Here is a 62278-nt window from a genome sequence, read left to right as displayed (position 1 = left end):
AGAAAAGATATAAAATGAACGCAACGTGATCCTTCAACATTAACACAAGGAACCAATCAACCGAGAGAAATAGAACACTCTGTCTACCGTTAAGCGATTTCTTACAGAGAGCGAGCGGAAGAAAAGAAAAAAAAATATGAATTTTTACTAAAGTATTTAACCACTCACACATATTTATAATTCACTCCTTATATTAATTAAATACTTTAATTTATTGACTATATATATATATATATATACACTTATATATATATATATCTCCTAATAATAATACATATTTTCATATAAACACCCTTTAATAATACTAATATTTCTTCAATATAATTATAATCTTTTCTCTTCATCTTAAATATTATTAAATGATTCTTACCTCCTTTTTTTTTAATATCTTATATTATATTAGCTATTCACTTTCAATTTAAGTCTATATTTTACTATAAAGTTTTGATTTTTTTTATTTGTTTTCCTTAAAAAGTAAATAAAAAAAAATATCAATGTTGTGTTTTCTACCCCCTCCTCCTCTCTATACCTCCCAACCACTCTTCCACCCGTCTACATCAAATCGCTCTCACTATTGTTTTCCACTTTTCTTTTTATAATATTCTTATTCTATTATTCAATTTTGTATTTTTTTTTTTTTTTTTTTTTTTTAATTAATATTTCTTTATACAAAATATATTTTGTTTTTTTTTTTTTTTTTTTTTTTTTTTTTTTTTTTAGTTGTATTTTTTTTAGGACATACATTTACGAACTTTCTACTTATTTTTATTATTTTCTTTTATATATTTTTTTTTTTTTTTTTTTTTTTTTTTTTTTTTTTTTTTTTTTTTTTTTTTTTAATTTATTATTTAGCATCTTACCTTTTCTTTAACTTTTATATATAGTATCAGCGATTTAAGAAGTTTTTAAAGTAAAATCTTAATATTTTTTTTTTATTATTTATTGTTGTTTTTTGGCAGTGTTAATATACAATACATACACATATATTGTTTATTACATATTCTATTATTTATATTATAATTATTATCAATAAACTTTTCCTAACAATTACCCTCTACACAATATCCTGATGTGAATTCATATAGATAGTATATTATTAATATCAATATGGAAAAGTGTTAAATAAATAAAAAAAAAAAAAAAATAAATATTTCTTCATTTTTTTTATTACATTTATTCATTTTTTAATTGATTCGATTACGAACTATGAAAATTATTCCTCCCACTGTATTCTCATTCACTCCCTAACACACATATAATCATTCGTTAGAAATTGAATAATAAATCGTGCAGTATATCTCAACCACACCCATATAAAAATTAAGAATATTAATTTCAATAAACCCGGAGACCACTCAACAGAGTATATCAAACAACTTATCGATACATTAATGTATACTTCAATATTATAATGTTCATTCTCGCTTTTTTATTATATAAATAATAATTATTTATTATTATTATAATATATTTTTTTTTTTTTTTTTTAGTTTATTTATTTTATCTTTTATATTCGTTCTTATTTCAAAATCTAATTTGTGCTGTTAGCTAGTTATAATTTCCACAGTCTCGTGAAACTACTGTCTTGTTAATATTATTTACGTGTTGTAATGGATTGATTGAATTCAAAGTTAAATGTGATGGATTCAGTAACTTTGGAAATATCAGATAATTCAAAGTCATGTGTGATTATTTCTATATATATCTTTATCTCTTGTTGTATTGCTGGTTGTTCGACTGATTTCTTCACATGAATATTGTGATATCTGTTTCTGTGTATTCTATATAATTTATTATATATATTTTTTTTTTTTTTTTTTTTTTTTTTTTTTTTATTTAGCTGTTTTATTTTGTAAGTATTCATACATAGTAATACCTAATTTGAAGCCCTTTCGTTATATGTTTGATCCCTTGACTGACGTTTATTATTGTATAGTTAGCCTCCGCGATTCCTCGTGATAATTATATATGATCTATTTTTTTATTATTTATTATTTGTCTGTTTTCTTTTAATTGTAACTTATATCTTATATAATATTTAGATGATATGTTTTTTCCTATTTTTGGACTACTTATACATTTGATAACTGCCTTTATTCAAGCTGTGTGCAGCGTCTGATTTTTCTCTCATGTTTTTTTATTATATTTATATATATATAAGGACGAAAGGAAGCCACCAGCTGATAACAGGAACTTCCAAGTACTCCAAGTCGCGGCAGTTTACAGAACCATCTGATGAGAAGCAAAACAGAGACCCCTACGCAGAACTAAAAATTAAGAACAAAAAAGCAGGATCCATTATACACTGCTGTATACAGGGCTGCAGAAACTCGAGGAAAATCTATCTCGGAAACCGTAATGAATACGAAGATATTAAATATACAAACGTCGCGAAACGGTGTAAGAAAATAAAATAAAACAAAGAGCCGAAATCTTAGTTTAATACTGATGCATAGCTACAACACATTCAAAGTAAAATAACTTTTATTTTATTATAATTGAAAATGTACATAAACTGTTATTGTATATAAATTACCAATTCTGTAAGTTTATTGAAATGACAACACTGGCTAAATTTTCCTTATGATTTTTCTGTAACACAAAATAATTTTCAAGACCAAAACATTACAGGAAAAGCAACAGAAGCATGAAAATATGAAATGTAAAAAAAAAAAAAAATAGTAAATAATAAAGTGATAAAAATACAAAAAAAACGTTATTGGATGAATTAAATAAACCGAATTTAGCGCTCTCTTGGCACGGCTTCGTTATGTCTTAATAATTATATATATGGTGTTTTAGAACTCGAACCAAAGTCGAAATTCAAAATCTCAAAAAAAAAATTTTTTTTGGAAAATAAAAATAGTTAAAATAATTATTTATTATTTTGTCAAGAAAAATGGCGAATTCGCTAGAAAGTAAAAGAAATACTACATAAAATGTCGTTTCTGAAAACCCTATTATTATTTTATCCGACACTAATAATCCTAGTATTTCTATCCAGAATCAGGAAATGAAAGAAGAAAATTCGTTCAAATTGATGTCACTAAATAAACCTGTAAATAAATTATCACTCTAATGTTAGTAATGCATTTCCGTACAGCAAACTTTATTCCCTATTCTACCCTATTCCCAGTATGAATTTCATAAATTCCTATGTTCAAATAATAACCATGTCTTAAATCAATCCCTCTTTGCAAATATTTATGTTATATCCAGAGCAACGCAAGGTTATATATTACAACGTTTACCCATTTGGTTGATGAATTCAAAAATCTCTTATTCTTCTTCTGTAGAATTCATCTCCTAGTAGAATATTCCATACATACAATATCGCTCGATCAAATTAGCACCAAGAGATGACATTCTAAAAACGCTGCATAACAATTCACTAAATCACTATGTCCCTTAAACGAACCTTTGTGCTAATATTTGTGTATATAAAGCTGACGGTATTAACTAACCCCTAAAATATCTAAAAACTTGACTATATATCTCTATAATCTAACTGACACACCAATGCATGACAATGACAAATAATTTTTTTTTTTTTTTTTTTTTTTTTTTTTGTAATTTTTAATATTTATTCGTTTACATAAAAAAATACCGATTAAACGATAAAATACTCAAAACAAATCTAAACCATTTATAAAATGTTCCCTTCGGCTAATCACAACGAATTTTCAGGGAAGGAAGTAAATTACGTGATATGGGGACCCTTATCCCGAAAGTAGTACAAAAATTAGACCGGGTAAAAGGCACTATCATCAAAAATCGATATATTAATACCCACCTGATAGAAAAACAAATACTTATTTTTTGATCCAGTAAACAAACAAAGTCTCCGTAGGGAGTAATTTTTACATAATATTACAAAAAAAAACATTTCCAATTTTTTTTTTTTATTAAAAAACTTTAAAACAATGTAACAATCAATCAGCGAAAAAATTGGTTTTAAATGACTTTTTTTTAAATAAACTTTTATTATATTTTATTTTCTTTTCCTAAATGAAAAAAAGAACAATTATAAGTTCGCTTATTCCTTGACAAGTAACAAAGCAAACCCATAATTTTGCTTAAACTAAAAAGATATATCAATACAACAGATAGCGAGTCCATCTCCGCCAGCCGGGCAATTTCCTATACGAAGCCGGAGGACGTCATGGTGTGGCAAATGTAGCATTTTAATTCGATTTGGGCTCCCTTATATAGGATAACAGAAACATTTTCAATGTTAAAAGAGACAGATACCCTTACCAGCGTGCCGACACTCTCATAAAGTCCATAAAAAGCGGGTGTAAGGGGTTATAAAAAAGACAAAAAACCTTTTGCTTCTAACGTGAAACCAGAAACAATAAATAACATTTCCTTTATTCCAGCGCAAGACGGAGCAGTCCCTCTCCTTTAGTACTTTTATATCGAATGGATCCTTCCGGCTTTGCCAGATATACCACTGACGTTTGGGGTATTTGTCATATCGAAGGTGGGCGCCTTCGATATAGGGCTGCGCTAAAACAAGCGCACTTGTCTGCTTTTTTATTGCCTTTTCTATATTATCAAACTACGGACAGAGTAAGCCAAATCAGTTGTAAGTCTTACAGTACAAACTGATGAATAATTTGGGAATAAATCTTTTAATAAGGTACTTATCCATAATAAGAAATGGGGCTCGGAATCGTAACAGAAAAACGCCTAAGGCTTTAGACGCTCAAAAAAAACTGTATTTGGCGTCTCATGCTCTGATAGAAACTATCTTCTTCTATATAATCCTCAATAAATAATTTGTACATTTAGATATTGCAACTAAAATATTGTTCAAAACTGCGCATCTTCAACATTTCCTCTAAATAAGAAAAATGTAAACTTGAAAATGTAGCACAAAAATTAACTAACATACCAAAGTCCTCCTTGGATCACTTCAACTACTAATGAATCGTAAACTTACACAGTTTTTTTCGCACGTAGTTTTAGAAGAGCATTGCAGTAGAATTAATACCATCAAAAAAATCAATATACCCAATCTGACCCGACGCGATGCGACCGGGCAACTTAAAAAGTTTCGAATCTGCCAGAAAGCATCTGAATCACCTAACAACGTTAATACACTGATTAAAACGCAATAATCATCCAAAATGTTTAAAACGCAAAATACTTCCTCTGCAATCAACGGGAAGAGACAAAGAATCAAGCCTAATCTCGCCCTAATGCACTCCTTCAACACTAAGATCAAGAAAGGGGTTAAAGGACAAGAATGTGACTTCGGTTTAAGTACAAATACTACTGGCACAATTTGGATTTTTAAGTAACAAGTCCACAAATGAACGCTATGTTTTCCCCTTAAAAGGTACTCTCCACCTAAAAACCCATTAACTACAGCAACAATTGCCTGTATTTTCTAAAGGCGCTCGACGTGTAAATAATCATGAATATCCAATAAAAACTGCCAACATGGTCAGGGGATCTCTCGACTGGTTTCAAGTACATCTGAAAGCAACAGAAGTCCAACTGTGAGGGGTACCACGTGCTCTCAGCAAGCCAATAGAATGGAGTACCACAAGGCTCAATACAAGGCCCCATTTTGTTCCTTCTTTTTATTAACGATATTGCTAACACAAACATCAGTAAAATAGTTGGGCGGAAGCCGAACACTACCCTTTGAAAACGACCAAACGTGTAAGCCAAAATAAATAAAGAAATAATTTTTTTTAACAAGTTTTAGTTTTAATACTGAATCATAGTCTAATCCACATTCAAAGTAAAATATACTTGTTATTAGCATAAAAATTAAAATACACACAACTGTAGATAGATATTAATTTTATGTTACCAGATCTTTTCTGTAGAGTTTATTGAAATGACAACACTGGCTAAATTTTCCTTATGATTTTTCTGTAACATCAAAATGAATTTTCCGCAGCAGTCTCCTCTTCCTTTTATGTACTTTTTATATTCGGAATGGATCCTTTCCGGCTTTGCCAGATATACCACTGACGTTTGGGGTATTTGTCATATCGAAGGTGGGCGCCTTCGATATAGGGCTGCGCTAAAACAAGCCATTTGTCTTGCTTTTTTATTGCCTTTTCTTATATGTGTAGCACTACATGACAGAGTATAGCAATATCAGTTTTGTAGTCTTACATTTACAACCTGTATGAATAATTGGGAATAAATTTCTTTTATAATGTACTTTATCCAATAATAAGAAGTGGTGGGCTCGAATTCTGTAACAGAAAACGCTAAGCGCTTTTAAACGCCCAGAAAAAATTGTGATTTTGTGCGTTCTCTTGCTCTATAGTGAAATCTATTTCTTCTTCTATATATTCCTCAATAAGTAATTGATAATTTGCGATTTGGCAACTATAAATATTGTTCAAAACATCGAAAATGCTGCATCTTCAACATTTTCCTCGTATAATAAGAATAATGTATAACTTTGTAAATATAGCCAGACATTTAACTAATACCATATGTCCTTCTCTTGATTCACTTCCATATCTATCTAATGATAATGTAAACTTACACAGTTTCTTTTTTTCGCACGTAGTTTTAGAAGAGCATTGCAGTAGAATTAATACCATCAAAAATAAATCCTCATCTGGGACCGACGCGACGGGCTAACTTTAAAAATGTTTTCGAATCTTCCAGAAAGCACTCTGAATCACCTAAATACTTTAATAAACATTATGAAGAATATATATAATATATATATATATATATATATATATATATATATATATATATATATATATATATATATATATATATATATATATATATATATATATATTTGAAGACCGACGTTATTAGCTTCCGCTTGGAGTCTAAGAAGTTTTGAGACATATTCGAATGTGAATGGGAAAAGATGCATAGATCGTCTGCGTAATCCAGGTCTTCTAGCCTGTTTAACAGTCCCCATTGTATCCCTAGTGGTTCTTTAAATGCTCTATTTAGTGCTACATCCAGAACGATGTTAAAGAGTAGCGGCGAAAGTATACACCCCTGTTTTACACCTACTGCAATAGAAATTTTCTCCCCCGCTTGACTTTTATGTAATACACAGCTTGTAGCATCATGATAAAGCATTTTAATCATGCGGATTGTTTTTTCGGGTATTCCTTTTTCTCTCAAAGCTTTCCAGATGGCTATGTGTTTTATAGTATCGAATGCTCTTTGAAAATCCACAAACGCCATGTATAATGGCGATCTGAACTCTTGAGATTGCTCTATTATTATTCTGAGAGTATTAATTTGGTCGATACATGATCTTTCAGGCCTAAAGCCTGCTTGTTCTTTTCTCAAAGTCGGTTCAAGGGCATCTGATATTCTTTTTTGGATGACTATAGCAATTATCTTGTTAATGGTGTTAAGTAAGGTAATGCCTCGCCAGTTTTTACACTGGGATAAGTCGCCCTTCTTGGGGAGTTTTGCAATAAGTCCTTCTTTCCACGTTGACGGGATATGTTCTGTTTCCCAACTGCTTTTTATTATTGTCTCTAGTAGCTGTACAATGTTTTCTGGGTGTATCTTAAATAGTTCAGCGGGTATATTATCAGGACCTGCCGCTTTGCCAGTTTTAAGCTGTGATAATGCTTGCTTAATTTCTTGAATCGATGGAGCACGTGTTGCGATTCTAGATTTGCAGTTCTCTGTTGGAGACGTTGGTACCTCATCAATATTATTTGTTACCTGTTGAGGCTCACTAAAAAATTCTGTCCATCTGTGCAGCTGATTCTCTTTTGAGGTCAGTATATTTCCTTCTTTATCTTTCACTATGGGACATTCCCTATTAATGTTTTTATTGGCAAGCGTTTTAGTAGTGCGATAAAGTGTCGTGGAATCATTTATTTCAGCTGCCAGTTGAGCTTTTTCTGCAAGTTCTTCTGTCCACAAGCATTTATCTCTTCTTGCCGATCTCTTCACTTCCTTATTCTTTGGGCGATATTGCTCCTCTAGTGTTCTTATTTGTGTGCTGTGGCTAACTTGTAGAATTTTTTGTTTAATTTCTTTTCTTTCTTTAATCTTTTCCCATGTGCCATCTGAGATCCATGGCTTTTTAATATGTCTCTGATATCCGAGGTTTTCTTCGGCAATCTTTTGAAGGCTTTCTTTCACTTCTTCCAATTTCTCTTCTATATTTACAGTTGAATTATCGATGTTTATTTCTTCTATCTGGTGCTTTATTTGGTTTTGAATGTTAGGAGAAGCCAGTCGACGAAGATCGAATTTACGTCTTAGCGGTTGTGTGTTCCGAATCTTTGCAATTTTTAATTTTATTTGAGCAATCAGTAGGTAATGATCACTGTTAATGTCTGCTCCTCTGTACGCTCTTACATCAAAAAGTGAGTTTCTCCACTTCCGGCTAATTAAAAAGTGATCAATTTGGTTTGTTGTGTGCCCATCTGGCGATTTCCATGTAGCTTTATGGACTACGTTATGAGGAAAAAGTGTGCCTCCGATAGTTAGTTGGTAATTAGAGCACATTCCCAGCAGTCTTTCGCCGTTATTGTTTCGATTGCCTAATCGAAAGACAGCATAATTAGACGGCAATAATTATTCCTCTGCATCAAGGAGGAGACAAAGATCAAGCTTCTAACTATCGCCCAATTGCACTCCTTCCAACGCTATCTAAGATCATAGAAAGGTTGGTTAAAGGAAGGCTGGTATCTTTTCTGTTTAAGTACAAATTACTTACTGAACATCAATTTGGATTTCTAAGCAACAAGTCCACAAATGACGCTATGTTTTCCCTCCTTAATAAAGTTTACTCCAGCCTAAATAACCATTATTCTACAGTAACAATTTCCTGTGATTTTTCTAAGGCGTTTGACTGTGTAAATAATCATAAGATCCTAATTAATAAACTGCAGCACTATGGGTTCAGGGGAACATCTCTCGAATGGTTTAAGTCGTATCTGAGCAACAGAAGTCAAATTGTGAAGGTGGATACCACTTTATCTTCTAGCAAGCCAATAGAATGTGGAGTACCTCAAGGCTCAGTACTAAGCCCTATTTTGTTTCTTCTTTTTATTAACGATATTGCTAACATAAACATCAGTGGTAAAATATGTCTTTTTGCGGACGATACTAGCTTCACTTTGAGGAACAAATACGTCACGGCACTTCATAGGATTATATCAAAAGACTTAATCACCATTAAATCTTGGTGCGATTCGAACCTCCTGAGTCCCAACATTTCTAAAAGTAAAGCTTTGTCGTATAAAAATTCGCTGCAGCCTTTTGTACTTAACAACACCACCATTGACGTCGTAAAATCTGTAAAATTCTTAGGGCTTGTTGTAGACAATTTTCTAAAATGGGACATGCATATCGACGCTTTGGCGAAAAGATTAAGCTCTACCTGTTTTGCATTAAGATCTGTTTCTAAGGAGCTTAACTTGTCGGTGGCTAGAACTGTTTATTATGCACTTTTTGAGTCGCACCTCAGGTATGCCCTTCCATTCTGGGGCACGTGTTGTGCGACTCAATTTGACCGCATTTTCAAGCTCCAGAAGAGAGCCGTTCGATATTCACTGGGACTAAACAGCAGAACTCATTGCCAGGATTTTTTTTTTTAAATTAAAAATATTAACTCTTCCTTCCTCATTTATATTTGAATCCGTTTGCCTCATACCTAAGCATGTATCAGCTTCTCAAGAAAGGCCATCTCACATTTATCCACTCAGGAACGCGGAGCAAAATGTTTATCTACCTATCCCACGCTCAGAGTTAGTTAAAAGTTCATTGCAACAAGCATTGAAATCTTATTTACTAGACAAGGCTTTCTAGGCCGTAAATGACTTATATTTTGATAATCGAATTTGATCTTGTAAACACTGGTCTATTATTTGCTACTATATTTACTATAAACTTACTAAGTATTTTGGAATCTTATTTTTATTTTTTTATTCTTTGACATTGTAAACATTATACATATACACAAATACAATTACAAACATTATTGCGCATGGCACAAAGTAAGATCCTCGAGAAAGACATACCTATTGAACGTTTCATAAGTGCAATAAAAAAGGTTTAAAAATGGCATGTCGTGATGAGATATGTTTTTTAAAGCCAAACTTATGGCGTTGATTTATCCACGTAAGTATATAATCTATGGTCGTAACAGTAACCATAATTTTCTTTTTTTGTGCAAGACTATTACGGAATTGTGTCAGACAGTCCAGGTAAGGGCAACTTTGTCTATAAATTGTAAAAAATTTTGACAATCAAGGCATTTATTTATTTATTTAATAACATTTCCATAGAAAGCTAGGTTGACATAACTCAACAACAGGTTATGAAATTCAAGTAACGTTGACATTTTTCGTTGTTTTATCCTTTGAATAAGAACACTAAGGAAGGAGCATATCAAAAATCTTAGGTACACCGCGATGGGCCTCAAATATGGCCGACTTAAATTCCGGTTTATCAGTGTCGTTCTAATTTTATTTAAAAAATGTAAAACTATGATGTAGGGTAGACGTGGGGTAGACTCAATAATTTGTTGTTTTATTTTACGTTGTAAAAAGTGTGGGTTGATCGGGATGATTTTATTTAAATGGAACACCTTGTATATTATTGCATTTTTGGTTTCCTTTTAGATCACTTTACGTAATCTTAAGATATGAGTAACTATATTTCAATAGTTTTAGAGATATTAATAAATAAATAGAAAATATATATTTTTTAACCTTTATTAAAAAAAAATATATTAAAAATACAAGAATTTTCTTGAAACTAAAACTATATTATAGGTATTTAGTTTAGATGGTTTGTTCTTACTTTACTATAAATATGGTAATCGTACAAACAGATATTCAGGCTGAGGTGACAAACGCCATATCCAAACCACTTCGATTTAAATCCCGAATACCTTATGAAAAGGAATACAAAAATTTTCAAAAATGGAAGCAATTAAAAAATGTGCGAGAAGAAATAAAGTTTTTAACCTATCCTCGCTGTTAAAGTATCATTTAATCTACCTTTGCGGTTAAAGTACTATTTTATCTACTGTTTTTGATAGATATAAAGCAATTTTAAGAGTTGCTATGGAAAAAATTATTTTATGAAGAGAACTTACCAGAACACCATGTCTTACAAGTGCCTCTACTATGGCTTTTCCAATACCCGCTGATGCCCCAGTAACTATAGCTACTTTGCCTTCATATTGATCCATTTTCATAAATGCACTACTAAAACAGAAAAAAACTTCATTAAATTATATTTTTTTTAAACAAATGTAATAACGACAACTTTTAATCATAAAAATATATAAAATTTCATGAAGTGTATTGATAAATTGTATTTAATTATAAGTTTTAAACTTGCTACCTTTATTCTGTACTTGATTGGCTTGATTCAACCGGAACAATTGTGACAAACTGACCAAAAACATTAAAACAATTCTAACGGAAATCGTTATTTCCATAGGGATGACCTTCTATTGCAATTTATACAAGGGCTTGTTTCAAATTATACTTTTAATATATTTATACAGCTACATATGTAGATGGCTTTTTATTAAACGATTTTTTTTGTGATTAGTAAGCGTTTAGGATGAATTAATTACACTATATATTCTTTTTCAAATAATTTTTGAGTAAAAAATTAAAGTAAAATTAATGAAACTTGTTAAGGAAATGGGTAACCATAATATGATGTGGTGGTAAAGAATTGGTGAAAATTTGTATAAAATGGAGAAAACTTTTTGTTCTTTTAAGCAAAATCTTGGTTGGATATGTTGATGATACCTTTATAATATGTAATGGACCCAATATACTAGCGGATTTCTTTCGTTAGGTTGATGATTGACGAAGAGAAACACCTCTGTCTGCCATTTCAGGATAAGTCTGTGATTTCTGCCATTCTTGTCAGTAGAACCATTGAATCCATTAAGACTTCTGTATATTAGTACGTTCTCAGTAGTACCATTCTAACTAGAATAAAAAGAGTTAAAACATTATGTAATAGGAAAAAGAAAGAAATAGTGAGGGAAATGTATAAAAAGATTAAACGGCTCAGCCCTCAACAACTCGTAACCGTATACACCAGTGTACACCAGTGCAGACATGCACACTCACACACTCACACAACCACACCTACACTAGTGCACACTAATGTAACTGCCTTCAGGCTTCATCAGTACGGTAAGGAATCAGGAAGCGAAGAAACCGATCCCAAAACACAAAAAACCAGGAAGCAAACGATGCAACGAGGTACCGTGTGCAACCTAGGAGATGCTTCCAAAACCAATACGGGAACAGGGATCGGAGTGTTTGGGCCGAGAGCTAAATACTCCGAACCAATGGGCACTTACCCTAGTATCCTACAGGCAGAAATATACGCTATCAAAAGATGCGTACAACTTATCTTAGATAGGAACTATCGGAAACAAGAAATAGCCATCTTGTCTGATAGTCAAGCAGCGTTAAAAGCGATCAACTCAGTATCAATCAATTCGAAATAGGTCAAAGAATGCATAGAGAAGCTGAATAAATTAGGCAAAGAAAACAAAGTCTTCCTACTCTAGGTGCCTGCTCACCAAGGGATAGAAGGCAATGAAAAAGCAAATAATCTAGCTAGTAAAGGAGCGAACATTCCACTAACTGGACCAGAACCGTTCTGCTTTCTAAGTGGTAACCAACTCAAGGCGGAACTCAAGAACTTGGAAGATTTCATCCGCAACCTGGAATGGAAATCTTGCAACGGTCTGAGACACTCGAAGAAGTTTCTGAGGGCTTATGATCAAGAAAAATCACAGATCTTCCTGGGTTTAAGTAAGAACAATCTTCGGATTGTCACGTGGTTTTTAACAGGATACTGTCTCCTCAATGAACACCTCAGTAGATTGAAACTAAGAAGAAACGGCGAATGCAGATTCTGTGGGGAAGATGGGGAAACACCAGTACACCTCATCACTGAGTGCGCCGAGACGACAACCATTCGTGCCATGAATTTTGGTACGACTGATATTGGAGATGGAGAACTACCCTCTATAAAACCGTCCCAGATACTGGCTTTTGTCAAAGCCCTGGGACTGTATGATGAGTTATGACTCAAGAAAGGGGGACACAATGGATCTGTAAGGTCGCAGTGATTAACCCCCCTCCCACTCATTCTAAATTCTAAAAAAAATTCTAAACCCAGGAGATGAAAAAAAACTTGATGAAGAAACGAAAATAAAAGATGGAAAATAAAAGGAGCAAACGGGAGCCTAAAGCCCCAATTTGCAGCCAAGAACCAGAGTCGCCCAGGATTGTGGGCTTGGTCCAGAACAGCCGCGGAGGTAGCCAACAGCAACCCGCCGCAATACCCTTAGCCGTGGTACCAATATGAAAAAGAAAGAAATAGTGAGGGAAATGTATAAAAAAGAAGAAAAAAAAGAGCCGTTTTCCTTTATTATGTAATAGAGCAACCAGTATATGCAGTGACCAAGATTAATAAAAAAAATACTAGACTTTTCCCGCGACTTTGTTCGCGTTAAGCCGGGTCTCTAAATATTGTCGAGAAATGTAGATCGTACCTACCAAAGAAATGTTGTTGCTCGACTTCATTTTTCGACTAAAGAGCGAAAGTTTATTTAGTGTTTATCAACATGTGGAACGACGAGGATGTAATTATAGTCTCAGCCGCTGACTTGCTTACTGATCTTTATACAGATGACTGAAATCCGCTCCACAGTGAAGTAAGAAGTAGTTTCAGGACTGTTCTAAGAATGAGTTCAGCTGACTTGAGTGAATCATTGCTCCAAATAATTGGTCCCAGGGTTTGTCAATCAGATTTCTCCATAACAAATTTATTTTTAGCAACAGAATCGAAAACAAACTTCTGGCCTTGTGAACTATACGAGTACAAATGGCAAAATATACCCGATAAAGTTACTGATAGGAGTTGATTCGGTGGAGACATCTTTGGCCATGTTTGTAAACATTGTCATCGACACGATTTTTCTTTGATATACCGCTCCTCAAGCCATACATGAAACAAAGTCGGCGACATAAAATGTCGACGACTTTACTAAATTTTCAGCAACATTGTCGACAACACTAGTCGGCGACGCAGTCGCCGACAAATGTTGCTTTGATGGAGACCCGGCTTTACACCTCGAATCGTTCATGCATTGATTTAAATTATTGTTTACCTCTTTATGGATAGAACTAGTGAGTCTTCACCATTTAAACTATGATTTTAACAGTTTACAACAACAGCTACTCGTATTTCATATGAAAGTTTGCAATTGTCGATTTTCTGGGTATTATACAGGGCGAGTCTTGAATAAGTGCAAATATTTTCAGGGCTGGCAGATCTCGATAAAAAAAACATATTTTCTTTTTACCATTTTTCAAATAACTCCAAAGTAACCGAGTTATTTTGCTTTAAAAATTTCCAAAAAAATATTTTTTCCTTACATTTTTGAGAACCACTGGATCTTTTTGGGTTTTTTTGTCTGATAAATTTTAACTACTACCTACCTATGTTGCCGTATTATCAAGAAATTATGGTTTTTAACTAAAAACTAAAAAAAATTCAAAATTGTTTTCAAAAAATTCTTCTGTTGATTTCTGGTAGTAGAGATCCCGAGCTGTGTATTAGTTGTCCCAAATATTATACAGAGTTGTTCATCACATACGACACGGAGTATTGTAGCTAAACGATGAGATTTTTACAAATTGTAAGTTTGGGGTTCGTTGAAGGACTATTAGAGCTACAATTTAAACATATTTTTACAAGATACAGAGTGTCCCAAATAAATAAAAAATATCAAAGTTGTATTTTTTTAAATGGAACACCCCGTATATTATTACATTTTTAGTTTCTACGATTAAAATAAAGGTAAATTTGATTAAGGTTTATTATACTTAAACCTTACCGTTTTTGAAATATTTTCAATTTTGTGAAATTGCAGTAAAAATTTTAAAGCTTCATTTCTCCAAGGGTATCAATGTTTTTAATACTAAATATTTAATGAAGTTTATTTATTGATATAGTATGAGTATACCATTAATTAAATATAACACCATTATTTCCACCCATATACTAATTAATTACATACTTAATTGTGTTCGTTAATAAATTATTATAAATAAATTTATAGGATTTGAGTCAGAAATTAATATAATAATAAGTTATCAAATTAAAGTCTCTGTTGTTATAAATAAGCATTTATTAAAAAATGAAGAAATGAATCATTTTTAAGGTACCCATACAAAATTCAGTTTTTTAGTATTTGGAGCAATTATTATTAATCAACGCAAACAATCAGTTAATGTAGTTTGAATACTGGAATCATATTAATTGATGCTCTTTAACAAATATTTAAACAGTTTTTTTTTATTTTTTAATGAAATAAACGAATTATATCGACAATATTAGTATCTGTACTCTTTAAAAATTTGGTACATCTTTAAAAATAATCTAAAATGTCAATAGTCCATGGGTATATGGATAAATAAGTTCTAAATTACAAGAAAATGCATTTTCTACGGAAACTTAAAGAGATAGGTAAAAAATGCTATAATATAATTTGATAGACAATTAAATTGTGCATGTGATTCTCGTAAAATATACAGGGTGTTGCATTTAAATTAAACAAGTTATTGTCGTTTGAAGCTAATAATTATTTAAAATAATTTTTTAGACACTCTGTATAAGGTAGTATTATTTTTATTATTGCAACACAATAACTGATCAGTAGATAAACTTCAGTAAATATTTAGTATTAAAAACTTTGATACCCTTGGAGAAATGAAGCCTTAAAATTTTTACTGCAATTTCACAAAATTGAAAATATTTCAAAAACGGTAAGGTTTAAGTATAATAAACCTTAATCAAATTTACCTTTATTTTAATCGTAGAAACTAAAAATGTAATAATATACAGGGTGTTCCATTTAAAAAAATACAACTTTGATATTTTTTACTTAATTGGGACACTCTGTATCTTGTAAAATTATTTTTAAATTGTACCTCTAATAGTCCTTCATCGAACCCAAAACTTACAATTTGTAAAAATCTCATCGTTTAGCTACAATACTCCGTGTCGTATGTGGTGAACAACCCTGTACATATTATTAAAAATATATTCTTCTACTATTTCTATATCTAATCATGTAATTGTGCATTTTTAATTTAATGACGTTTGAGTACGTTCTCTTTGTATTTCAGTTATCTAGTCATAAATCAAAACAAAACATATTTCTCGCTGCTTAAGTTATTATATTTTTACGTAGTTTCGACTACGTTTCAACTGCCTTTGTTAATCCAATCTCGCATAACTCCAAGTAAAGCAAACTAAACGAAAATTATTGCGTTCAAGTTTGTGTCAGTTGCGCTGGCGTGGAATGCAAGTGTTGCAGATGAATGCGAACAAACACTTTGTCTTTAAATAAGAGATAATATTGTAAGGCAAGGCAAGAATGCAGCCTGAATTTATTATATCACGTTAATATGTGAATACAAACGCTCATAAACAGCCAAGTCGTGTTGTTTCTTTATATGTACTGTTTGAATATACAGTACAAGATTATTGCGTGATATTTATTATTAAAATTTGATGTTTATAAGGTTGTTAGGTAACTAAAAATGTTATTATCTAATTCTTAACTTCATTGGGAATTCCAATTGCATTTTAAACGCACAAGCAATAATCATTAAGAAATAATTTTTAAATTGCTGCAAAAATTTGTCATCAAAAATTGGTTTAGCCTTGGTATTGCAAATACATAAACTCTGTTCGTGATCGTAGATTAAAATACATGCAACAAACACGACAAGCGAATAAAGATTCTTCAAATTATCTCTTTAAAAAATTCCTATGAGTATTTCGCCACTTGCACTGAAAATCTACAAAACCAAATCGATTTTTTTTTGTAAATACTGCTTCGTTAATCCAACGTAAACCAACTTGTCAGCAGTGATTTACTAAAGCCCCATACTCACACTTCGCTACTTCACTTCGTTCCTTCCTCGCGTCCCTTCGTCCAAAAATCATATATTTACTATGGGAAAATGTCGATTTTATGCGACTGTGTGTTCCTTCCTTCTTCGTCAAAACGCTACTTCGTCCGTTTACTTCCTCGAAACGCCCCTTCCACGTGCTGTCGGTTTTTGGAGGAAGTAGCAAAAAAATTATCACGAACACAAAAAGTATTAAAAGATATAAAATATATAAATCGATCTTGGATTTCATTCGTAGTTGATTTCTTGATTTGGCAGTACGTTTGTACAGGGTGTACCATTTTCGTGTGTTTTGCAGGGTTTCTCGTTTATGAGTCGAGATACAAAGATGCGGTTTTCACATTACGCTGTTACTTTTTTATGAAACTAAAGATGCTAGACATACTACTACATACAGATATGTCCTAGCTCTCTTACTTCCTAAAATACAGAGCGAATCTTGAAATTATCGTACTCTTTTCGATCCCTTTAGAATAGAGACTTATCGAAAAAGGTGAAAACGATCTCCCGTACAGTTTTTCACGTAGAATGGCAGTGACGAAATTATTCGTTGAGTTCTGACTGAAACTTATATGTTTTTTTTTTAAATACGATATTTTGTATATATTATTTTTATTTTCCTTGTTACGAGCTTTCTAAAATACTTATTTTCATAAACGGGGTAAAATTATTTAACTTTATTACATAGTCGGCCGGTTTAAATTAGGTAATCAAAACAATCAACTTAATTTATCTGACGTAAAATGTTGGTTATTGGCATGTTATTTTAAAAAAAGCAGCACAAGTTCAGTTTACGTGTAGTTTATCAAAATATCACGATGCAAAGCAAAATTATCTGGTAAAATTGTTAAATAAACGGCTCTTTATTTTATAAGAGCTGTTTAGCAGTTTAGCAGTACCTAAATAAATAAATATAGAGTATATTATAATTTCGAAAAGCTCATAACAAGGCAAATAAAATAAAAAATAATATATAGAGTGTCCTGTTTAAAAAAAAAAGAACATTTTTTTTTTTATTTTTTCGAAATAGACAGCTCCCAACGAAGAACTACTTTCGTCACTGCCATTCTACCTGAAAACGAGACACGGGCGGTGGGTAAGTACTCAATAGGTAGAACAAAACAAAATCGGGGTATCCGGTATATGTACCTGTACATTTAGATGAACAGTCTAATTTTATAAAGGTATTTAACGACCGCATAAATACCCGGTATAATACCAGTAATATCAGGAATACGAATATATCTACAATATTTCTTATATATATATTGTAGATGTTTTATATTGGTATATTTCTATTCCCCGGTATTATACCGGGTATTTACTCTGCGGTCGTCGGAAACTCTTTTTATTAAAATTAGGATGTTGATTTAAATCCGAGTCTAAATCTACAGGTATATACATATATACCGAGATTTTATTTATCTACAAATTGGGTACTTACCCACCGCCCATCACTGACCCTTTTCACCTTTTCGATAAGTTATAAGATAATCGAGATACAAAGATTCTTTGTATCTCGACTACAAAACAACATCTTTATATCTCTACTCATAAACTAGAAACCCCATAAAACACACAAAAATGGGACATCCTGTACATCTAGCAATCGCCAGTCGATATAAAAATAATTCACACACAATAGTCTAAAAAATGGAAGAAAAAACAATATTGTCTTCATATTTGTGAAAAAGTGAATTGATGTAATCGTAGTGACAAAAATAAAAAAATAGAAATAGTGTGCAAGAAATGGGGATTGACACCATTAACGTTTAATTAGTATGTCATATTTCATGGTTTCGATATAAATTACATAATAAACTTTACTCTATTGTTGACTCGCCTTGTACATTCATACTGATATACTTTGTACATGATAATACTGAAATATCTGGATTTATTAAAAAAATATTATTAAAATTCAATCACTTTTATTTCTTGACACGACAAAGAATTGCAGTTTTATAAAATAAAAATTATGCGCCTTTCGGATTTTTTAAAAATTTTAGAGGTTACTAGATATTTCGTGTTAAACATGTAGCTGCTATATTAAAAATATTTTGTGGTGTGTTGTTCCATATTGACTAATTTCCAAGCATCGAATGGACGAAGGAAGTAAGCGAAGGGACGAAGGAACGCGAGGAAATAACGCGAGGAAGTAAGGAGAGGAAGGAGCGAAGTGTGAGTATGGGGCTTAACAAACAAATTTACCTAACGGACAAAAAAATGCTTAACGTTTCCAGACGTATATCTCTTTTCGTCGTCGGAAGCAAAAAAATAACACAAAGAACAAAAGAAAAAAAATATTAAGAGTATCTAAATACAACTGTTTAAGAACATTTTATGTTATTTTATTTTATAAATTTTACATATTTTATTATTATGTTTTTTTTCAACAGATACGTCTATAAAAACCGTTGACGTTCTGTTAAAATGATATTATATCAAGTTAAACGTCAAAATTAACAATTACTTTATGAAGTTAAACCTTTGAATAAGAAGACTAAGGAAGGAGCATATCAAAAATCTTAGGTACACCGCGATGGGCCTCAAATATGGCCGACTTAAATTCCGGTTTATCAGTGTCGTTCTAATTTTATTTAAAAAATGTAAAACTATGATGTAGGGTAGACGTGGGGTAGACTCCATAATTTGTTGTATTATTTTACGTTGTGAATAAATGTTGGTAGTTATTAAAATTGTTATAAAAATATATAATTCTAATAAATAGATGTTATAATAAGGCATTTATTAACACAAACATCCTGATACGCTACTGAAGCAGGTAAGTCAAATTAACGTATCTAAATTCTTTTTTTTTGACATCTAATCTTGACAAGTAATAAATAAAAGCTAAAAGACAAGAAAAATATATAATTTAGTTAATTTAAGTGAATTTCAGCATAAATGATCGGTTTAATACACGTATGTATATTATATAGTCACTACTAGCGAAAAAGTTATTCCATTATTTCACTCAATTTTTGCCGAGATCTACCGCACGCTACATAACCAACTATTTTAGTCTTTTCGATAAATAGCGATAGTGTCACTGTTAATTTAAGTTCTGCCACAATTTCCATCTTAGATTTACTACCTTTTATACAACTATCAGTAGTAGAATAAATAATAAATAACATAAAATAAGCTCCGTAAAGACTGACAAATCCACAAAATTTCAAATCAAATTCAAATGTGTCAAATGAATCGTCAAACAGAACTGTCAAGGATCCCCACCCTAGAGAGCTTTTATGGTGGCTTTTCCGCCCACCATGCATGAATACATGGATAGCATTATGCTCCTTCCTTCGTCTTCTTATTCAAAGAGTTAAACCAAAGAGCCTCAAATTTTCTGTAGGTATATGATTATTTTTTATCTGTTTTTTAGTTTTTTATTTATGTTATGTTTATTTATGTTAAGTTCGAAATGAATTGGATTTGTTTAAAGAATTAAAGAGATTGAGTTTATAAAAATAAAGTTTATTTGACTAAAAATTATCAAAAGTTTGGCTGTCTAATGCATAGGTTTTGCTATGAGCAGAGATTACTTGATCTTCTAATAGATTAATTTATTGTATTTAAATAAATAAGAATAAAATGTATTATAATGTTCCAATAGAATTTATTCGGGTTATCTTACAAGGCTTAGGTGCAAAAATTTTGACAATGATATGAGTAATGTTGATGTGGTTTTTTGGTTCTTATCAAGTGCTCTCTAGCTTCCCACAGCTTGGACTGTAAGTTCGGTAACCTAAAAATAATTAAAACAAAATATTAATTAATAGGGCAAAGTGATATCAAAACGTTTAGTTTTTTTATTAGTTACAACATTTTAAAGCATTTCTTCTATAAAAAGTATTTGATGGTAAGGGAACTATTGCAAAAGTAAAAATATACCAATAGACCTCTAGAATGTAGAATGTAGCAGTGTTGCCACTACCAAATTATTTTCGGTAGATGACTTGGTCAAAATTCGGTAGAAATCAATAGATTGGATTTTTAACACGTATTTTTATTAAGACGTGCTCCAAAAAGTAATTTTTTTTGGGATATAAAAAGATTCTTGAAAAATAAAAACTACTTACTTCTACTGTAACTCATTTTTAAAATTTGAGACTTTTAGATTCCTTTACCCAAGTAGCATTTGGACGTTATCTAACGTCGGGTATACGTCGCGTTCAATAAACCTGACGTCGGGTACCAACGTCGGTTCGACCGCCTGACGACCCTTATTTGCACCTAAATGGGGAATACAGATTCGGGTCGCCTCGACGTCGGTATCTGACCTAATAGGGAATGTAATTCTATCAATTACCAACATCATATTACGTTGGATTTTAGTCACTTAAAATTCGTCGCTAAGCACTTAGGTTATGTTTGGTTTCATATTCGCTACCAAGAATACATAAAAAACCTAACCAAACTACCTAATTACAAATGGATTCATAATCACCCCTCGAATAGAACTATAAGTGCCTATCTAATTTCATATATTATAATAATTCTGAATCATTAATCCAGACATCAGTTTAGTCAACGGAAGTCACTTTATTGATATATCTGATTAAAATACTCCGGAAAAACAACGAGCGCCTTCTAAAAGTAGGTACAGAAATAAAAAATATCTATAAAAAAGTAACTAGCAAAATATTTTTTTAATTTCTAGCTGGTTTAATCATAAACTGTACTGTGGTTCCCCCAAACTCAACATTATCAATATTATTCTACTAGAAATCGGAATGTGAATATAAATTTTAAAAAACAAAAACGATTAAAATGGCTAAATAATCGGATACCTGTTAAGAATGGCGGATTTCTGTGTCCGACTTAATATGAACTACCAATATACCAATACCGACCGGGTCTCCAACATTAGTCGTCTCACACGACCGAAGTACATCAAACCGGACGACCGGCAATCGTATTATGACGTATATAATTCCAACGTACGCCACGTAACCTCACTTTGCGTATCAGTGATTTGTGCAACTATATTTTAGTTTTTGTTTTCTTAAAACAGCTGGGCAGCCACTTTTTTTAAGATAGTATATACAAAATTTAAAAAGAAGAACCAGTACTTTTGCCATGAGGGAGGAGGATGGGGTATGCTGGTTTTCTGTTGTAATGAAATCAAGATGCACCAGTGTAATGCAGCATCTCTTCCGGATAAAAAGCATTCGTGGGCGGAGGAAGACCTCACTACTACTATTATTATTTTGCAAAAGCCTCGACCTCTTTCTGTAAAATGTAGTTGAATGTCTAAATGCCTTTTTAGTGTTTTTTGTGCAGCGATAAAAAATTAAGCTTTACAAAAACTTTTTATTAGGTTATGTTATGATGTTTATTAGGCCGCAAATGCTACTTAATGGTTGTATTTACGGACGTAAATAGATAAACGTAAATTAGAAGCAAATATGAACATAAATACAACAAAATATAATTGGACGTACTTTAGGGATTATCAGTGAGACGTATCCTATTCGGTCAACTGGTAGACGTCGGACTAGTTCAAGTATAGGTATAGGTACGTCGTGCAAACCAACGTTGGAACGACGTTGGGGAAATTAATAAAAATGGTACGTTGTTATTTTGTCGTCGACAGATCGTTGGATTTACCGACTCAGATCCAACGACGTCACTTTTAATAGGAAAGCGACGTCACCAGTCGTATCACCAGCACCCGACCTAGATTTGCACAAAGTCTGACGTCGCTTCAGGTCAGATTTAGTTCGAAGTCAGATAGATGCTACTTGGGTATCTGCAAAAAAGTTAATAAGCCTACCGGGTGTCTCAAAAAAATAACTAATATAAATAATAAAATTTTATTTTTCAGATAAAAAATACGAGATTTGGTATGTTAGTATATGACATAAATTGGGATTGATTGACGTATTCAATTGTTTTTGGTCACTTCCTGTTTCACCGGAAATATGACCACAAATTTTGATTTTTAAATGACACCCTCGGTATATTTTTGCTTTTTTCTATAGAAAATAAGTAGAATGACATATCATATGTCAACTTTTGCATTTTCGCATAAATAAATAAATAAATAAATGCCTTTATTGTCAAAAAATTTTTCAATTTGTAGACAAAGGTAAACTAACAAACAAAGTAAAAAAACAAGGCACACAAACAAACAAACAAAAGATAATACTCAAAAAGTGCATAATAAACAGTTCTAGCCACTGACAAGTTAAGCTCCTTAGAAACAGACCTTATCTGATAGTCAAGCAGCGTTAAAGGCGATCAACTCAGTATCAATCAATTCGAAATTGGTCAAAGAATGCATAGAGAAGCTGAATAAATTAGGCAAAGAAAACAAAGTCCTCCTACACTGGGTGCCTTCTCACCAAGGGATAGAAGGCAATGAAAAAGCAAATAATCTAGCTAGGAAAGGAGCGAACACTACTAACTGACCAGAACCGTTCTACTTCCAAGTTAACTCAAGGCGGAACTCAAGAACTTGGAAGACTCCATCCCCAACCTGGAATGGAAATCTTGCAACGGTCTAAGACAGAGTTTCTGAGGGCTTATGACCAAGAAAAATCACAGATCTTCGTGGGTCTGAGTAAGAACAATCTTCGGATTGTCACGGGTTTCTTTTAACAGGACACTGTCTCCCTCAATGGACAATTCCCAGTAGATTGAAACTAAGAAGAAACGGCGAATGCAAATTCTGTGGGGAAGATGGGGAAACACCAGAAAAACCTCATCACTGAGTGCCGAGACGACAACCATTCGTGCCATGAATTTTGGTAATGACTGATATTGAGATGGAGAACTTGTAAAACCGTCCCAGATACTGGCTTTTGTCAAAGCCCTGGGACTGTATGATGAGTTATGATTCAAGAAAGGGGGACACAATGGATCTGTAAGGTCGAAGTGATTAACCCTCCTCCCACTCATTCTAAATTCTAAAAAATTCTAAACAGACCTTAATGCAAAACAGGCAGAGCTTAATTTTTTTGACAAACCTTCGATATGTATGTGCCATTTCAGAGAATTGTCCACAACAAGCCCTAAGAATTTCACAGACTTGACGACGTCAATGGTGGTGTTGTTAAGTACAAAAGGCTGCAACGAGTTTTTATACGACAAAGCTTTAGTTTTAGAAATGTTGAGACTCAGGAGGTTCGAATATAATCCTATGAAGTGCCGTTGTGTCCTTGTTGCATATTATGGTTTATTTGAAATTGTAGCATGCAAAAAATTTGACTCGAAATACCAAATGTGTGGTACCAAATTATTCGTAAAAAATTGCTTTTTCCAAATATGCTAATGAGCCACCCATGTCCCGTTTGAAAAAATTGAGATATGATTAAAAAACCATTTGTGCATCTTTTAACCGGCCAGGACAAGACGCGAAAAACATTAGACGATCAAATCTATTTTTCCAAGGTTCCTTGATTAAAAATTACTGTTTAACACAACCATAGCACTTTAGAATGAAATGAAAATGTCAAAAGTTGACATATGATATGTCATTCTATTCAGAGTGTAATTTTCTATCGAATAAAGTAAGAATATACCGAGGGTGCCATTTAAAAATCAAAAGTTGTAGTAGTTGTAGTCATTTCCGGTGACCAACAGTGAACAAGAACAATTGAATGCATCAATCAATTCTAATTTATGTCATTTACTAACCATACCAAATCTCGTTTTTTTAACAGAAAAAATAAAAAGGTTATAGGGGTGAGCCACTTTTGAGACGCACGGTATACTTAAATATTTCGAATTTTTATTTATACGAAAATATTCCCAAGATATTATTTTTATTTATCCTTTCGAGAGCTGTAATTTCTTGTCGGAAGCATTTTAGGTTATAGGCTCATTGGAACTTTTTGTTTTATTTTTATCTGCAGAATCACAAATAGATACACTATTTTTTTGACACCTTGTATATAAATGGAGTGCTTGTGAAACTGTATTGAAAGAATTACTTCTTGAAGCTAATTCTGTCAAAATTTCTATAAAAATTGGATATAACCTTTGAATAAGAAGACTAAGGAAGGAGCATATCAAAAATCTTAGGTACACCGCGATGGGCCTCAAATATGGCCGACTTAAATTCCGGTTTATCAGTGTCGTTCTAATTTTATTTAAAAAATGTAAAACTATGATGTAGGGTAGACGTGGGGTAGACTCAATAATTTGTTGTTTTATTTACGTTGTGAAATAAATGTTGCAGTTATTAAAATTGTTATAAAAATATATATTTCTAATAAAAATAGATAAGTTATAATAAGTATTTATTACAAACATCTGATACGCTACTGAAGCAGGTAAGTCAAATTAACGTATCTAAATTCCTTGACATCTAATCTTTGACAAGTAATAAATAAAAAGCTAAAAATGCAAGAAAAATATATAATTTAGTTAATTTAAGTGAATTTCATAAATGATCGGTTTACTACACGTATGTATATTATATAGTGACTTACTAGCGAAAAGTTGTTCATTATTTCACTCAATTCTTTTGCCGAGATTCACCGCACGCTACACAATAACTATTTACAGCCTTTTTTCGATAAATCGCGATAGTGTCACTGTTAATTTAAGTTCTCACACACAATTTTCTTCTAGATTTACTACCTTTATACAACTATCAGTAGTAGAATAAATAATAAATAACATAAAATAAGTCTGTAACTGACAAATCCACAAAATTTCAAATCAAATTCAAATGTGTCAAATGAATCGTCAAACAGAACTGTCAAGAATCCCCACCCTAGAGAGCTTTTATGGTGGCTTTTCCGCCCACCATGCATGAATACATGGATAGCATTATGCTCCTTCCTTAGTCTTCTTATTCAAAGGATATAACTGAAGGAAACAGTAGGGATTTTGTATTCATTGTTCTGTCAAACCGAAATAGAATAGAAATGAGAACTAGTTACTACTTTCTCTAAAACTACGATTAGTTTCAGTGAAAACGTGTGATAGGAGAAAAACTTAAAGTACTAAGAGTACTTACATTTATGTGTGGTGCTGTAGACAATGCGTAAATAACTGCTTCAGCCACATCTGGACCATAAATAGCTGGTATAGGTAAATCTATATCACCAAGTCCAGCCACTTTTTGGAATTCTGTTTTCACATATCCAGGACTGATACTCTGGAATGCAAGAAGAGTGTTAAATAAGAATACTGTCATCTCCAATATGCAGTGCAGACCTGCAACAAGTCAGTTTTAAAAAGACTTAAGTCTGAAGTCATTTCTAAAATCAAACTGATTTAAATTTAATTACCCTCAACTCAAGACAACCAGAATTTAATTTGAGTTCCCTTTTTTTAATTTTATTATCAATTTTCTACAAGGAAATTGATATTAACATTACCAATTAGCGATTTTCTTATTATCTGTTTTATTATTACAGTACGTCTGCTGGATCTGTGTCTATGAAAGGAATGCGGACAAAAAACATTTAAATAAACAGCAATATATTTTATACGTCGATTTGACGAATACGTCACCGCAATCGCTCCGTCCACTCATTTTATTGGCTATTTGCAAATTTGTCGAATTTTTATTGATGGGACGCGTCGTTTCATTTTTTACGAAAACATCGAGAGAATATCGTTTCCCCTCTCACGGATACCCCGTAGCTACAGAACGGACAGACGTACTGTATTATATGTATATATATACAGGGTGTTTCAAAACAAATGCGAAAAACTTCAGGGGGTGATTCCTTGTCCAAAATAAAGAGCAGTTTCCTTCATTAACGTTGGGTCAAAAGTCAACCATTAGGTAGATATCGCGGTACAAAGATGGCGGAAAAAAAATGTTTTTATTTTTTATCTGAAAAACGAAAAGAGATAGACTAATAAAATTTTATGGAAGCATTACTGTTATGAAAACGCACTTTCTGGTAATTTTTTCACTTTTTTAAAATGAGTGGAAGGGGCTGATATAAACTACCACTATCATTCTTGTTAACGAAATTTAAAGAAAAATCTAACTATGTCTCTAATAGTTTCTGAAAAATAAAATTAATTTTTTTAAAAAGGTCCGATTAAATTTATATCTCCGAAACTAAAGTTCCAAAAAAATTCGTAATATATCTAGAAATTCATTTACCCACTAGTAGATATAAAAAGCATTTTTGGTAAATTTGTCTCTAATAGTTTCTGAAAAAATAAAAATACAATTTTTTGAAAATGTCCGATTAAATGAATATCTCCGAAACTAAAGTTCCAAAAAATTCGTAATATATCTATAAATTCATTTACCCACTAGTAGATATAAAGCATTTTTGGTAAACTCTTGTCTCTAATAGTTTCTTGAAAATAAAATTAATTTTTTTAAAATGTCCGATTAAATGAATAATATCTCCTGAAACTAAAGCCCCAAAAAAATTCGTAATATATCTAGAAATTCATTTACTCCACTAGTAGTTATAAAAAGCATTTTTGGTAAACTCTGTCTCTAATAGTTTCTGAAAAATAACATAAATTTTTTTAAAAAGGTCCGATTAAATTAATATCTCCGAAACTAAAGTTCCAAAAAAATTCGTAATATATCTATAAATTCATTTACCCACTAAACTATTAGAGACATAGATAAAACTCACCGATTTGAAATTAAAAAATAAGATGTAAAGTAAAAAACATTTCTAGATAAAGAATCTAGTGATAATAACGATAATATTACGTTATTATCACTAGATTCTTTATCTAGAAATGTTTTTTGTCCCAACATGTAATACTTTACATCTTATTTTTTAATTTCAAATCGGTGAGTTTTATCAAAAAAACACAAGAGATAAAAAAGTTTCTAAACAAAATTATTTTTTTTGCATGCGTTTGAGAAGGTTTTTCTTTAAATTTCGTTAACAAGAATGATAGGGGTAGTTTATTTCAACCCCTTCCACTAATTTTAAAAAAGTGACAAAATTACCAGAAAGTGTGTTTTCATAACAGTAATGCTTCCATAAAATTACATTAGTCTTTTCGTTTTCAAGATAAAAAATAAAAACATTATTTTTCCGCCATCTTTGTACCGCGATATCTCCCTAATGGTTGACTTTTGACCCAACATTTATAAAGCAAACTACCTTTTATTTTGAACAAGGAATCACCCCCTCAAGTTTTTCGCTTTGTTTTAACACCCTGTATAAAAATACACTTTGTGGTATTTTGTACAGGGTGTCCCATTTTCGTGTTTTTAGGGGTTTCTCATTTAGGAGCAGAGGTACATTACTGTGTTACTTTTTTATGAAACTGAAAATGGTACTGCTGCCGGACTGAGAGTTCAAACGGAAATGCCGCTGTTAAAAATTTATCATAAAAATATATGAAAAAAAAATAGTTATTTCAGAAATTATTATTTCAAGGAATCTATTACGAGTAGAAAAAATATTCTACTGGGTTGACGTTGGTTTCTATGTAATTTTACAAATAAATAAAGCTGTCTCTTTAGTTGTCAGTTTTGAGTCAATATTTTTTAATTCTCTTTCGTGTCGATTGCTGACTGAATTGTAGCCAGAAATGGCTCAAAACGAAATAAGTAAATTACCAACAGATATTCAGGCTGAGGCGACAAACGCCATATCCAAACTACTTCCATTTAAACCCGGAATGAATTATGAAAAGGAATACAAACATTTCCAAAAATGGAAGCAATTAAAAAACGTGCGAGAAGAAATAAGGTTTTTAACCTATCCTCTATGTATATATGACTTAAAATCAAATGACTTAAGTCATTAAAATGATTTAAATAAAAAAATACTTAAGTTTTCTGTGAACTTGCAACTCTCATGCAGTCTGTCCCTAATTCTTCAAATTTACATTGAAACAAGCATTATTGGCTTAATTCGGGTTTCTCTTATTACCGATTCTGAACAGTCCTAGAACTGTGGTGCGTATGCGCAGAAGGAAATATGAAGACATTATTTCATTTGCGCATGCGCTGCAGAGTTCTAGGACGGTTCAGAATCGGTAATAACAAGAACCCGAACAAAGCTATTGTAAATCACTTCCAAAGATACTTCGACTGGTTTAGGACTCTTAAGGTGCTCGCGCACTTCGCCGAAGCGTCGCGAACGGAAGCGTCGCGAGACGAAGCGTGATTTAGCTGATGTCCGCTCACTGGGGCGAAGCGTGGCGTCTCGAACGACGCGACGCGAATTTTATTTATTTCATGATTTGAACGCAGTAAGTTGTCTAGTGTAGTAGATGAGCAGTTCGTCAGAAGAGGACCTTTTTGTACTAAGTTTAATTGCCGCTATGGAAGAAGAAGAAGATGAAAACAAGAAAAAATGCTGGGTTCTTAATATAAATCAAAAGAGAGACACCTACGGTGAATTCAATCTACTGAGGTGTTCATTGAGGAGACAGTGTCCTGTTAAAAAAACCCCGTGACAATCCGAAGATTGTTCTTACTCAGACCCAGGAAGATCTGTGATTTTTCTTGATCATAAGCCCTCAGAAACTTCTTCGAGTGTCTTAGACCATTGCAAAATTTCCATTCCAGGTTGCGGATGGAATCTTCCAAGTTCTTGAGTTCCGCCTTGAGTTGGTTACCACTTGGAAAGCAGAACGGTTCTGGTCCAGTTAGTGGAGTGTTCGCTCCTTTCCTAGCTAGATTATTTGCTTTGTACACATAATACATCAGTTTTTTCCCAACGTACCTCCTGGATACAAGATAATCGAGTCACCACAAAATATTCTATATTTCCCAGTGACAGTTAAAGTTATTGATAAAATTACAATAAAAATTATTGACCAAGATGGACAACTTGTCAATTTTCGCAACGAAACCGTTACATTACGATTGCATATTAAAAAATATAATGGCAATTTTTATAATAAAATAGGAGCGATATATTCGCCAACATTCGAAACAGTAACGACGACGACGACGACGACGAAACAAAAAAAGGACCGTCCTTATAAGAACGTCACTCGGCGGAAAAAAAAATTCACAGTCTCTGGACTTTGCATAGGTTTAGCCTTGCCTGTCCGTTGCTCTAGTTTTGTGTACTAGGCAACTGCTCCATAAGTATCATGGGTCTTACTATCATGGTATACATCCAGCGCAAAATGTTAGGGGAGCAGCCCCATCTATTTCCGGCCAGTCTTCTGCATATCATGAGAGCCTTTATGGCTTTGCTGGTAGCGTTCTTAATATTCCTGTTCCACAGGAGTTTACTGTCCAGGGTTATACCCAGGTATTTAACTTCCTGTGTTGGCAGTATTTCCTTTCCATCTAGTTGGATTCTTTTCAAGTTTTTCAGACTTCGCTTTCTGGTGAATGGCACTATCGCGGTTTTGTCTGAGTTGATACTCAGCCCGACAGTTCTACACCATCTGTCAGTGATACGGAGTCCTCTTTGGATAATATCACACAAGGTGCCTTCATGTTTCCCCCGAGCGATCATGACTATGTCATCTGCATACCCAATGCAGTGTATTCCCGCTAGAGTTAATTCATCTAGTAGTTCATCCACCACCAAGCTCCACAGCAAAGGGGACGTTACTCCACCTTGTGGAGTTCCTTGCGTAGTAGTAGCCTCAGTAGATTGTAACCTCAGTAGATTGAAACTAAGAAGAAACGGCGAATGCAGATTCTGTGGGGAAGATGGGGAAACACCAGTACACCTCATCACTGAGTGCGTCGAGACGACAACCATTCGTGCCATGAATTTTGGTACGACTGATATTGGAGATGGAGAACTACCCTCTATAAAACCGTCCCAGATACTGGCTTTGTCAAAGCCCTGGGACTGTATGATGAGTTATGATTCAAGAAAGGGGGACACAATGGATCTGTAAGGTCGAAGTGATTAACCCCCCTCCCACTCATTCTAAATTCTAAAAATTCTAAAACCTACGGTGAATTTCATCATTTGTTTAATGATCTTAAACAAGATAAAAAGAAGTTTGCCACAACATTAGCAGTAACGCAAAAACTTCCGCGCATTGATGCGAAGCGTCAAGAGAAACGACTCCTAGTTGGTCCGAAGAGAATTCGCGTGTCGACCGACGCGCCCCTTTGGTTCACGCCGCCGCGTAATGCGCGGGCTGCCATGAACTTACGCGTAAATTTGTCGGGCGAAAAATCTACGATTTTCTTCGCGTCGCTTCGGTTCGCGACGCTTCAGCTAAGTGCGCGAGTACCTTTAAGGTGATGGACGCCGACAAAGACAATTAAGAAACCCAAACAAAACAAATATTAAACTCACTGTGACTTTAATTTTTAACTTTTCTCTTCTTAAGTCCAACCTCAGGGTCTCTGCCAGGGCTGTAACGGCATATTTCGTCGCACCATATACGTTAACATTTGGGAAATCAGCTACTGTATGTCCGAGAATGCTGTTTATATGTACGATGTGTCCTTCGATGTTATTTGCTTTCATGTTTTGTACTACCTCTCTTGTGGCGATTAGGAGTCCCAATATATTAGTATCTGTGGAATTTAGAACAAATATATTACTTATTTTAAGGTATAGTGAGATATATAAGAGAAGAGATAGCAAAGGCAAATTCACCAAAATGTGAGGAAACATCGGAGGAACCGAAACTAGTCTGGCTCTTTGATATATCTTTTATTATGCTCTCTGGAACAGCGTGCAGGCCGTCTGGCTGCCGATACACGTTGCGTTCACTACTGCGCATCCAAAGAATATCCTATATTTTTTACTTAAAATGGCTTTAAATTCTAGTATTGAATAAAAACCGAGGAAGTCTCCATTAGCTCGGCGCGTAGAGCTTTCGCCTATGAAGCGAAGGTCAGTGGTTCGATTCCGGCTGGGGTTGCAACTTTTTTATTTTTTTTTCGTTTATATTCTGATAGTAAAGTATTAAATATTTACTTTTTTATCACCAGCGCGGCAGCTCTACGCGCCGAGCTAATGGAGACTTGCTCGATTTTTATTCAATACTAGAATTTAAAGCGCTAAGTAAAAAATAGAGGATCTTCTTTGGATGCGCAGTAGCAAACGCAACGGGTATCGGCAGCCAAACGGGCCGCATGGTGTTCCAGAGAGCATAATAAAAGATATATCAAAGAGCCAGACGTCTTAAAATACTTGTTTTCCCGACGTTGCTAGCTCTCGTACTATAAGTATACCTCAAAATCAGTTATGAAACCTCCACAGTTTGACGGAAAAACCGCTTGGGCCAATTATTTTTGCCAAATTGAAGCCGCTGCGAGAGCGAACGGCTGGACAATCGCTGAAAAAGCTACCGCTTTGACTATCGCACTGCGAGGAGATGCGACTGACATTCTGCAGACACTGTCACCATCGGAACAGGAAATTATCAGCAATCGGTACGACATTTAGAAATGAGGTACGGCCAAGCTCATTTGGAACATATCTATCATTCCCAGCTAAAAAATCGTGTCTCTGCAGGGGTTTGAAGCCGATGTAGCCCCTCGTTCGCCTTGCGTACCCTGCTACGCCCGAGAATGTTATGGAGCGGTTGTCAATACAGGCATTCTCCGACGGCTTACGTGACAACGAGACAAGACAAGCACTTCTCCTAGCCCACCCAACGCACTTGGTGGATGCTTTAGCACGTGCCCTAGAATTCGAGGCCGCAAAACAAAGTTCTCGGTCTTTAGGAAGAATACGGGCCATCGACGAATGTTCCGACGAATCCGTGGAAGGGATTGTTCGGAAAATAATGGATCAGTACATGGGCAAGAAGGGACCGATTCGTTTGCTGGAACTGCGGACATGTAGGATACGTGCGAAGCCGTTGTAAGGAGAAGAACGAAGAACCGGCTTCGTCGAGGTCGGAAAACTACTAAGGGTCGAAATGAAGGGGCACACGTCCTCCTGTACCCAACATGCCTCAACAAAAACTGCTCAAGTCGCCTCCCTACAACACAAATTCAACAGCACTTTTGTCGATGGGTTTGTTGACGAAGAGTTCCGGACCATGCTGTTGGATACAGGTGCGACGAAAACTATCATCAGGCGGACATTCTTAAAACATCGAAGAAGGTTAAAACAACACAATGGCGATTACGTACTGCAACGGGAAAAATAAAGTTAACTAGAATTGCTAGAAGTCATTACAATTTTTTCTATAGATCTATTTTTATATGAATATTCTTACCAATAGTAGTCTTCCATTTTTCTGTATCTCCATTAATTAGATCTGTGGACTGCATCAAACCAGCATTATTCACTAGAATATGAATATTTCCTAATTTCTTAATTACTTCCTGAATTGTTGATTTGATTTCAGCTTCTTTGGTCATATCACATTTGAATCCATGTAATTTGCCTTTTTCTTTGCTAAGTGCTTGGGAAAGCTCATGCAAACGATCTGTTCTACGAGCCAAACCTGCCACCTTCAAAATAAAAGACATATATTGTTTTTAATTTGTAACATTACAATACAAAAATTCTGGTAATGTTTGAGCTCTTAATATTAATATTGAGAGGTGTTTCATCGTGATTTTCTATTTCCCATTTAATAACACGGGAAAATTTTCTATCGAATTTTCTTGCGTTTTAACAAGTCATAGTATTGTAAAAATCAATACATATTCCTGTAGGAATTTGAACGGTCTTCAGAAAATGTCTGACATGACTTTTCATTTAACTGATTCGTTTGAAAGTTATTGATGGTTGAATTTCAACTTCAAATCTATACTAATATACCTATAAAATCCTGAAGTGACTGACTCACTGATTAATCACGATTCTGCTCAACGTAAGAAGCTCAATTTTGGCATACACGTTGATTCGAAATTCCAGTTCCAAGGGGGTGAAACCACCCCTCAAATATTACAATATTTTTTATCTAAAAAACGGTCAAGTTTCCGAAAAAAACGCTTAAACACGAATATTTTATTTTGTTTTTTACATATTTTAAGATTTTTTAAAAACGTATGCAGGGTGTTTCGAAAAATCTGGTCATTGATTAATCACGATCCTGGTTAAAGCGCTTGACGGAAAAAGCTGATTTTTGGAAAACAGATTGACTTTAGGGTGTAGAGTGTAGAGATTTGATAAGAAGGGATTTTTCGAAATTCGAATTTTAAGGGGGTGAAACCACCCCTCAAATATTAGAATATTTTTTATTTAAAAGCCGGTGAGTGTTTCGGAAAAACTCTTAAACACATAAATTTTATTTTGTTGTTTTACATATTTTAAGATTTTTTAAGAATTTATACAGGGTGTTTCATAAAATATGACCATTGAGTAATCACGATTCTGCTTAAACTGCTTGACGTTTAAAGCTGATTTTTGGCAAACGGATTGACTGTGGGGTGTAGAAGTTAGGTAAAAGAGGTTAGATAAAGAGGGGTTTCTCGAATCCCAAATTTCAAGAGACAAACGTAGCTAGACAAATTAATAGAAATGGTCTTAAAAGATCAATTGGAAATTGAAATACAGCTAAAGGGTGGTTTAAATGAGAGGCAGTACGGGTTCCGAAAAAAAAATCAGTACAATCGATCCTCTCAAAAAATATCTCAGGCAATTAGACTAAAGAATACTAGCTCGTCAAACAGAGATATCCTTATGTTGATTATCTTGGATGTAAAAAATACTTTCAACTCGGCTAACTGGGAAAATATAATCAATGAGCTTAAATATCATTGGAAAATAAGTTTATATTTAGTGGAAAATATAAAAGCTTATCTAACCGAAAGATGCGTTATTGTAGAGGATACAGAAGTTAAAGTATCTAAAGGTGTACCTCAGGGATCTATACTGGATCCTTCACTATGGAATGTACTGTATGATGGACTCCTTCGTATGGAATACCCAGCAGAAGTAGAAGTCATAGCATATGCAGATGATGTTGCGCTGATGGTAAAGGCTAAATGTACCAAAGACCTCGTTAGAACTGCGGAAAGAGCATCGGAGCAGGTGTGCTCATGGATGGATGACTAGAAATAGCGCCGCACAAAACGGAGGAAGTTATTTTGGTTGGTAACCGAAAATCACGCAGTGTACGTTTTCATGTGAAACAAAATGTAATTGTACCAAAGAAAACAATAAAATATTTGAGGATTGTTTTCTAAGCGGGAGGAGGCTTTTCTGAGCATATCCGCCATACAGTTTTGAAAGCAGAAAAACAGGGGGCCATGTTATCCAGAATTATGCCAAACTGGTCTACCTTGGGTCAAACGAAACGCCGAGTGCTAGCTGCTGTACAAGCATCTACAATTCTGTATGGATCCGAAATTTGGGGAGAAACCTGCAAAGTTCGGAGTCATAGAGAGAAACTTCTTGCAGTGCAACGAAGATTGGCCATAAGGGTATGTCGTGGATACAGGACAATATCTGCGGAGGCTGCACAAGTTCTGAGCTGGCCCCGATAGACATAGTAATTGAAGAAAGAATAGAAAGGCAAGAATATTCAGGAAGAACAGCGGAAGAAAGTCGAAATAGAGTTCTGGAAATATGGTGTAAAAGATGGAGTGAAAACAGATATAGGAAAGGTAAATGGTCTAGAACCCTTATAAAGAACCTAGAGTGTTGAATAAATAGAGAATATGGAGAAATGAGCTATGCCATGAGTCAATTCCTTTCTGGCCACGGTTGTTTCAGGTATTACCTACATAAAATAAAGTGATGCTGATACGGTGGAGCATACCCTTTTGGAATGTAATTGATGGACAGCTGAACGAAGAATTCTATACGAAAAACTAAGATTTCCGATCTAGTTCCAGAGATGATTCGATCCCCAGAAAATTGGAATAGTGTTCACACTTTTATGGAGACACTAATAGATGCAAAAGAGAAAGAAGCTAGACGAAGTAACTAAAACATCGCAGTAAAACCGCCTCCTCGAGAAGTAATGCCGAAAGGTAGTTCCTCGGGGAGATATTCAAAGCGGCTTGTGGAGGTTTTTTAGTCTGTAAGGTACCTCAACCACCCCGACAGTACCATATACGGTCTCTGGTTTGCAGATTTTTCCCCACACAAAAAAAGGGCTTGACCTCGACAAAATTATTCATCATTTCCCAGCCGTCTTTGACGCGGTTTTTTTTCTTCGATGATGTGGTATAATAAAAGGTATAAATTGTACTTACAATAATTCCATTCTTGACCAGTTCTTCGACTATGGCCTTGCCTATTCCTGCAGATGCTCCGGTAACTACAGCTACTTTACCAACAAATCTTTCTAAAGAAAGCACCATGGCGGGACTTATACAAATTTAAGTAATAATCTATAAAACAAAACATTTCTTTAGATTAAATAGATAAAATCATCTAGAGGTACTTAGTAAATAATATTCAAATATTATTTACGGTTAATGTTAAAATTATTTCTACAGTTGTAAAAGAACCCTGCTGGCAAGTGTGAATAAACCTTTATGGTTTGTATAATAACAGTTAAAAGAAATAATAAAGTTACATTGCGATATATTGAACATTTCGTCTTTTAGTTAGTTTTAAGATATTAATAAGATATGTTAATTAAATTAAAAAAATATTTTACTTACAATATAAAAATCAAACAGGAACTATAATATTCCAAATAATAGATCTCGATGTTGTTTACACACAAACCATACAAAGTATCAAAACCAACTGTAAAGCAGGAAGGTCAAATCATTTTATATATATGTATTTTCATTTCAAGTGTATAGGTATAGTCATCGCGATGACTCTCAGTAACGTAAAACTATGGAAACACAAATTGAACAACATGACTTTCAACCTAATTACTATCTGTTTGATATATCTCTAGTCATTCCATTAAGTAGTATTTACATATACGACTTTTTTATGTTATGAAAATTGTTTTTTTATTTTGATACATCCATTTATACCGGGTGCGTTTCAAAAGTGGCTCACCCCTATAACTTTTTTATTTTTTCAGATAAAAAAAAGAGATTCGGTATGTTAGTATATAACATAAATAAGGATCGATTGACGTATTCAATTGTTTTCGGTCACTTCCTGTTTCACGGAAATTACTAAAATTTTTGATTTTTAAATGACACCCCCAATATATTTTTTTATTATAGAAAATTACATTCTGAATAGAATTAGGTACATGTTATACAGGGTTGTTCACCACATACGACACGGAGTATGGTAGCTAAACGATTAGATTTTTACAAATTGTAAGTTCTCGGTTCGTTGAAGGACTATTAGAGCTACAATTTAAAAATATTTTTACAAGATACAGAGTGTCTCAAATAAGTTAAAAATATTATAGTTGTATTTTTTTAAATGAAACACCCCGTATATTATTCCATTTTTAGATTCTACGATTGAAATAAAGGTAAATTTGACTAAGGTTTATCACACTTCAACCTTACCGTTTTTGAAATATTTTCAATTTTATGAAATTGCACTAAAAATTTTAAGGCTTTATTTCTCCAAGGGTATCAAAGTTTTAATACTAAATATTTACTGAAGATTTTTTATTGATCAGATATTGTGTTGCTATAATAAAAATTACTACCTTATACAGAGTGTTCAAAAATTTATATTAAATAATTACTAGCTTTAAACGGCAATAACTTGTTTAATTTAAATGGAACACCCTATATATTTTACATGAATCACATGCACAATGTAATTGTCTATCAAATTGTATTATACCATTTTTTACCTATCTCTTCAAGTTTTTGTAGAAAATGCATTTTCTTATAATTTAGACCTCATTTATGAATATACCCATGGAATACTGACATTTTAGATTATTTTTAAAGATGTACCAAATTTTTAAAGAGTACAGATACTAGTATTGTCGATATAGTTTGTTTATTTCATTAAGAAATAAAAAAACTGTTTAAACATTTGTTAAAGAGGACCAATTAATATGATTCCAGTATTCAAACTACATTAATTGGCTGTTGCGTTGATTAATAATAATTGCTCCAAATACTAATAAACTGAATTTTGTATGTATATTAGTCAATGTGGTAAAAAGTAACACCTTAAAAATGATATTTCATTTTTTGACAAATGCTTATTTATAACAACAGAGACATTCCTTGTCATAACTTATTATTATATTGATTTCTGTATACCTTCTTCTCTATACCCATGAAATATTGACATTTTAGATTATTTTTAAAGATGTAACAAATTTTCAAAGAGTACAGATACAAATATTGTCGATATAGTTCGCTTATTTCGTTAAAAAATAAAAAAAAATCTGTTTAAATATTTTTTGTTAAAGAGGATCAATTAATATGATTCCGGCATTCAAACTACATTAATTGACTGTTTACGTTGATTAATAATATTTGCTCCAAATACTCAAAAACTGAATTTTAAAATGTGTATTAGACAGTGTGGTAAAAAGTAACACTTTATACATTTTATTTCATTTTTTGACGAATGCTTATTTATAAAAACAGAAACGTTCATCTTTTCATAACTTATTATAATATTGATTCTGAGCCAAATTCACACACACATTTATTTAGAATACTTTATTAATTAAACTAAAACTAATTTTTGGTCGGAAGTAATGGATATGTATATTTAATTGGTATACTCTTTCACAAAGATTTAAATAGTTTTTTTTTTGTATAGCAATGGGCTTGCAATACATTTTGTACATATATGTTGCTTTAAAAAATCCGAAATGTCAATATTCCATGGGTATAGTGATAAATGAGGTCTAAATTATAAGAAAATGCATTTTTTACGAAAACTTGAAGAGATGGGTAAAAATGGTATAATACAATTTGATAGACAATTTTATTGTGCATCTAATTCACCTAAAATATATATAGGGTTCTATTTAAATTAAACAAGTTATTGCCGTTTAAAGCTAGTAATTATTTAATATACATTTTTGGACACTCTGTATAAAGTAGTAAAATTTTTATTATTGCAACACAATATCTGATCAATAAATAATCGTCAGTAAATATTTAGTATTAAAACTTTGATACCCTTGGAGAAATGAAGCCTTTTAAAATTTTTTTACTACAACCTCATAAAATTGTTCAAAATTTTTAAAAAACGGTAAGGTTTAAGTGTGATAAACCTTAATCAAATTTACCTTTATTTCAATCGTAGAATCCAAAAAAAGAATAATATACAGGGTGTTCCATTTAAAAAAATACAACTATAATATTTTTTACTTATTTGGTACACTCTGTATCTTGTTAAACTATTTTTAAATTGTAGCTCTAATAGTCCTTCAACGAACCCAAAACTTACAATTTATAAAAATCTAATCGTTTAGCTACAATACTCCGTGTCGTATGTGGTGAACAACCCTGTATGTCATCTTTTGACATTTTTGCTTAAAAAAATTGTATTGAGTGCAATGACTGTGTTAAAAACACTAATTTTTAATTAAGGAGGCTGGGAAAAATAGATTTATCGTCTAATGTTTTCGTGTCTTTCGTGTCAAAAACAATTGAATGTGTCGTATTAGTATGTCATATACTAAAATATCAAATCGAACAATACCGAAAAAATAAAAATGTTATAGGGGTGAGCCACTTTTGAGACGCACCCGGTATAAAAGAGACTCGAAATGCCAAGTAGGAGATACAGAAGAAGATTTCTTCTTCTCTGTTTGTAGTATTTGATGCAGATGTCCGAAAGCATTACTAATTGTTTGTTAATTAAGAGCTTATTACAGTTGGGGGTTAGAATCTTTGGTGTTACACAGCAAAATAAAACTTCACTAAATCACCACGCTAACCATGTAAAGCCCCATACTCACACTTCGCTACTTCACTTCGTTCCTTCCTCGCGTCCCTTCGTCCAAAAATCATATATTTACTATGGGAAAATGTCGATTTTATGCGACTGTGTGTTCCTTCCTCCTTCGTCAAAACGTTATTGTCCGTTTACTTCCGAAACGCTTCTTCCACGTACTGTCGAAATTTTGAGGAAGTAGCAAAGGAATTATCACGAACACGAAAAAGATATTAAAATATATAAAATATATAAATCGATCTTGGATTTCATTCGTAGTTGATTCCCTTGATTTGGCAGTACGTCTGTACAGGGTGTCCCATTTTCGTGTGTTTTTGCAGGGTTTCTCGTGTATGAGTCGAAATACAAAAGATGCGGTTTTCACATTACGCTGTTACTTTTTTTATGAAACTAAAGATGCTACATACAGATATGTCCTAGCTCTCTTACTTCCTAAAATACAGGGCGAATCTATATGTATAATTAATGATTGCATTTTTCGATCCCTTTAGTATCATAACTTATCGAAAGGGCTGAAAACGGTTTTGTACAGTTTTCACGCAGAATGCAGTGACGTAACTATCTCTTCGTTGGAATCTGTCTTTTTTTAAATTGACTAAAACTTATATGTTTTTTTAAATACGATATTTTTTGTATATTATTTTATTTTCCTTGATACGAGCTTTCTAAAATACTTATTTTCTTAAACGGGGTAAAAATGCATTATTTAACTTTATTACATAGTCGGCCGGTTTAAATTAGGTAATCAAAACAATCAACTAATTTATTCGATGTAAAATGATGGTTATTGGCATGTTATTTTAAATAAAATACGAGCCGTTTAGCAGTTTAGCAGTACCTAAATAAATAAATATAGAGTGTATTATAATTTTTCGAAAGCTCATAACAAGGCAAATAAAATAAAAAATAATATATAGAGTGTCCTGTTTTAAAAAAAGAACGTAAGTTTGAGTCATTTTCGAAATAGACAACTCCCAACGAAGAACCACTTTCGTCACTGCCATTCTACCTGAAAAACGAGACACGGGCGGTGGGTAAGTACTCAATAGGTAGACTGCAGTTTCATAAAATTGAAAAATATTTAAAAACGGTAAGGTTATGTGATAAACCTTAATCAAATTCTACCTTTGCCTTCAATCGGTAGAATCCAAAAAATAGAATAATATACAGGTGTTCCATTTAAAAAAATACAACTATAATTTTTACTTATTTGGTACACTCTGTATCTTGTAAACCATTTTTTAAATTGTAGCTCTAATAGTCCTCTTGAAAATGACCCAAAACTTACAATTTACTCAATAGGTAATCGTAAAACAAAAATCAGGGTATCTGGTATATAACCTGTACATTTAGATGAGCAGTCTAATTTTTATAAAAGGTATTTCCAACGACTGCATAGTAAATACCCGATATAATACCAGTAATATCAGAAATACGAGTATATCACAATATTTTTATATATATATAGTATGTCACATACTATATATATATATATATATATATATATATATATATATATATATATATATATATATATATATATATATATATATATATATATATATATATATATGCTATATATATATATATATATATATATATTTTGTAGTGTATTATATATTAGTATATTTCTATTCCCGGTATTATACCGGGTATTTATTATGCGGTAGTCGGAAACTCCTTTTATTAAAATTAGGAGATGTTCATCTAAATCTAGGTATATACATATATACCCCAGATTTTATTTATCTACAAATTGGGTACTTACCCACCGCCCATCACTGACCTCTTTTCACCTTTTCGATAAGTTATAAGGTAATCGAGATACAAAGGTTATCGAAAAATGCAAACATTTCTACTAATTAAAAAATAAAAAGTAAAAGATAGAAATAAGAAATAACTTTAAACTAAGAAGACTAGGATAAATACATATTTATCCTAGCCTTCTTAGTTCAAACATATTTCTTATGTAGCATATTTAGTTCCATAATAAGTAGAACAATGATGTGAAAACAGCATCTTTATATCTCTACTCATAAACCAGAAACCCCATAAAACACACACAAATGGGATATCCTGTACATCTAGCAATCGCCAGTCGATATAAAAATAATTCACACACAATAGTCTAAAAATGGAAGGAAGAAGAAAACAATATTGTCTTCATATTTGTGAAAAAATACATGTCAATATTTATGTAATCGTAGCGACAAAAATAAAAAGAAATAATGTGCATGATGCTTTTACAAAAATATCTGAAGAAATGGGGATTGACATCATTAACGTTTAATTAGTATGTCATATTTCATGGTTTCGATTAGCGATGGGAACTATCGAATGAATTAGACTATCGAATGGTTAATGAATGAATGATTTCAACTATCGAATGGTTTTATTCGAATAAAATCATTCATTCATTTGTATACTAAAGCATATGTGACAAACTCGCCGTGCGACTAAATGGTTATCGTTGAGCCACGACTATCGAATGCTGATTTTGTATGCGTCAGTGCATTATTAGTTCTTCCAAATTTTTATAACTTCGCCGTATAAATACTGTGCTATTTTTGCGTTTATTAAAACAGTTAAAATACTAAAATAGTAATTATTTTTTAATTTTATTTATTGACGATTGTGTGCATGTGCAGGTGGTCAAAATTTTTCCGAAAATTTGTGTGGTTTTCCGTAGTCCGATCTTTCAATTATTTAATTTTATATGGTATATGGTCTATTTTTTAATGGGAAATTTTGAGAAATAGCAATTTTTAAGAGAGATGAGATGAACTTACAATTAATGTTAAAATACATATTTGTATTTTTAGATGTTTTAATAATATGAATTAGTTGAACTTAATAATCATATTTAAGTAATGTGGTTAAGTAAATGTGGTTTGAACTCAAACTATGGGGTGAGAAAATTAAAATGAAAGTTTTTACACGTGCCAATTTTAAAAAAAAGTTAACGATGTTTTTGTATTTTGTTTATGCTAATTCTCTTACATGTAGTTTTTGCAGAAGAAATATTTAATTTATTTTTAAAGTAAATGCGAAAGTAAAATACTAATTTTCTTAATAGAAATATAAATGCACCTAATATAAATTCTTATTTTGATAGTCTAATTTTTTAAATTATATTTTCGTTCCATTCAACTAATTTATTCGATGTAAAATGTTGGCTATTGGCATGTTATTTAAAAGCAGCGTGTCCTTCAGTTTCCGTGTAGTTTATCAAAATATAATTTTTTAAATAGAAATATAAAGCACCTAATATAAATAATTTTGATTTCTAATTTTTTATTTATATTTTCGTTCCATTATACTGCATGCTTAGAAAATTAATAAATGTTTATATTTCATGATTTTAAAATTTGTTGTTAATATAACAAATTAGTTCTGTAATTATTATTATTTAATAAACCAACGTTGCCAAAAATTTAGAGACTATATTATTTTTAAATAGGATCTAATATAAATAATTTTGACATCTAATTTGTTGTTTATATTTTGCTACTACTTAAAAAAATATTTATATTAAATCATTTTAAATTTTGTTGTTAATAGGTATAACAAATTATTACTGTTATTATTATATATTAAACCAGTCTTTGCTTAGAAACATTAAAAATAATTTTCTTACATCCAAAATAACAAGTATTATTGCAGTGTAACAACAGAATATTAATAAAAAAAATGCAGAATATATAGACATACTATCCTTAACTAACTAAAGCCAAACAATAATATTCTTTGCTAATATCAACTAATACCAAAATATGGCAATTTAGCGCCCTTCATAACGTATTTGTGTAAATACTAGCACCTCAATAAAAAAAATAATGTGTCCTTATCTATATCTGAATCCGCAAAAATCAAAGATGCCGGCTTTCTTTTCATAGCATTGCCACCGACCGCTGTCGGGTTTCTCGGAAAAACCTACGTCGCCGGGCGACAACTAAAATTCAGTTAATATTTTATTATAATCGATCCCTGAATAAATGAATTTCATAAATGAATGAATGGTTTTTGCTGCCGAATTACTAGAATACAATATTTCAAAGCAGATGACGGATCTATTCGATAATTTTTATTCGAATAGTTTTCAACGAATGTTTTCTTACTAACTATCGAATTATTCGAATGAATTGCAACTATCGAATGTTTCGATAGTATTCATTCGATAGTTCCCACTACTAGTTTCGATATAAATTAAATAATAAACTTTACTCTATTGTTGACTCGCCTTGTACATTCATACTGATACACCTTGTACATGATACTGAAATATTCGGATTTATTAAAAAAAATATATATTATTAAAATTCAATTTTTATTTTTGACACGACAAAGAATTGCAGTTTTATAAAATAAAAATTATGCGCCTTTCGGATTTTTAAAAATTTTAGAGGTTACTAGATATTTCGTATTAAACGTGTAGCTGCTATATTAAAAATATTTTGTGGTGTGTTGTTGCATAACTGACTAATTTCCAAGCATCGAATGGACGAAGGAAGGAAGCGAAGGGACGAAGGAACGCGAGGAAATAACGCGAGGAAGTAAGGCGAGGAAGGAGCGAAGTGTGAGTATGGGGCTTTAGCATCATCAGCAGATAGGATCAGACTCAACAATCTGATCATTTGCTGATGATGCTGGTTAGCGAAACGCGCGTCCAGTGTAAAAGTAAAAGTGTTTTGGTGTATTGTGGTGATTTAGTGTTTTATTTTGCAATTAAGAGCTTGTTAGAATTAGAAAAAAATAATTAAATCTAACCAGACATTATTTCATGCTAAAAATATTAACAATAAAAAACATACAAGACAATTTTTTTATTAATTACATTATATTTTGCAAAAGGGTTACATCATGTTACATCTAAATTAATTGAAAAATATATATTTATCTAAAAGATATAATTTTGGATTATTTTTAGAGAAATATGAGTCACATAATATTGCTCCCACTATTATTATGTAATTTTAATTTAGCAGAGAGTCTTGTCAAGGACGTGTTTATCATTTTTAGTTTGTTATTTCGATGACTTGACACTTATTTTTTGATTAAGTAAAAATGATATGTCATTATCTTTTGATGTACGAAACGATCACAACAATGATTCAGATAATTTGCTAGTTTGATTTTGCTCGTCTGATTAACAATAAATTTAAAAAAGTTGAATATATTTCTTAATACCATTTATTCACGTACCTAATTCATAGTTAATCAAAATAACTTAAATAATAATTTTATTCACAACAAATAGTTAATTAATAGAACATAGATAATAATTTTAATGAAAAAAATTGTTTATATAATTATAAAATTTAAAAAAATTAATATTTTGTACTTGTCGATAAAGGTGGGTTTATATTGCGCATCCCGGCATCCGTCACAGCGTTCGTTGTTCTGTCACCCCAAAATGTAACGACGGTTTAGATGCATCTAAACCCACACTAATATTTTTCTCTAGCTTCCTACAGCTTCTATTCGAAGTTCGCTAACCTATAAATATATAAAAAAAAAACAAAATATGTTAGTCTAGGATGTCTAGTTGTTTAGTATAGTCTGTAAAACGAATAACTTTGAATTTGACAGTTCCCGCGGGCTTTTCCAGTGTTAATTTTATTAGGTTATCAACTTGCGGCCATGCTAACGCAATGCCGTCTCTAATAGAACAGCCTCAGAGCGAGATTTATGACGTCACGCTAGTTAGATACTACGGATTAATAAATATGTTGTAGAATACATGGAAAACATAATTATTCCTCGTATTTTTGGTTTGTATTTTAAAAATGATATAGTTTACATGAAATATACATAATATACAGTTAATATATACAATATATATACCTATTTATAGTAATAAATACTTTGGCAGATAAACTATTAAACCATACAAATGCAGCAAATGTTTTACAATATGGCTGAAATCGTACTCCATAGTCAATGTAGATAGTTTTTGTGTTAAGAATAATAATTTAAAAAAATATGTGGTTATCTTTTGACAAGTTTATATTAGTTTATTAATTGCAGTAAACATTATACAGGGTTGTTCACCACATACGACACGGAGTATTGTAGCTAAACGATTATATTTTTACAAATTTCAAGTTTTGGGTTCGATGAAGGACTATTAGAGGTACAATTTAAAAATAATTTGACAAGATACAGAGTGTCCCAAATAAGTAAAAAATATCAAAGTTGTATTTTTTTAAATGAAACACCCTGTATATTATAACACTTTTTAGTTTCTACGATTAAATGAAGGTAAATTTGATTAAGGTTTATTATACTTAAATCTTACTGTTTTTGAAATATTTCAATTTTGGGAAATTGTAAAAATTTTAAGGCTTCATTTCTCCAGTAGTATCAAAGTTTTAATACTAAATATTTACTGAAGTTTATTTATAGATCAGTTATTGTGTTGCAATAATAAATATAATACTACCTTATACAGAGTGTAAAAAATTTATTTTAAATAATTTCTAGCTTTAAACGCCAATAACTTCTTTAATTTAAATGGAACGCCCTGTATATTTTAGAGAATCAGATGCACAATTTAATTGTCTATCAAATTGTATTATACCATTTTTACCTATCCTTCAAGTTTTCGTAGAAAATGCATTTTCTTATAATTTAGACCCTATTTATCAATATACCCATGGAATATTGACATTTTAGATTGTTTTTAAAGCAACAAATGTACAAAATGTAATAGATTAGTAATATTATCGTTTTAGCAAAACGATAATATTACTAACCCATTTGTATGCAAAAAGAAAACTATTTAAATATTTATAAAAAGTATACCATTAATTAAATATAACACCATTATTTCCGCCCATATACTAATTAATGGCATACTTAATTGTGTTCGTTAATAAATTATTATAAATAAATGTGGATTTGAGTCAGAAATCAATATAATAATAAGTTATCAAAATTAAAGTCTCTGTTGTTATAAATAAGCATTTATTAAAAAATGAAATATCATTTTTAAGGTGTTACTTTTTATCACACTGTCTAATAGCCATACAAAATTCAGTTTTTTAGTATTTGAGCAATTATTATTAATCAACGCAAACAGTCAGTTAATGTAGTTTGAATACTGGAATCATATTAATTGGTCCCTTTAACAAATATTTAAACAGTTTTTTATTTTTTTAATAAAATAAACGAATTATATCGACAATATTAGTATCTGTACTCTTTAAAAATTTGGTACATCTTTAAAAATAATCTAAAATGTCAATATTCCATGGGTATATTGATAAATAAGTTCTAAATTACAAGAAAATGCATTTTCTACGGAAACTTAAAGAGATAGGTAAAAAATGGTATAATATAATTTGATAGACAATTAAATTGCCGTTTGAAGCTAATAATTATTTAAAATAAATTTTTAGGCACTCTGTATAAGGTAGTATTATTTTTATTATTGCAACAAAATAACTGATCAATAAATAAACTTCAGTAAATATTTAGTATTAAAAACTTTGATACCCTTGGATGAAGCCTTAAAATTTTTACTGCAATTTCACAAAATTGAAAATATTTCAAAAACGGTAAGGTTTCAGTGTAATAAACCTTAATCAAATTTACCTTTATTTTAATCGTAGAAACTAAAAATGAAATAATATACAGGGTGTTCCGTTTAAAAAAATACAACTTTGATATTTTTTACTTATTTGGGACACTCTGTATCTTGTAAAATTATTTTTAAATTGTACCTCTAATAGTCCTTCATCGAACCCAAAACTTACAATTTGTAAAAATCTCATCGTTTCGCTACAATACTCCGTGTCGTATGTGGTGAACAACCCTGTATAATATATAAATAAATTTTGTGATTGCAAATAATAATACATCACTATCGATATTGAAGGTTTTTTGTTAAATTAGATCGATTTTTAAACCCCAAAATTTAAAATATATTTTACATTTTACCCATTATCTTATGTACCACCTATTCATTATTTGTATATTGTAAAACATTGGCTGCATTTGTATGGTTCATAGTTTATTTGCCAAAGTATTTATTACTATAAATAGGTATATATTATATTGTATTTATTAACTGTATATTATGTATATTTCATGTAAACTATATCATTTTTAAAATACAAACCAAAACTACGAGAAATAATTATGTTTTCCATGTATTCTACAATATATTTATTAATCCGTAGTATCTAACTAGCGTGACGTCATAAATCTCGCCCGTGGCTGTTCTATTAGAGACGGCATTGGTTAATATTTAGAAATGTCAAAAGCTGATGACATTTTACTTTTGTCAATTATGACATTTCGTGTTGATTTTTGCAAGAAGAGGAAGAACTGTCACTTGTTTTATTATTTTCCTTTTCTATTTCACGAAAGTAAAAAGAGTTACCTATCTGATTCGTTCAGGCACTCAATTTAAAGAATATCAGTAACTTTTTTGACAGAGGGATTTTATATTTGCCATGTTGGTAAAAGATAACGGTCAAAATTCAAAGTTATTCATTTTATAGACTATAATGGGTTTTGTAAAATATAGAGCTAACCTAACACTTAAAAATTTTGCGTTGCGGTTTTTTTTGCATCTGAGTTTTTTTTATTTATATAAACATTCCCTTTAATACAGCTTTAATTTACGAACCAAAAATTATTGCTTTTGAAGTATAATTTGACTCAGTTACTTACATTTATGTGTGGTGCTGTAGACAATGCGTAAACTACAGCTTCAGCCACATCAGGGCCATAGAGGGGTGGTATTGGTAATTCCCCTACGCCTGATGCACTTTGTAATTCTGTTTTCACATAACCGGGACTGATACTCTGTAATATAAAACGTTTGTGAAACTTCTAGGAGTACCTTAGAATTTTGATTATCAATGGAAGTGTGAAGACGAAAAGAATTGAACAAGTCACACGAAGTCTCTTTTACTTACAAAATCTGTGAGTAAAAAGTGATACATACTTATACAGGCCCGGCAATGGATCTCTAGGCATAGGAATTACATGCATTGGAATGAAACGCCTATAAAAAGTCTATGCTTAAACAGAGATGGACAACAACTTCCCCGTTTCCACTTCCACTACGACTGTCTACTTAGACAAACTCCAATAAGATAACAAATTTTGGAAATTCCGCCACCTCCCATCCACTCATCATCCCTGCCCTTTATCTTATTTTATTTCCCTTCCCGCGCCTCCGCACCTCGCTATTCCGACTCCCGTCAGTTCATCACAGAGTTGCCATGTCTACCGGTTTCGTCTGTAAGCTACCGATCTACCGATTTAAAGAAAAATCCAACGATATATTCAACTGCGTCTTTAGTTTTTACAATAGGCACTTTTAAAAAGCTGACTTATTTGATTAAAAATTAAGCGACTGCCGCGTTGGAATCTGTATAATCTGACTTTATTATTGTTTCATTAAATTTTATTTAGTAATAACACACATACAGGTCATCGTTCTGTCTAGTTGCAGAGTTACAGAGATATTCCCTAAAAAATCCTTATTACCCTTATTAGGCGCGGTATTGGCGACATGCCCGAAGAAGTTGATATCTTTTGAAAAGATTTTATTTCATTCATCTACTAAAGTTGAACCCATATTTTCCCCAAAAATGTAAACAAAAACAAAATTTAAGTTAAGAAACAACCTAAATTCGGACAAACATTTTAGTGATTTTCCCGTCAAAAAATATATTAATATGAAAAAGAGTTGAGAGTTGCTACAGCTTTCCCATTGAAATGAAATTAATTTTAGATATCACTGATCAAAATTTGTACAAAGGTAAAAAGTGACTGCTACACTAATTTGTGACTGCTATCCCTACTTGTTATAGTTTTATATGTTTTTATTAATATATTAATATTATTTATTCAATATTTTTTTTTAATATCAAATAATATACCTGACTATTTCTAATTCTTGTTATATTTATTATATTTGTATTTTATTTGAGTGATCTATTATTACGACACATAGGAATGCTAATTTTGGACTTAAATATTATCTTTTATTTCGTTTCTGTACTTTTAATTTTTGTTGAAGATCTACCGAGAATTTTGTTCTCGTATGGAATTATAATCTAACCAACCCGGCAACCCTGTTCGGCTACTCCTTATAAAGTTTTTTTCGGCCTAATTCCTTTGTCCCAGCCGCACTTTGTCAAGCGCCGCCGCCGACCGACTGTGTCGGGGCGACTGCTAGGAAGATCGTAAAGTATTGCCATTTCATAGAATTGCACTTGCTATTTTAGAAATGATTTCAAAGTTTTGCATGTTACTTTTCGTTTTAGAAAGAAGTTATGTGCCTAGAGAAAACACATTCTTAAAATTGTTTCGTACTTTATTTAATATTTCATTAAGTAGGCAAGATAATGGGATTAGAAGATTTAGGATTTTGACAAGCCAACATAATTTCGATTTAATTGAATGGCAACACTGTCCGTCCTGTTTCTATTTTTTCGGTTCTGTTCTATTAGTAGGCGGTAGCCCTACCACAAGCGTCTTAAAGACCCGCCTGGCGCCCCCTCGCAGGGGCTCTATCGTCGTATCACTTCTATGATCACTTCCCCTATACAATGGTAGGGAAAAGACACTTTATCCGTCTCTGTTGCACTGCAGTGTATTTTGCAGCCTTACCATCTTTTTTTATCGCATTGAAAACCTCCTATTGCTAATATTCCTTTGCCAGCAGTGTATACACTTTTTTTAAAAGTTGGAATACTATTCCTTTTGTCCACGACCACTTAACAATAAATCAATATTCTACTTCCTAGCTGAAGGCATATGGTGCCCATATTTGTAATAGAGTGAAATATAACAGCTGATAACAGTGAATTATGATAAATCATACTTTGCATTTACTTTACATTTGTTGCTATGCCAACGTGACACTGACAACATCCAGATGCGCGGCGTGGATGATTTGACGTTTTTCTTATCTTTTCTTTTTATTAATTTTGACGTTTAAAATTGTCAAATGTTAAGTAGGTAGTGATTATTAAGTGGCATATCAAGAACTCGTTTAAAATCAAAAAATGAATTATGAGAGTGATAATGAGCCCTGTACACTACCAGAGATAGCAGAGGCGACCAAATTAACAAGTCTTGGATTGCTACCACCCTTGTATATGAATTTTTAAAGTAGCTCAACATAAGACGTTTATGGATGTAAAGCACCAGATGGCGGGGCGTATTTCACGGTCTTTGAAGCGACCAATAAAAACAGAAAAAATAAAAATCGATAATTTTCGGACTGTGCCAATTGGTTACTAATCGACCAGATACTTTTTATCTATTAGATATGCTATAAAAGCTTGTAATTATACAATTCGACCATTGTAAATACCCGACAAATTTCGCAAGGCCGACGAGGCCGATGCTTTTCACTGATAAGAAAAAAAATGTTTGTTTCGATAATTTTCGAGATATTTTTTCTTTCTGAATTTTTAAAGTATTTTATATTCTTTGTCCGCTTGATCTATTATACTGGTTGCACGTATCGAAGTTCTGTTTCTTTTAGTTTTAAAAAATGTTCTTATTTCTTTTGTAGTTGTAGTGGTTGTAGTGTAAAATTAGATTAATTTTATTAAGTTTAATTATAATGTTTAGTGTAGAATACCAGAAATAGTTTAGTAGTGTTTTTATAGTTTATTATTTTGTAGTTAAGTAGTAGATGAAGGGATAATTTAGTTATTTTTTCTTTTTGTTTGATTAATTAGTAAGTTTGATAATTTTTTCAGTGTAGAATACAAGTAGTTGTGTAGTGTTTTTATAAGAGATTATATTAGTTTATTTTGTAGATGAGTGGTAAGTGAAGTGAAAGTATTTGGGTATTTTTTCTTTTTGTTTTTCTTCTAATTGTAGTCATTCTATTATGTATTGTGATAGATACACTATATCTTCCTTCAACTTCGTTGAAAAGTGCGTTATCATATAATTTTGGTTTTTTGGTAGTAGAATATACGGAAAAAAAATCTGATCAAATTTATTTTAAATTAAACTAATCGAGTCAAATAATAATAATAGTTAGGTTCTAAATACTATACAGGGTGAGTTTCCTCCTGATTGACTAAAGAATGTTGGTACCATATTTTCATGCAAAGAACTTGAAACAATATTAATGAAATTCAAATAAATATATAACTTTAAATAAAACTCAAATTACCAATTTTAGTTACACAAAACAACAACAAGTCAGATGCTGGTACTGCAATTTATCGTTCACCAACAACTATACTCAACTAAAGTTGGTAGAAGTATGTTTTATTGCAAAAAACTTGAAGCAGCATCAATAAAATTCAAATACATATAAAACGATAAATAAAACACAAATTACCAACTTTAGTTACACAAAACAACAAAAAGTCAGCTGCTGGTGGTACGATCTATCATTTTTCAACAAATTTATTTTACTAAGGCGCGGTCTCTTCAGTTATAAATAAATAACTTTTATCTAACAAATAACCATCTAAAAGATAAACAATCTAGAGCCTGATATCTATAGGATATAACATTTGGGTATTTTCATACAAAATAATCCAATATCGAGGACGGCCGCCTACGGACCGGTAGACACTCCGTAGAGAAAGTGTTGCCAATATAAGATATCTGAAATTGAGATGGTTATATATGAAAAGTCGATACAACAGACAGAGACAAAAACTGGAAATTTCAAATCGTTAGATTAAAAAGTGATGTTATTGTTCAGTTGTCAAAAGATCGTCAAAATGAAAATAAAAAACAATAAAATTCAACTAAAATATATTTTGTGTTCAACTCCAACTAGAATCCTATTATGGTATAGGCTATTTAAATTTGCTTTTTATGGAAAAAGGGAAAGATAATTCAATTTCAGCAGTGGTGGTGGTGCAATATAGATCTATTGGATGGAATGCGATTTATAAGAAATTAAAACAAGAAAAAATAATCTGTAAGTAATTTATAGTTTAATTACATGATATTACTGTTATATTTATTATATTAACATTTTAGTACAATTGATAATAGAAAATATGGAAGAAGCTGGTGAAGTAAGCAGAGATTTATAAACCAATCCTAAAACCACCATCTGGTAAGTTATTAATATTGAAAATTAAAATAGCATAAAACTGTTTGTAATAACAAATATGTTGTTCTAGGGCTTTCATAGTAAAGAAATAGGTAGGATAGCATCAATGATAGTAATTAAGGTGAGTTTTTATTTTATAAAATAGATAAATGCACTTATACTTTTGTCTTAATAATAATAAATGAATAGTACCTATAATAATTGTTACATTTACACATTATATGTACAAATTACTTAATAAAAAAATTAAATAAAAACAATTTTGTCATATTACTTTTATTTTTAAGAACTCAAAGTGATGGAACTTCGAAAATAAAAAGAAAAAATAAAGGAAAAATCTTGTCTAAACAAAATTGGACTAACTGGAATTCAAAGGACCACAATACAGATGTTTTAGCAAGGTTTAGCTAGAGAGTTACTTAAAAAATAGCATGGAGAAGAGATGTACCGTATGATCGAAAAAAAAACGGCGTCAGCAATGGCTATGAAATAAAGATTGCTGTCATTTCATATGTAAATTTATATGGGAAATATCATCGATCATACGGTATAAGGTACATAGTGTAAGAAATTAAACTAAAATTGTAACACAAAAGAAATTGTAAGTTGAATAACAGGTTTTATAAGGTTCTTGTTATACTATTAATGAATTAAGATATGCGAATTAAAAAAGAAATAAATAGTTTGATTTAAAAAGTTTTATTTATTTTTTACCTACTTTAGAGCTTCATTAAAAACTAGTTGAAGCAACGCGCATCCGCCACGAGATCAGGAAAAAAAATACTTTTTTTATTTTTTTAAATTAAATGAAAAACAAAAAATCCGGCAACGACAGTTTTTAGAAGGGCCATTTAGCTATCTTTTTAGTAAAAAAGCAACTTTCTAGAGCAAGTCGTTACTTCAGTAGAGACGACACAGATAAACATTAGCATTTTATATAATATGTAGTAATGGTTTATAATTGAAAGGATTTAAATAAAATAATTTATAAATTACTGTTTTATCACTATTATCCTAACTTAATGCATTCTCTTCGTTCTGATGCTCTAACAGAACAGAGACTCTCTTTATTTTGTAACAGTCCTTATAAAGTCCGGCACTAGCAACAATAGTTTTTTGCACCATTTCAATGTGTTTATTGGTGTCTATACCCCAAATGTTCTAAAATAATTATAGCCTACATACTCAGAATAGGTAAGTCTTTTCCAAATAATCTAAAATCGAATTTATTGGAATAAACGAAATCTTCAATAATAACAATGTCTAAGGTTATGTTAAGCAATTTTGTCAAATATCAAATAAAATCAATATCTCCTCATGCCTTTGCTCATGCGTCAAATTTTTATCCGACAAATAAAGCACTATTTGGCAGTTCGGGCGCCAGATAGGATATCTGGGAGATAAGTTTAATTTATCTAATAGATACTGTTATCTATAGGTGAAGATACGCGTTTGGGGGCAGATTATAACACGCTATCCGTACCTGAAAACACCGGGGGTAAAAGTGCAAATATTTGAAAATAGAATAGTTCGAGATGACTGCACTCTCGATGCATAGCAACTGATGATATTGACGTTTTTTATTATCTTTTAGTTAATTTTGACGTTAAAAATGAAATTTTAAGTAGGTAGTGACATTTTTCCCTAAAACATGAATACAACAATTAATAGTAAGATTAACATTAAAAATACAAATTCAAACACTCCTCATAATTATTATTATAATGGCCGTGGACAAAGTATAGTATTCAACTCGCAATTTATAGCCATTATTCACTCGGGTGACTTCAGCCTGCGTGAATAATGGCTAGAACAAATTGCTCGTTCAATAATATACTATTAAACAAGTACCATTGTACTTACCGTGATTTTAATTTTCAAGTTTTCTCTCCTGAAGTCCAATCTTAGAGTCTCAGCCAGCGCTGTAATCGCATGTTTAGTAGCAGGATACACGTTTAAATTAGGAAAGTCGGATACAGTATGTCCCAGGATGCTGTTTATATGTACAATGTGTCCTTCTGTGTTGTTTGCCTTCATGTTTTGCACTACCTCCCTTGTGGCGATCAAGTTTCCCAACATATTTGTTTCTATCGAGTTAAGAATAAATAGATTAGTTCATTATGATGATTAGTATTGTTAATAAAATATAGTTAATAAACTTTTTTTTTAATTAAATTAATAAGTTAATTAAAAAAATTTTTGTAAATTATAATTATAATACTTATATTTTTTTTAACTTATATAAACTTATTTAAAAAGAACAGTTTTTAAATTCGAGAAAAATAAATATAAATCAATATACAGGGTGTCCCAGAAATAAGTGCAAGTATTTTAACTGGTAGTTTCAACCCCAGAAACACGCCTATTACCGCAATGTATTTAAGGTCGCTCGTGGAACAAAATCACATAAAGCTGAATTTTGGTTAATATCTAGTTTTGGTCGCCCCGATTAACATACAAAAAGTCCCCACCCCTGCGAGGGTGCAAACCATCCCAAAACCACCCCCAACGGTACATTTTTTTAGTTTTCGCCCATTATCTCAAATATGGTCGATTTTTTCAAAAAAAGACTAGATCCTAAAACTAAAGCCAATGAAATTATCTACAAATTGATGTATATAAGTCTATATTTTAATTTACACAGTGGCGTACAGCAAACGGTTAAAATCGACAAAGGCCATTTTTTTTGAACATTTTTTAAAGTTTTCGTTATTTATTACAAAAATGGTTGATTTAAGAAAAAAATACTACATAACAAAATGGAATCCAGTAAAAATACCTACAAAATGATGTATATAAGTACATATTTAAGTTAACACAGTGGCGTACACTAAAGGTCTTTATGTTGGTGTTAATATTTTCCATCGTGTAGCGTAAAATTAATAGGTACCTTATTTAAACAAAGTCTTCTTCGTGGTCATCCTCGTTTTCATTAGTCTGTTTAGGGACGAGAACATTGCTACAGGACTGTCCTTGGCATTGCCAACAGAGATTGGAGCAATCTAATCCAGCTTTTCTGCAACTGCGCAGTTTTCCACAATCTGTCCTACAGTTGCAGAACAACAATTTTAAAATAAAATCTGGGGCAATGGGCAACAGTTATTGGTACCAAAAGCCCTGTTTTTTCCATTCCCAAGAGGTATATAGCATCCAATTCAATCCCCAATTCAAATTTGGCGATACACCCGCAAACTGTGGTTGGATGCAGCGTCGGATGTTGGCGGCAGAGATGTCAAGGAGAAGGTCGAGTTGAGGCTTTGTCGCGCAGTATTGTTGTTGAATTTTACGAACCGTAGTTGATCTAATGTTTTTATTGATTTATCGGCTCTATATAAAAATAAAAGGAATTCTTCTTCTACAGACATTAATTCACTTTTGTTGGCATTTGGCGTTAAAAAACTGCTACTTTCCTTTGTAATTCCGGATTTTTTCTAAAAGCTTATAGGTTGACAACTTTTTCTTTTTATAAATTGCCGAAGTTGTGTCACATCCAGAAATGGCATGGCAAAATAGGATCGAGGTTGTAAGGACACCTATCTGGTTCTGCAGGGACCCTATGTGCGTGCTTTTATTAAGTTTTGTAGCTTGGCCAGGTCTTAACATAAGGATGTTGTCGGATTTTGCTGGATTAGATTAGCTCTAGCTATGCTCTCGTCTCTAAGCAGACTGATAAAAACAAGGATGACCACGAAGTAGACTTTGTTTAAATAAGGTATTTATTAATATTACGCTACACGATGGAAAATATTAACACCAACATAAAGACCTTTAATGTACGCCACTGTGTTAACTTAAATATGTACTTATATACATCATTTTGTACGTATTTTTACTGGATTCCATTTTGTTATGTAGTATTTTTTTCTTAAATCAACCATTTTTAAAATAAATACCAAAAACTTAATAATCTTATTGACTTCAATTTTAATATCTAGTCGTTTTTTTGAAAAAATCAACCATAATCGAGATAATGGGCGAAAACTAAAAAAATTGGTTGTACCTTTGGGGGTGGTTTTGGGGTGGTTTACACCCTCGCAGGGGCGGGAACTTTTTGTATGTTAATCGGTGCGACCAAAGCTAGATATTAACCAAAGATCAGCTTCATGTGATTTTGTTCCACGAGCACCATAGGATCGAAAATAACGGCCCTGGAGTATATGAGGTTTTTTTCGCGAAAAAAAAATTGAAAATTCGAAATTTTTTGAAAAAAATGTTGGATTTTTTTTAGTTTTTAGTTAGAAAACATAATTTCTTGATAATATGGCAACATATGTAAGTATTAGATTAAATTTACAAGAAAGAAAATTCAGAAAACATCCAGTGGTTCTCAAAATTTTAGCAAAAAATCATTTTTTTTTGGAAATTTTCAAAGTAAAATAACTCCGTTATTTTGGACTTATTTGAAAAACGATAGAGAGAAAATATGTTTTTTATCGAGATACATCCCTTAAAATACTTGCACTTATTTCTGGGACACCTTGTATATTATATAGGATAAAATTAATAATAAATTATTGTACAATTTTATTGTTTAATAAAAATGTGGCTATTAAACAAATAAGAATCGGGACATTAAGGCTTTGCGTAGGGACGCGGTAGTTTTGAATAAAAATGGGACTGTCCCCACAAAAACGGAACGGGTGGCAACCCTGCTTGTAAAAGACATATTAATTAACAGAAAGACACTAAAAGACTTTTTGGTGTGTCTTCCCATTTTCCTTAGAATTTACAATTCAGTAATTCATTATTCTTACCAATGGTAATTTTCCATTTTTCTGTATCTCCATTAATTAGATCTGTAGACTGAAGTACACCAGCGTTGTTGACAAGAATATGAATATTTCCCAATTTCTTAATTACTTCTTGAATTGTTGATTTGATTTCAACTTCTTTTCTCATATCGCATTTGAATCCGTGTAATTGGCCTTTTTCCTTACTCAGTGCTTGAGCAAGTTCTGGCAAACGTTCTGCTCTGATATCCAAACCAGCTACCTTCAAACAAAAGATATATTTTTAGTTAACTAGTAACATAATAATATAAAATTTTAACTTTTTGCATTAGTTTTGAGCAGTAAGTTCAAATATTCGATACCATTTAAACTTCTGACGACTCGTGTACTTGGTAAGTACGCCAATATTTAGGTACTTGGCAAGTATACTATCTTTGCATAAAAAAATATGCCACAAGCTCGGCATTCACGCGGCGCGATGGGTGACAAATAATTGCACAAGTAAACCGCCCACACGGCATGGCAAGTATGTGCCAATAACAAATGTTTGTACAAATACACGAGTCATCAGAGTCCACTTTAGGACCAGGTTTAGGAATAAAAACTTTATTTAAAAAATTGCCAATGTTCTGACGTATATTCTCGTTGTTTTCGAGATTATTTTCAACTAGAAAGTTCTTTGGTAAACATTATTAGTGGTTTATATTGTGTAAAATATATCAATTTTATTGTACTTACAATAATCCCATTCTTGACCAAATCTTCGACTATGGCCTTGCCTATTCCTGCAGATGCTCCAGTAACTACAGCTACTTTACCTTGAAATCTTTCTAAAGAAAGAACCATGGCGAGACCAATGATTTCTATAACAACCCAATAGGATAAAGAAAAAGATTAGTAGGAGATTACAAAATATTGACTATTGTTATCTACATAGACTTAAAATAAAATATAGACTGAGCATCTCATTCATAAATAGCTGGAACATGCGGTCAGACACTGTCTTGTTATTGTTGTGTTATTGTTTTAGGTTATAACGAGTGCGACACGAGCGATAGATAGGTTGTCTCTGTCGTAACGGTCGTTCCCTGACGACTCTGCCGAGAAAACACAACACTGTCTTCGTTTCCTCAAGTACACCTGAACTCTCCGTATCATAGCCGGGTAATTTTTATTTTAATGAAGCTATAATTAAATTAAAAATATATCGTATTTAAACTTTTTATATTTTATTAAGATTTAGGATAGGTTTTTTAAATAAAAGTTTAGAAAAACAATTTAGAGTCCAAAAAGGATAAAAATAATAAAATATACGTTATAGAAGAAATTTTATAATCGAAATTAGGTAATTTTGAAATTAATAATAAATTATTAATTTTAGTCAAACATTTACAACCCCTAATATTAATCAAAACAGGATCTATTCCACAGATATAATAGAGATCGGCGACAGGGAGAGAAAAAAAATATGATCGTTGTAATTTTTTTTCTGGTTAAGTGATGTCTTATTATGTAAATTAGAGAAAACATAAATCTGTTCCATTAAAGCAAGGAAGGTGATAGGAAGTGGATAAAATAAAACTACATTTATTTAACTCGGTACTGTCTTTATTATACCGGGTGCGTCTCAAAAGTGGCTCATCCCCCCATAATTTTTATATTTTCAAATAAAAAACAAGATTTAGTATGTTAGTATATGAAATAAATTAGATTGATTGACGCATTCAATTGTTTTTTGGTCACTTCCTGTTTCACCGGAAATGACTATAACTTTTAATTTTTAAACGGCACCCTCGGTATATTTCTACTTTATTCGATAGAAAATGACACTCTGAATAGAATGACATATCATATGTCAACTTTGACATTTTCGCATATGGTTTAATTGTAATTGTAACACGCGGTTCATAACGACAATTTGACTCGAAATACCAAGTGTGTGGGTATCAATTATATTCATAAAAAATGCTTTTTCCAAATATGCTAATGAGTCACCCTTGTTCCATTTGAAAAAATTGACATATGTATGATTAAAAATACGATTTGTACATCTTTTAACCGGCTTAGACAAGGCTCCTTGATTAAAACTTAGTGGATTGAAAAAAACTGGATTGAAATTTAAAATAGGATATGTTTTTAAGCGACAATGTCAAAAGTTGACATATGATATGTCATTCTATTCAGAGTGTCATTTTTTTATCGAATAAAGTAGCAATATACCGAGGGTGCCTTTAAAAATCAAAAGATGTAATCATTTCGGTGAAACAGGAAGAGACCAAAAACAATTGAATACGTCAATAAATCCTAATTTATGTCATATACCTACTAACATACAAATCTGTTTTTTTATCTGAAAAATAAAAAAGTTATAGGGTTGAGCCACTTTTTGAGACGACCCGGTATATTAAAAATATTGTTTCATAATGTAATATCATTTTAAAATTCGTGTATGTTATTTTAGATTCTGAAGATAATTTTAGAATAAACCGGAATATATTTTTAATAAAAACATTATTAATTATTAACAGGGTTATAATTATGATTTTGTTACGTAAGTAAGTAAATAATTGTAATGTAAAAGAAAAAATTCAGATTTTACATTTTACTAAAATATCTAAATAAGCGCCTTTCTACAACAACGCCACTGACTGCCAATGGGTAAATTGAGAGTTGCCTACCGGTCAAAAGTCGTTTCAAGACTTAAATGGATTATTTAAATCAAATTTCTTGCAAATTTGGCACTGGCGAACCATATTTTATAGTTTTTGAACAGAAAAAGTCAATAAAATAAACACTTAAGGACTACAAGCTAAGAAAATGCGTTAATACAGCCGGGGAGATCGCGGCAACAAAGCTTTACCGCACACGTGCGACACGTACTACAAAGTAATAAATGAATGAATAGGCTCCCTCGCCTCTAATCGGTGTTGTCATATTGTAAAGAACTTATCCTTATTAAACAGTATCCGACTTATAATTTAGTAGTATAATACCCAGAAGTAAACATGTGTACAAAAAGGTTGTTTGTCCGCGTTAAGATGTAAATAGTGTAGTCTATATTTTATTTTAAGTCTATGGTTATCTATCAGTTAGTTACAAAAGTTTCATTCATTAGTTACAAAAGCTTCATTCCGAACCTCGCAATTAGTGGAATAAATTTATTCGTCAACAAAGTTGAAGAGGTAATATTTTGACCAACTGTATAACGAGAAATTTAAATGAAAGAAAGGAACCTACGTTGTGTTAAATATTTTTTTATTGTGATTACCTCGGATGCGCCTCAAGAGAAGCAATATTTTGGGAAATTTGGGGAGAATAGGTTATATAAATAAAACGCAAAATTTTTATATAGCCCTACTTATTTTATTAAATGAAATGAATAGAGTGCCGTACTCTGCCTGGAATTCACATGTAAAAGAGCACGGCAGAGAAAACCATGATCACTATTGCAGAATCTAACTATGCTGTTCTGAACTTTAATAAAAGAGAAATAATGATATAGAAACTGTCCTCATACCTAGGTTTATAGTTTAATACATTCAAAGCATGCCACATTTATATCGTTCAAAACTGAAGAGTATTTTGTTAGTTTAACGGGTCGTAGGTACGGAATCCCTTGTTGCGGAATCGACGCTAAAGTTGAAGGTTTGGTGCCAATATCTGATAATTTAATAAATTATAAGTTATTAGCGTGTACCAGCGACTTCGTTCGCGTCGAATTAATCATTTCTAATGGTGATGATAAAGCAAAGTCAGAATTTCCATTAACATACAAACTGGATAAATTTTCTAACATTTATGTCAGCATGAGGAAAAACAATATGGCGATATTATTATATAACTTGGTAATATTTGAGGGGTAGTTTCATCTCGTTGGAATTTGACTTTCGAAAAATCCGTTTGCTTTTTACGTCAAGCAGTTTAAGCAGAATCGTGGTTGTGAATTGAGAAATTAGCCAACTTTTTGGACACCCTGTATGATTTTTTAAAAAAATTCAAAATATGTAAAAAAAACAAATAAATTATGCTTGTCCAAGCGTTTTCCCGAAAGACTAACCGTTTTTTAAATAACAAATATTGTAATATTTGAGGGGCGTTTTCACCCTCTTGGCATTTGAGATTCGAGAAACTCCTACTCATCGAACCTCTACACCCCACAGTCAATCCGTTTGCCAAAAATCAGCTTTAAACGTCAAGCAGTTTAAGCAGAATCGTGATTACTCAATGGTCATATTTTATGAAGCACCCTGTATAAATTTATAAAAAATCTTAAAATATGTAAAACAACAAAATAAAATATACGTCTTTAAGAGTTTTTCCGAAAAACTCACCGGTTTTTAAATAAAAAATACTTTAATATTTGAGGGATAGTTTTACCCCCTTAGAATTCGAGTTTCGAAAAATCCCTTCTTATCGAACCTTTACACCCTAAAGTCAATCTGTTTTCCAAAAATCAGCTTTTTACGTCAAGCGCTTTAAGCAGGATCGTGATTAATCAATGAGCAGATTTTTCGAAACACCCTGTATACATTTTTAAAAAATCTTAAAATATGTAAAAAACAAAATAAAATATACGTGTTTAAGAGTTTTTTCGGAAACTTGACCGTTATTAAACGGTTTTATTTAGCTCGACTCGTACGGTATTTATTTATTTGTTTGTTTATTTGGGTCAGAATTAGAAATTGAAATTTAAGTACCTTCCTGTTGTCAGATTGATCTGAAATTTGGTACACACCTTTAGTTACGTTGACAATACAATATAGTAATATCAATAACATTGTAAATCTAAGATGGCCGCCGGTACAAAATGGCGGATTTCATATTTTTCCACAACCCCCTCAATATGGGTATCAAATGAAAGGGCTACACTAGTAGAATACTGTGATTATGACAAAATTTAAAATCCAAGAT

General features: G+C 31.8%; 3 protein-coding genes across 3 annotated transcripts in view; all 3 read right to left on the bottom strand.

The window, feature by feature from the left end:
• Positions 1-5944: 5944 nt before the first annotated feature.
• LOC115883406 lies at positions 5945-8481 on the bottom strand. The gene is made up of 2 exons (XM_030901766.1): positions 7015-8481; positions 5945-6043 (listed from the first exon to the last, which is right to left on the bottom strand). The coding sequence occupies exons 1-2, from the start codon at positions 8479-8481 to the stop codon at positions 5945-5947; spliced, it is 1566 nt and encodes a 521-aa protein (XP_030757626.1).
• A 12074-nt stretch (positions 8482-20555) lies between these two features.
• On the bottom strand, positions 20556-36502 carry LOC115883386 (farnesol dehydrogenase-like). The gene is made up of 6 exons (XM_030901754.1): positions 36376-36502; positions 35962-36099; positions 33027-33264; positions 31145-31368; positions 25933-26073; positions 20556-20706 (listed from the first exon to the last, which is right to left on the bottom strand). Exons 2-6 carry the CDS (start codon positions 36067-36069, stop codon positions 20671-20673), a joined length of 747 nt encoding a protein of 248 aa, XP_030757614.1. The 5' UTR covers positions 36070-36099; positions 36376-36502; the 3' UTR covers positions 20556-20670.
• Positions 36503-44384: 7882 nt separating this feature from the next.
• LOC115883387 (farnesol dehydrogenase-like) overlaps positions 44385-62278 on the bottom strand; it is a 20101-nt gene continuing 2207 nt past the window's right edge. The window contains exons 2-6 of the mRNA XM_030901755.1: positions 58106-58230; positions 57392-57629; positions 54501-54724; positions 48254-48388; positions 44385-45070 (exon numbers count right to left, since the gene is read on the bottom strand). Of these exons, the coding sequence (XP_030757615.1) occupies positions 45035-45070; positions 48254-48388; positions 54501-54724; positions 57392-57629; positions 58106-58213 (741 nt within the window). The 5' untranslated portion in view covers positions 58214-58230 and the 3' untranslated portion in view covers positions 44385-45034. The remainder of the gene's footprint in view (positions 45071-48253; positions 48389-54500; positions 54725-57391; positions 57630-58105; positions 58231-62278) is intronic.

Source organism: Sitophilus oryzae, unplaced genomic scaffold (genome assembly GCF_002938485.1).
Source record: "Sitophilus oryzae breed Bouriz unplaced genomic scaffold, Soryzae_2.0 scaffold_1898_pilon_pilon, whole genome shotgun sequence".
Lineage (NCBI taxonomy): Eukaryota > Metazoa > Arthropoda > Insecta > Coleoptera > Curculionidae > Sitophilus > Sitophilus oryzae.
Note: the sequence above shows the minus strand (reverse complement) of the source record. Positions and strands in the feature narration are given on the sequence as shown.

Coding starts and splice junctions, on each gene's coding strand:
- LOC115883406 (XM_030901766.1), bottom strand. CDS start 8,481: ATGTGCTCTAATTACCAACTAACTATCGGAGGCACACTTTTTCCTCAT. Junction 6,044..7,014: donor GGGAGAAAATTTCTATTGCA/GTAGGTGTAAAA, acceptor GGCTTGTTTTAG/CGCAGCCCTATATCGAAGGC.
- LOC115883386 (XM_030901754.1), bottom strand. CDS start 36,069: ATGGTGCTTTCTTTAGAAAGATTTGTTGGTAAAGTAGCTGTAGTTACC. Junction 31,369..33,026: donor AAAATGGAAGACTACTATTG/GTAAGAATATTC, acceptor TAAATTCCACAG/ATACTAATATATTGGGACTC. Junction 26,074..31,144: donor AGTTAAAAATTAAAGTCACA/GTGAGTTTAATA, acceptor CTTGCATTCCAG/AGTATCAGTCCTGGATATGT.